General features: G+C 34.9%; 1 protein-coding gene across 1 annotated transcript; it reads left to right on the forward strand.

The window, feature by feature from the left end:
• Nucleotides 1-24,940: 24,940 nt before the first annotated feature.
• LOC103244129 (cytochrome c oxidase subunit NDUFA4) lies at nucleotides 24,941-28,396 on the forward strand. Its single transcript, XM_073006219.1, has 3 exons — nucleotides 24,941-24,981; nucleotides 26,295-26,325; nucleotides 27,940-28,396. The coding sequence occupies exons 1-3, from the start codon at nucleotides 24,941-24,943 to the stop codon at nucleotides 28,204-28,206; spliced, it is 339 nt and encodes a 112-aa protein (XP_072862320.1). The 3' UTR covers nucleotides 28,207-28,396.
• Nucleotides 28,397-72,089: the final 43,693 nt, after the last annotated feature.

The following is a 72,089-nucleotide window of genomic DNA, read 5'->3' on the forward strand; positions in this document are numbered from 1 at the left end:
CTCCTAACTCAAAGTCTTCAGGAAGCTTGGGCACCACATAACCTAAATATATTTTAAAACTATTTCCCTGGTATTTTATTTCTTCAGTACCCAAATGGCTCTCTACATAATATAAAGAATAAAGCTAATATTGCCAACTAATATTGCCAAAAATGCACCCAGATATATCTAGTTCAAATGAAACTTTCCAAAAGTCATATTTATTTTTCTTAAATGACTACGGATTTAATGGAAATTTAGGCCCGAGAAGCTATCCAGGAAACGAATCTTTAGGTAGCTTTGATTTTAAGTTGCTGTACAAATCCTAATCCCTTTGGTGTTTATTTCTGTCCTTAGAACCTGTCCTACCTAGAACATGGCAGTCTTATGCTATTATATGTGTCATCTGTGATATATATGCACACTGCTTTGAAAACCACAGTCAAGAGAGATAGTCAATGGACAAACCTCTTCTAAAAATACTTTGATTTATTTATTATCTGATAAACCTGGGTGAGCTGCAATCTTATCTACTTAATCAATAGACACTAGATTTGTTAATAGATTGTGGGAGCTGTGCAAGTATTTTAAGCATTGCTAGGATACATTTTATGATTCACTTCAGTTTTTTTGTGCTTCACATAGCAATCACATTTCCTAACTAAAGTCACACAAATATCTCTCTAAATGCTTTCCTTAATCATCTCTTATATTCCAGCTTTACTAGTATGAATTTATATATAATTTAAAAATACCTAAAGCAATGTATAATATTTAGCCCTTGTTTTACAAATACGATTAATTTCATTGATAAATAAACTTAGTTGTGGTTGTTCATAACCACCCAGTCTGTGGGTTTTGATGAATTGTTAATGCAAAATGGGGGCGACATTAAACAGAGACGATAAAAAGGACCTGCATAGCCTAGAGCTCATCCGTCTCCATCCAGAGTACTCTAAAGGCCCCATATGCTTCTGGCAGTCTCCTAACATCTGCAGGTGTGTCCTGTGTGCTAAGGAATGGTGAGAAGTTGGTGAAGTCCTGGGTAAAAGCTGTGGCCAAATTATCTGAAAATATGTTGATATTTGAACAACTTAATATTGGTTTGATTGGCAAAAACCTGAAATGCTCTATTGGAACTTGAGACATTTCAACTCTGCTCCTTATTTGTTTCTGACTCTTACCTTGTAGATATAAAACAATTCTTATTACCTTCATTTATTTTTATATGATCTAATTAAACTTTGCAAATAAGGTCAAAATCCAATATATTTTGAAGCAAAATTTTGGGCTAAATTCTGATTAAATATTAATATTACAATTTGGCACTAAAAATGAAAGAAAGAGAATCAAGCAAGTGTAATACGATTTGGACAGAAATCGTGAGAGAACACGAATAATGTTGAAACTAGAGGAGTTCCCTTATCCCCCTGGCAGGGTGTGCAACAGGGGTGTGGTTCACTTTTTCAGTGCCCTGCTGCTCAAACTCCTAAGGGGAACATGCAGACGGGCAGGTCCTCAGGAGCATTTTTGGGCTCCGACCCCAAGGCAGCCTCCAGGGTTGAGAGTTTACAGCTCCTGAAGCCCCAGTGGTCCTGCGTTACAGTGTGCTCTTTCAGTTTTGCCTTTGCAGGCAGCTTGTGTTAATCAGCTCAACTATACCCTCTGTCTTATCGCAAGAACAGAGGGCTTTCTGTATGCTAGGTTCTTGCCTTAGTTTACTGGAAAAATCGGATCACACGTGGTCTTGGAGGACGGGTGCAAGGTTTCATTGAGTGGTGGAAGTTCTCAGCGAGGTGGATGGGGAGCCAGAAGGGGGATAGAGTGGAAAGGTGGTCTTCCCCTGACTCCAGCTGCCCTGTTGCCAGACTCTCCTCAGACCGCCCCCAACAGAATTCCACATCTTCCCACCATAGATGGCCTTCTGGCATCTGTTGGTGTGCCCTTCTGTCCTTTTGATGTTCAGCTGCTTCTGTGTGTGCCCACTAGGGTCTCGGGGTTTCTATGGGCACAGGATGGGAATTGCGGCGAGCCAGATTGGTCTTGGCAAATGTAACATTTGGGCACAAAAACAGGAGGGCCTGTCCTCACTTAGGTCCTGGGCACAGGCCTGAGGGTGGAGCTCTCGCTAGAGACCCCGCCCTTCTCTACCTAGCACTTCATTGCCTCCCTCTCATATCAATGTAATACTCAAACCATGCAAAAAAAATATGTTGAAAATGAACTGAATTTGTGTTGGTGTCATGGTTTAGATATATTATACTATTCTGACATGAACATTTTTTATGTAGGTATCTCTCATCTTTCTTTTCATAAAATAAACATTTCAAAACACATTTAATATATTTACATATCCAGATACGTGTTTTGTTAAGGATTGTCGTGTTTCTTCATAATTGTATAACCTTCTTGTTATCCTCACCACTGTAATTCACACTTACTGTCATCGAATTTAGAGGTCATCAAAGTAGCATGAGCTCTTAAGAACCAAGTGTTAAAAGAGCATGAGAATAGGAATAAAAGTGAATTCAGAAAAATGGAGAAACTTAGAGCAGTTATAGAAAAGACCATATGTCTAGAAAATATTTTCAGCTGCTACTTTTTGGGGGCATATGCCTATGGTCCATATTGTATTCTATGTTGTGCCTCGGTGTAAATATATTTTTATTTTTCCTAGTAAGGCTTGTAGATCTTTATGAATATGTACGTTGATATCTTTCATGAGATTTTACACAATTTTAGTCCCTGTATCTACAAAGAATACTTCCATTCTTTTCCTCCTCTTCTTTCTCTATCTGAAAACCCAATTAAACATATATTACACCTTTTCAATAGTAGTCTTGTCTGTGTCATCAATACCATACTCTTCACTGAGTTGCAGACTCACATTACAGCATAAGCAACAGGCCCTCACTGAAATAAATACCACAGGGTTTCTTCCAGCGGGAAGAAAATAATCCCAGATACAAGCTGGGAGATGAGAAAGGAATAAAGAGCAATGGGAGGAGGAAAATATGTGGGTAAATATAAATATGTATTGATGCTCCTTGTCCTACAAAAATCATTGGCGGAGTTTGTTCGAGACCTAGAATGAAGGTATCGTTATTCAGAGAAGATTTTGATTTGATGTTACCTAGTGCTGAAGGCTCTAGAAATGTGGTACCATTTTAAAATAACTTATACCTTGAGGTTGAGTTAATTTTCTGTTGCTAATTTGTTGCAATTGTCAAGATATGAAAATGGGCTTATTCTGCTTCTACAGCTGTTTTTTTTTACAAATTAGCATACTATCCAGTTTCAACATAACATAGGTTTAATCTCAGTTTTTAAGAATACTGCTTTTTATAGTCAGTGCTGGCTTCTTGCCATCAGTTAATTCCACTATTAAAAATTCTGAAATAAGCAAAAAGATTCCCAATATTTCATCTATATACTTTTTTTCGCAAATGGAATATTTCACAATATTTTGTCCAAAATAAAAGATATTAATACTTAACTCTCCTTGTCTGGATGTGAAGTTTCACATTCTATAAATGACCATGTGATTTCAAGAGAATCAGGAAGTGCAATTAGAAGGATGGGTGTAATTCTGTTATGTGATAGATATGATTTTCATATTTTCACCAACATATAAAGTATAAAAGTTGAAATTTAATCCATACAAAATGTGACTATAAAATTAAGATCACTAATATCTACCATGATTAGATATTTTTTAAGATTATATAATAAAGAGAACCCAATATATGAAATTTTCAACAAGGAAAGCAATTAAAAAGGAGCTGATCTCACAGAAAAGATGAGGCTCATAAAAATAATAAAAATATTAAGGCTTTTTAAAGTTGTATCAAATATCCCATTTTCAAAACATCTGTGTCATAACAGGTACATTATACATTGGAATACATAGAGTTACAGTTTATCATGTTGTAAGCCAATTCTTATTACGGCATTGAATGTATCGAATAGAAAGTTAAATCCCTTTAGTTAGAGGGTTTTGTAACTGATACAGAGGAGGCCTATTTGAATTAATTTTTTTTTCTACCTATTCAGTATGTTTCAGCCTCTCTATAATCTCTTTCACATTTGTTCAATTCACATAACTGGGATTCTACCTTGCTTTTCAATATGTGTTTCAGTTGCTTCATTGAATGCTGATATGTCAAATATTACACATATACATACATACATAATTATATATAAATAATTACATGTATTACATATATAATTATATATGTGCATATACATATAAAATTATATATCATATTACACATATATACATAACTTCTGAAAACTGTGCACTTAGCCATAGCCTTGTCAACCTACTTTTGAACAGTCACTCTGTACCTTTTATCATTGATTGTTTTATCAAAATTAATAGCCCATCAGATGTATTTTATGTCCTGCATCTGATTTGAATATTATTACTTTGCAGAGACTTCTGCACAATTCCAGTTACTATATCTGTAATTATTGGATAACAATGTTCACAATAAAAGCTAGCACTGCTCAGATATTGGAACTTAGACTATGAGTTAATAAGCTGTCCAGATAATTGATTCTATAGCTGCTGGGGCAGTTACTTTAGTCCTGATTAAGTTCCTTTATCCTCTATTATTATTGACATCCTAGGATGCCTCATGATGAAACCCATATGCATAATGTCATGTGATAAGTGATTACATAAACCCTACTATATTATAGATCATTTTGACAATCAATGAAATCGTTTATTTGAGTGAGTTGTATAAGCTGGGAGAATACAATAAAAATGTCAGTTACTTATAAAATCTCTCCAATGAGTATTTATATCTTTTTGTCAAATGAATACAATTCTTATTCTGCTTTTTAACGACACTCTTTAGTGGAAAATGTGGAATAACATTACCTGACTTCAGACTACACTCTAAAGTAGTAGTAACCAAAACAGCATGACACAGGTACAAAAACAGACACATAGACCAATAGAACAGAACAGAGAACCCAGAAATAATGCCATATGCCTACAATCATTTGATCTTTGATGAAACTGACAAAACTAAGCAATAGGAAAAGGATTTCCTATTTAATAAATAGTATTGGAAAAGCTGGCTAGCCATGTGCAGAAGAATGACACTGGACCCCTATCTTTCACCACATACACAATTTAACTCAACGTGGATTAAATATTTAAATGAAAGACTTCAACCTATAAAAATCTCAGAGGAAAACCTAGGAAATATAATTTTTATCATCAGCCTTGGCAAAGAATTCATAAGTCATCAAAAGCAAATATAACAAATACAAAAATTGATAAGTGATACATAATGAAACCAATGAGCTTCTGCACAGCAAAAGAAATTATCAATGGAGTAAACAGATAACATACAGAATGGGAGGACATAGCAAATTATGTATATGACAAAACTCTAATATTCAAAGTCAATAAGGAACTTTTAAACAGTTCAGCAAGCAAAGAACTAATAACCCCATTAAAAAGTCGGTAAATGACAAGAACTGATAATTTTCAAAGGAAGATATACAAATGGTCACCAAGCATATGAAAAAACAAAATGCTCAACCTCATTAATCATCAGAGAAATGCAAATCAAAATCCCAATGAGATATGGTCTCATACCAGTCAGAATGGCTATTACTAAAATGTCAAAAAGTAACAGATACTGGTGAGGATCCTGGGGCAAATGAAATGCTTACACACTGTTGGTGGGAAAGTAAATTAGTTCAGCCACTGTGGAACACACTTCGAAGATTTTTCAAAGAATTTAAAATAGAACTACCATTTGACCCAGCAATCTCATTACTGGGTATATACCCAAAGGAAAATAAATCATTCTACCAAAAAGACACATGCATTCATATGTTCATTGTAGTGCTATTTATAATAGCAACAACATGGAATCAACCCAGGTGCCCATCAATGGTGGATTGGATAAAGAAAGTGTGGCATGTATACACCCTGAAATACTACACAGCCATAAAAATGAATGAAGTCATGTCCTTACAGCAACATGGATGCAGCTAGAGTAATCCTAAGTTAATTAATTCAGAAAGAGAAAACTAAACACTGCATGTTCTCACTTATAAGTGGGAGCTAAACATTGGGAACTCAACGATATAAAGGTAAAGAAAACAGACACTGTAAACTACTAGAGGAGGAGGAGAAGGAGAGGAGCCATGGCTAAAAACTACCTATTGGATACTATGCTTACTGTCTGGGTAATAGTATCATTTGTCATCCAAACTTTAGTATCACACAATGTATCCTTGTAACAATCCTGCATATGTACCCCCTCAATCTAAAATAAAAGCTGAAATTATTTAAAAAATAAAAGAAAATTTTTAAAATGCAATTTATCATCTTAAAAATAGAAATGTGCCGATGAAGGAATAATACTGCAGGAAAGGTGTTAAAAACACTAGTGGCTAGCTTTGACATTGAAATTCACTAGAGTGGGGAGCATGACATGATTACAGACCACAGCACCATGCCAGTCATAATGGACACTGCTGAAATTAGTTAAATATAAAATAAAATAAAAATTTTAAATGCAATTTATCATCTTAAAAATAGAAAATGTGCAGATGAAGGAATAATACTACAGGAACACTAGTGACTGGCTTTGACATTGAAATTCACTCGAGTAGGGAGCATGACATGATTACAGACCACAGTACCATGCCAGCCATAGTGGACACTGCTGCTCTCAAGTGGAGTGGGCAAGACCAGGTAGATGAATCAACAAAATTGTTGAATTTCTTTCCCAAGATGGGATGCGATTTAAATTGATTTTTTAATTATAAAAACGAGATCTCTTATTTTGATAAGCTCCAATTTATTTACGTATGTATGCATTTATTGTTTAAAGATGACTGTGTATTGGTTCTTATGATTTTGAAACTTTACTAGATAATGTGAGAAGATGTGAAGTATTACTGAATATGTCTTGCCTCAGTGTTGACTCCACTAACAAAGGGTGTCACAGCTGCAGGCAAGCATGCCTTATCCGGAGCTGTCAAATTGCCAAAAAGTAAACATTGCATGGGAAATAGTCCAAAGATTCAAGCTAAAGCCACAAAAGCGTGCTCAAAGGTTTCCAATCATTAGCCATCAAGTTCTTCATGAGTTCCTAAGTCATTATTAAACCTGAGGTTGAGACAAACAAACAAACTCTTTCTATCCCTGCTCGAAATAGAAATTCAGAGCTTGTGTTTCTCTCTGGAGGAACATCTCACTTTGGCTGTGGCAAAGATAAAGGGCAGGGTTAGGGGGACCATTAATAGTCTAGTAGAGATACAACGGCATCTTACGGTGCCCCCAGTGACTTTTAAATCTTCTATTCTGTTAACTTAAATATATCACATATAATTTTGCCTTAAGAAAGTAAATAGACTGCTGAAAAAAAAAGCTTAATTTACCAAACCTTGCCTATATTTAAAAAATAAAATCTTTATTTTTTAAAATCTTAAAAAATAACATGTGAGAAAGAACCTGAAAATTTGATACATCCTTCTCCTACTGTGACACCAACAAATTTCACCTGGCTCTTTAACATTTGTGAAAAGTAGCACATCAGAGAATTCTTCTCACCTGGGAGGTTCCCTAATTATTGTATCTTTCTTCCTAACTCTTATACCATTTTGGTTTTCTCACCTAATTGCACCCCAACTTTCACATCACCCCAAACATGATTAACATTTCTTTCCTTTCTGACTGAGGAGATCCTATTACCCACTGTGGTTCAAAACCTTTATTTAGCAGAGGTTGCCATATGGCATTTTCAAAATTGTTTTTGATCTGCATAATGCCATCGACCCTTTTGATTAAACACCAAACTGTGCAAGAAAAACTAGAGATGACTCGGCATGCCTGCTGAGTCTTATTGGATTTAAGCTGTGCTCACAGGAGTGAAAAAAAATCAAAAAGCAGATCCAAATCTTACACACACGAGCACACATACTCACATTCAAATCTTAAAGTGGTAGAAATGAGAGAACATTTTGATAAGCATGAAATTTTGTATTCTTTAGGGATAAAAACAAAACAATAACCAGATAAAATTTCTAGCATATCTATAATAAAAACAGAAAATATATGTTTTGTCTTAGAATTTCTCACAATAAGACTCGTTAATGTGAATTTTGGGAATAAGGTACAACATATTATGATTGATCTATGTAAATAGGTAACATAATGTTTCTTGCACCCATTTTTTCTTTCCAATCAGGAGAAACCAAATATATGACCTGCACATGGCCAGTTCCTCTCAGCCTGTTCTCCATTCACTGCCTCTACCAGTCATGACAGATACTGCTAGTTGATGACAACACCATTTCTGCTATTAATAAATATATAATAAAGTCCTTCCCAGCACAGTTCTCCAGGTTCAATGGCTTTTGCCTATCAACTATAGTTGGGACATGAGACACAAATTATTTTGTATCTGTCTTGAATAACCCAGATAATCTCTGACATCAAAGGTAATATTCCCCCCCTGATTGTTTCCTTCTTTTTAGGAAATCAAATCCTACATCACAGGAATTGCTCCTTAATTAATTACCATATAGTTTACAGGATTTAATCCTATCATATTACTTTTAGGAGAAAACAAATTGTTCCCCTAATGCAATATTTAACTTTACAGAAGTGGACATAAAGGCCTGCAATGATTAAATTACTTGTATGTTTTTTACCATTTAAGAATTCCGTGATGCAACACAAACATCTGGTCTCTAAACTCTGGCATTCTTTGTTATTCTAAAGAACAGGCAAAGTTTTCTATTTTGAATATTTAGGAAATGCTATGAGAGACAAACTATTATTACTACTATCAATGCCTTTTTATTTAAAAAGTTTACAGTAATAATTCAACACTTGAGCAGTTACTATTGGTGAAGCAGTCTACCCATCATTTTACAAATAACTCAGATTTACAATTTTTAATGACAGGTGTCCATTCACATCCACTTTCTCTACTGCAGGTTGGTCTTCCCATTACACATTGACTCCCTTCTGCATTCTTTAGTTGTACTTTTAAAAATTAAATTTATTTTATATTATTATTATTATTATTATTTTGAGACGGAATCTCACTCTGTCCCTCAGGCTGGAGTACAATGGCGCGATCTCAGCTCACTGCAAGCTCCATCTCCCGGGTTCACGCCATTCTCCTGCCTCAGCCTCCCGAGTAGCTGGGACTACAGGCGCCCGCCACCACATCCGGCTAACTTTTTGTATTTTTAGTAGAGACGGGGTTTCACCATGTTAGCCAGGATAGGCTCAATCTCCTGACCTCGTGATCCGCCCGCCTCGGCCTCCCAAAGTGCTGGGATTACAGATGTGATAGTTGTTGTACTTTTTTAATTGAGGAAAAAAATTACACAACATAGAATTAACCACCTTAAAGTGTACAACTCATTGGCATGTAATGTATGTACAGTTTTGTGCAACCATCTCCTCTGTGTAGTTTTAAAACATGTTCACCTCGGAAAGGAATTATCATGCATGTTAAGTACTCACACCCCAAACTTCCTTCCTCCTAGACTCTGGCAACCACTGATTTGCTTTCTGTCTCTAAGGATTTACCTGTTGTGGAAATTTTATGTAAATGGACTCATACAATATGTGACCTTTTGTGTCTCACTTTATTTACTTAGCATAATGTTTCGCAAATTTTCCAAGTTAAAGCATGTATTAATATATTTCTGAATTGTCAGGCTATTGCATTAACCTATTATATGTTGATATATTCCATAACCTGTATATTCCTTAAAGTTTAAGGTGAATTTTCTTCAGACACACACACACACGCACGCACAAAATGAAGCACAGTAAGATAAAGGAAGAAAAAAAGCATTTCTTTTGTTTGCACACGTTTTCTCAGATCCAATATTCACCACAGGAAAATGATGCCCATACCTATCTTCTGCATATTTAGGAGCATTTTTTTCAGGAGCTTTGACATCCCCCCAGTTAGGTAAGAATTCCTAGCACAAGCCTCTGGTCACATTCTATTTTTATAGAACAAATGCCCTTCACACCAGGTTTCTTCATTATTAGCACTGTGGTAACAAGTACAGTTTCTTCCTTGCAGTTATCCCTAATGAGTATCCTTTCCCAGTTCATGCACCATTAGTTTCTCTGCACAACTTGGTGACACTAGAAGAATGGAGAGAAAGCACTTTGAGTTCTTTCATGGAATGTTTTATAGCTCTCCCCTCCAAGTATTTATAACTATATGGCAAGAACTATCTCTCATGGCCACGGTTTTTCACCAAATCATATAAATTTGCTTCAAGCAATTTGCCAAAAGCAGTCACCTGGGATGGGTTAATTGCATTTATCCTTAATTGAGGATTCACCCAGAATCCTAAGATATCCCCAAATTTACACATCATGTATTGAATGACAGCTTATTGAGCCAGGTCCTGTAGTCAACGTTAGGAAACAGAAATAATAAACTAACATTTCACTAAAAAAGGTGTTCATCTTTGGTTTGATTTCACAAGAGGCAATGTGGCTAATTCTACAGAAAGATCTAAAATAAAAGTTTTAGTTCCAAAATAAACTATTAAATTCTGGATACTCAAAGTTCCTTGAAAGTAATTCATGAATCACTCCACTAACCTTGGTAATTTGGGTGAACTTATGAGGATATAAAATAAAGAGGTCTCATCTTCCTAAAGTTGGTGAGGGTTGCCATTGGAACTGTGCATTAATGAAATGGTTGTAAGGGGCGGGTAAAGTACTCTGGAGACTTTTTGCTAAAATTCTGCAGTGCAAATGAATCTCTGTATAATGTATGTAATCTAGCTAGAGATAGTAATAACCACACACTCAATTTGACAGAGAGGTACTGGTATGTTAAGGAAAGATTCTGAGCTAGATGCTAGCCAAGGAGACCATACTTGGTAAAAAAAATAAACGAACAACAAAAAAAATGCAAGGAGGCAATTAATCATAACTATGTTTCATAGATAATAAACAGATAAACTCTGTTGGGATCTTACTGATAACACTTAAAAGATGTGAGCTGAAGTGAACTTTATGAATGTGAATGTGTGTCTGTCAGATTATTTGAAATCTCCCTCCTAAGGGTTCTAAGCGTTTTTTTTGTTTTTTGTTTTTTGTTTTTTTTTGAGACGGAGTCTCGCTCTGTCGCCCAGGCTGGAGTGCAGTGGCGCGATCTCGGCTCACTGCAAGCTCCGCCTCCCGGGTTCCCGCCATTCTCCTGCCTCAGCCTCCCGAGTAGCTGGGACCACAGGCGCCGCCACCACGCCCGGCTAATTTTTTGTATTTTTTGTAGAGACGAAGTTTCACCTTGTTAGCCAGGATGGTCTCGATCTTCTGACCTCGTGATCCGCCCGCCTTGGTCTCCCAAAGTGCTGGGATTACAGGCGTGAGCCACCGCGCCCACCCGGCTGGGTTCTTCTCTACATCAGGTATATAGTGTAAAAGTGTGTGTGTGTAGAGGGAGCTGATTTATTTCTGACCAATATCACTTCCTGTGAAGAATGCTGTACCCCATCTTCTGTCTCCTCAGTATGCACCACACCTGTGCACACTAAAAGTCTTTGACAGGAGTAACTGCAACTCTGCTGGAGGGCCTTCTCTGGTCATGAAGGATGCTTCCTCCGATGTGGAGGACAAGCTGAAAGTGCTAGGAAAACAACCCTAACAGCACATGCAAGTTAGTGGACAAAGCCTTGATTCTTCCACACTTAGTTGGTGCAACTGTGAGGATATGGTTGCACCACATCCATGGTTGTGTGTATGTTGTAAGCAAGCAAGAGATCCAGTTGGCCGCAGTGGTATTCTGCTAATCAGCACGTCATGCATGTTCTACACTCCCTTTCTGTTTCATTTTCCTACTCCCATACCTGTATATTCTAGGATCCTCTATGTTGTAATTATCTGCATACGCCAATGGACTTCTATATAAGGTTTTGTTTAGGTATAAAGTATAAGGAAGGCCAGGTGTGGTGGCTCACGCCTGTAATCCCAGCACTTTGAGAGGCTGAGGTGGGCAGATCACAGGATCAGGAGTTTGAGACCAGCCTGGCCAAGATGGTGAAATCCCATCTTTACTAAAAATACAAAAATTAGCTAGGCATGGTGGTGGGTGCCTGTAATCCCAGCTACTCAGGAGGCTGAGGAAGGAAAATGGTTTGAACCCATGAGGCAGAGGTTGCAGTGAGCCGAGATTGTGCCATTGCACTCCAGTCTGGGTGACCAGGCAAGACTCTGTCTTAAAAAAAAAAAAAAAAAAAAAGAAAGAAAAGAATAAAGGTATATCTCACATATCAAAAGATCTGAGAGGTTAACAGTTACAGAATTGAGGTTTCTGGGGAGAGCAAAGCAAATCTCTGGAGTAGGAATCCAATGGCATGAGAGAGCAAAAAAGGGAAATTGGCCTGAATTTTTGTCATGGCCAGGGTATGAGACCAGAGTAAAAGTTCCTGGGCAGCAGAAGTTACCATGATTTGAATCTCCCATGGGGCCAAAGGAAGGAGCACCCAGCTTTCACAGATGTGGGGCAGAAGTGAGACAGATGAGGCTTAAAACCTGGCATCAGCCAGATATCAAAAAAGAGAGTCAGAATCTATCATAATTCACTCCTAATGCTTGATCACTACAATGTATTTAATTGTATTTGAATGTATTTAATTTACTATGGCAATTTATGCAGCCTGCATCTTGAGGCCAGTAAGACCGGTAAAAGTTCCATTGAATGCCTTGGTCAAGAGCTCAGTAGTTTGGCAGGCCGAGGCGGGCAGATCACGAGGTCAGGAGATCGAGACCGTCCTGGCTAAAACGGTGAAACCTTGTCCCTACTAAAAATACAAAAAATTAGCTGGGTGTGGTGGAGGGTGCCTGTAGTCCCAGCTACTTGGGAGACTGAGGCAGAAGGATTGCTTGAACCTGGGAGGCGGAGCTTGCAGTGAGCTGAGACCGTGCCACTGCACTCCAGCCTGGGCAACAGAACAGGATTCTATGCAGTGAAATGAGTGCCTCAATCACCATCGATGATGTCTGAAAATCTGGAGTGGATATGGACTATCCTGATGATACGGTTGGCTGTGTCCTCACCCAAATCTCATCTTGAATTGTAGTTCCCATAATCCCCACATGTCATGGGAAGGACCAGGCAGAGAAAAGTGAATCATGGGAGTAGTTTGCCCCATCCTGTTTTCATGATAGTGAGTGAGTTCTCCCAAGATTTGATTATTTTATAAGTGGTTTGCCCCTTCGCCGGGCACTCATGCTCTCTCCTGTCACCCTGTGAAGAGGTGCCTTCTGCCATAATTGTAAGTATCCAGATGCCTCCCTGGCCATACAAAACTGTGAGTCAGTTAAACCTCTTTCCTTTATAAATTATACAGTCTTTGGTATTTTTTATAGCAGTGTGAGAATGGACTAATACACCTGGTGAAGCCTTAATTGTAGCCTTATACTATGTGGAAACGTGAAACCTCGATTTGTACATTGGTGAGGAAAAATATTCTTATAATTCTTTACCCTGAAGGAAAACGTCTTTTTGGCAATGGCCCAAGAGCTCATAAAAATGAAGTCAGGGCTGTCTGTTGACTGAAGAATCCAGTGCTGAGATGACTGCCTGAAGGTTGACTGACTGTGTTGACCCATAGGCCCAGTCCTTTATCAGGCACATCCTGGTCAAAAGATTAAAAGCATGGAGCTTCCACTGAGTTCAATAACATGTAGTAACAACAGTGCCTGTGAAGTATGTAAACTCCCATTGCTGCCAATGCAGGTGATACCACGGGTTTCCCCTGGTATCAGGATTTTGGGAGTGGGTTGATGTTCTGTGGCTTGTCAGCATGTGGCAAGGGGCTGAGAACAGAAGAGGCCACCCATTCTGTGCACTGAGGGTGCCAGAAGGCCTGGGTTTCACTCCACTTTGTGGCAAGGAGGACTCAGAAGCTGTACTGAGATTGTGGGTTGCTGCTTAGATGACCAAAGGCATGATGTGCTTCTGGGCATGGAGGGTGACATGCCTAGGGTCTGTATGAGACTCTATTTCCAGGGAAGCCTAGGATGTGGCCATCAATTGCCACAGTAATGGGGTGTAGGCCAGAGTTAAGAAAGGAAGTTTCTTGTATCAGAAGCCAATGGACAATATATGGACATCATGAGGCATGAGGTTGCTAAAGCATCCGCAGTGAATGAGTCTCCAGCAGCTCTGATGTCTATTTTATAGCAATTGGGTCATAATCTTTTACCTAAATGACATGTAACTATCAAAACTGCTGACTTCACTTGGCTAAATCTAGAACAGAGACTTGGTAGAACTCAACAATGCATCACAAAGCAGAGCACAAACACACTCCACCCAGTAGACAGCAGTTCAGAATTCATGCTTGCTATCAGACAGCTTCACAAATCGCAAGGGAAAAAGACCTGTGGTATTGGTCATTGTTTAGACATCCTGGTCACAAGCTCAATTTGTTATGGCCCATCTGCCTTTGCAGATAACAATATTAATTAATACTTTCCCAGATAAATGACAAAATCTAGGGTCCCAGTGTCTTATCTCAGACTCGGTTTCTAATGGTTTCCATTTAAAACGTAACGGTTTTATCACAATAAGACAAATCACCTGTATTGTTTGAGAAACTATTCATCACGTATGTCATTTGTTTTGCTAATCACATCACTCCCATTCTCTTTGGCCACAGGAAAGGTTGCTCAGCCTATTACTAGCCATTAATAAAATCCCAGGTAATAAACCAAAGTAATTGGTCAAAGAATTAAGCATATAACTTAATCTAGGTCAGCACCGAGTCTTTCTCTGGGATTTTATGTTTTATGGTTAGTGGAAAAATAAGCTGTCTTCACTGAGGTCTTGCAGCGGGATAACATAAACTTGCAATTATGTTTGCTGGCACCTTGGGCAAGTTTATCTGCAGAGAGGATAAGACCGTCCTGCAGAAAGGAACAGGGACAGAGTCTAGATTGAAGGGATAGAAAGTAAGAGTGAGAGCCAGACAAGAATATAATGAACAATATACTATTAGTTCATGGATCCAGCACGGCCATTATCAGTTATTTAAAATAAAACAAAACAAATACATACACACACACACACACACACACACACACACACGTTTGTTCAAGCTACTTCTAGCTGGGTTTTCTGACTTGCCAAAAATCCCAGATCATCTATATATTTCACATGGAAAATGAGATAGATTTAGTGTGGAATTTGACATGTTCCCCTAATATTGTTTCTACAAGAATAAGCTTACTAGTTTATGTGGCTACTCGCGGTATTGAGAAACTGAATTTAACAATCATATATATAAAGGGTGAGTTTAAGGAGGGCTTGTTCTGTTTCTGGTCTTTATCCCTTTTTGGTTATTTTTATTACTGTACATCTTCTCTTTTTATGAGACATAAGGAACATAAATCCAGAATCCGCCACTGGCATGCTTCTACTATTAATTATGTAATCAAAAATACTTGTTGAATGAGTGGATATAAAGCTAGAGCTGAGATAACCTTTAAAATGTACATTTATAAAATACAACTTACATTCTCTGAAATATCAGTGTCCAGCCTCACTTTTGAAAGCCCTTAAAAATAAACTATTTTATTCATCCAAGACATTTCAAAGAGTAACCATCTCAAATGGCATAAAAATAAAGGTCATTAGCTCAAAACCTGAAACTTCAAAGGAAAATAAATGCCAAATATAGATGTATTTTTGTTTCTCTATAAATCACAGATTTTGTCTTTCTGGCATTTATTTATAGATAGCTAGTTTTATGAAAAAAAAATGTTAATGTAAAAGTTGAATTATAGATCTGAGACATAATGCAACTGGTAATGAAATCAAAATAAATATAAAGGTAATACATTGTGCCTATCTGCCTACTTATGCAATTTTATTATTCAGCAAAATACAAATTTGAAATTACTAACACCACTTTTCAATATTCTTCTTTATTTATACCTAATCCATGCCATTGTATTACAAATAGATGTAAAGATATAAATATGTAATAGCTAAAATGATCAAAATATTAGGTATTCAATTTAAAAATTTCTAAGATACATGAAAATAAACTTTTATTTAGGTTTTCTGAATACGTTGTACATGTATTTTCTATTTTATGTTTTCTCAAAGACTAAAGCTGGAGCATAATGATATTGCTACTGTTCCACATTTCCACTGTTTTATTGTCTATATTCTTTAATGTTTATTCATTACTTTGAACATGGCTTTAAAGTCATGCATTGAGATATATAATATTAAAGTTTTATCACACTCAAAGCCATTTTAATCTTAGCTGAAAGTAAAAACAAAACCAGAATCATTTAGTTCTAGCTCTGGACAAATGTTTTTAAATGAATTCTTCATTTTCTGAAAAGCAATTACAGGTGCAAGTAGTACTTTTCTGTCACTCAGATCTCAGAGTGTAAATCTATAGAACACAACCAAGTAACTTAGTACCATAATGTGCTGGGTTTGGTTCAAAGTTTAGGCATTTTTCTTAAATTAGCTGTTTGCAAGGAGCTCTGTGGCACAGAGATTTATGTTGATGGTCAGTTCTATAATTTTTATAAATATACAGCACAGTAATGTTGGCTTTTATGGGTGTTTCTAGATACAGTGAAGATTCTAAGGGTCCTTGGGAAAAGAGAGAATTGTGTAACTCCCAAGTATTTCCACCTGCATTATATGACTGTGTCTGTCTCCTTTGCTAAATTAAGGACAATTCAAGGAATTTCACACTTTTTTGTGGTTGTTTCTCATAAAACCTTGGAAAATGTTTTGCACATAGTAGTCCCTGAAAACACTGATGTGTTATGGACACAATTCAGACATATCTAGAACCTGACAATGATTAAGATAAAAACCTCGTGTATAGAAAACTTACCTAATGGAACAGACAAATAATAAAATAAGGATGAAAGAAAAAAACCATCAATTCAAGACACTGATTAAAAGGATGAAAATCCTGAGCCAAATATCCAAACTGTGTTTCTGTAGTATTCTGACCTTCTTCATACATGCCTTTTCTCAATTTCGGTCGCTCTATACCCCACATCTTGTGATCCAAAGTGCACAATTCAAGCAAAAGTATACACTTCATATGATAGAGTACAAAGAATGATGGAAACACAGACAGACAGAAGGAAGGGAGGGAGGAAGGGAGGGAGGAATGGAGGGAGGAAAGGAGGAAGGGAGGGAGGGAGGAAGGGAAGGAGGAAAGGACAAGGGGAGTGAGGGAGGGAGGAAGGGAGAAAGGGAGGAAGGGAGGAAGGAAGAATGGAGGGAGGGAGGAGGGGAGGAAGAAGGAAGGAAGGAAGGAAGGAAGGCAGGAAGGAAGGAAGGAAGGAAGGAAGGGAGGGAGGGAGGGAGGGAGGGAGGGAAGAAGGAAGGAGAGAGAAATAGTGTTGGAGGGAGGGCAGGTCGGCTTCTCTACCTGACTTCTACCAAATCAAATCATGCCATTTTGCTGCTTAATGAGGTTGATGTAGACTGTTCTATTCAGGAATAAATTAAACTTGTGAGCTCTAGTTATTTTAGAAAAGATCTGTTTACCAATAGTGACTTAATGTGTGTACACTCACAACAAAATGAAGAGAACTTTGGTAATTTTCCAGTTAATTTCATCACAAAACATAAGGAGTTTGGGTGATTTACTCCATAGTGACACCTTTTTCTGAAACTTGCAATCTGAACTGTGTTTTCTTTCTACACAGTCCTTCTAGTTCCTGCTTCCTTGCTGTGTAAATTTTGAACCCCTCCCTCCTACATCTAGTTATTCTTATTTCATGTTGCTTCAAATCTGTCTGGCTGCTTCCGATGCTAGGTCTTTACACATCTTTAGAAAAATAAGGTCTAAAGTATATTTTTTTCTTATTCTCCTAGAGATACTTGAGTCAGGCAAAATAAAAGTAGTATAAAGTTATTATTAATTTATGTCAGTCTTTAAGGTCTAAAATTGCTTTATGACCAAAAAAAAAAAAAAGAATAGCAAAGTGACCTTTGGACAAATTTGGAACAAATCTGAAGAAGGAGGCTCTTATGTGATACCACTCTTTCTCTCTCTCTTTTTCCCTTTCAGTGTTACTGTTCCAGCATGCTAAGTTCAAGATTTTTTTTAAGCACATGCTTTTTACATTGGGCCAGATAATAGAACACTCTCTGCTACTTGCACCTTTACAAAACTTTATATAGATATATAGTTATATATATATTGTTATATATATAGTTATATATAGTTATATAGTTTTATATATAGTCATAAATATAGTTATATATATAGTTATTAGCAAAATTCTACTGTATAATTTCTAAGTTACAGTCAAAGTTGATATATCTTTCCTGAATGAAATTTCTTCTATGTGCTCTTGGCATCTAAGTAATGATTTACATGCACCAATAAAACACATAATTACAGACTGAGCAAGTATAAATAAAAGGAAAAAGGTAGTCTTTATAAATATAGGGGAATATTTCATCATATGGAATAAAATAAATAGAAAATATATTAGTTAAATTATTAGTTTTAGAGTACATGTCATTTTTTTCATTTCATAGACATGTATTTAGGATTTGCCATTTCAGGCCATGTGCCTGAATTTGAGATATCATCATAAAGATTCTCATTTATTTAAAAAAAAAAAAACAAAACCCTGTAAGTCAACATATTTATATGAGGGTGCTTGATCATGATTAAGATCTAGGAAACTTAAAACTAGGTGAGCATAGCAGAAAACCTATGTAACCTCAAAAAAAAAAAAAAAAAAAAATACAGACACTTCAAACTGTGCTAATTTTATAGTCTGAATCTGTCTTATAAAACAAAAAAATGAGGATTTAAGAAAGCAATCTATTTGCATCTGTAATTTTCTATATTTGAGTATAATGCATACTATTTGAGAAACTGTTCAATGAAAAATCACTTATTTGCCATCAGATAAAAAGCAGTACTTTTGTTAAAAAGGAATTAACAAGAAGTATGTATTTCAGAATAATTTGGTGATTAATTTTAACAAGATTTATAATTATAGAGATTTACAAGCTAAGATACTTTAAACTGATATAAACTAAAAATGTGCATAAATGTCTATAGACACAAGTTCCATTACATCCAAATATCAATTATTTTAAAAATATATTTGCATTCATATGGCTGTCCGCTTTATAATTTACTATCAACAATCTGGTTTTTAATTTACATTCAACAATAACTGATTTACAAATTAACACTATCTCTGAAAGCCACACACATACTTTTTACAGATATAAAAAATCTTTATCCCAACCCAACCACCTCCACAGAAAGCCCTTGAGGAAGCATTCTATATAGCAAATAAGTATATGTGTGTGTGTGTGTGTGTGTGTGTGTATGTCTTTTAATTTCTTTTTTTTTTTTTTTTTTTTTTTTTTTTTTTTGAGACGGAGTCTTGCTCTGTAGCCCGGGCTGGACTGCAGTGGCCGGATCTCAGCTCACTGCAAGCTCCGCCTCCCGGGTTTACGCCATTCTCCTGCCTCAGCCTCCGGAGTAGCTGGGACTACAGGCGCCCGCCACCTCGCCCGGCTAGTTTTTTGTATTTTTAGTAGAGACGGGGTTTCACCGTGTTAGCCAGGATGGTCTCGATCTCCTGACCTCGTGATCCGCCCGTCTCGGCCTCCCAAAGTGCTGGGATTACAGGCTTATGTCTTTTAATTTCAACTTTTATTTTAGATACAGAAAATACATCTTCAAGTTTGTTTCACAGCTATATTGTATCCTGGTTATAGCCATGCACCCAATGGGTACTTTTTTGACCTATGGCCCCTCCTGCCCTTACTGCCCTAGTAGTCCCGTGTCTATTGTCCCCATCTTTATGTCCATATTTGCTGAATACTTTAGCTCCCATTTGTAAGTGAGAACGTGTAGTATTTAGTTTTCTGTTGCTGCATTAATTTGCTTAGGATTATGGCCTCTAGCTCCATGTACATTGCTGCAAATTACATGACTTTATTCTTTTTTATGGATCCTTAATATTCCATGGTGTAAATGTAGCACATGGACTGTATCCAATCCACCATTGCTGGGCAACTAGATTAATTATATGTGTTTGCTATTGTGAATATTGCTGCAATGAACACACGAGTGCACGTGTCTTTTTGGTATAATGATCTCATTTCCTTTGCGCATATACCCAGTAATGGGTTTGGTGGGTTGAATGGTAGCTCCATTTACAGTTCTTCGAGAAATCTCCAAACTGCCTTCCATAGTGGCTAAATTAATTTACATTCCCAACAACAGTGCCTAAGTATTCCCTTTGTTCCAGCATCTTTGCCATCATCTGTTGCTTTTGACTTTTTAATAAGAGCCATTCTGACTCGTATGATATGACATCTCATTGTATTTTGATTTGCATTTCTCCTATGAATAACGATGATGAACATTTTTCATGTTTGTTGGTTGCTTGTATGTCTTCTTTTGAGAAGTATTTGTTCATGTTCTTTGCTCAATTTTTAATAGGCTTTTTTGTTTTTTACTTGTTGAATTCTTTAAGTTCCTTATAGATTCTGGATATAAAACCTTTGTTGGATGCATAATTTGGAATATTTTCTCCCATTCTATAGGTTTTCTGTTTGCTCTGTTGATAGTTTCTTTTGCTGTGCAGCAGCTCTTTAGTTTAACGAGGTACCACTTGTCTATTCTTGCTTTTGTTGCAATTGCTTTTGGCGATTTAGCCAAAAATTATTTGTCAAGGCCATTATGAAGGAAGGTATTTCCTAAGTTTTTTTTTTTCCTGGAATTTTTATAGTTTGAGGTTTTACATTTGAATATTTAATCAATCGAGTTAATTTCTATACATGCTGGTTGTTGGCTCTTAAGATTTTGAGGTATGTTCTTTCAATGTCTACTGTGTGGAGGGTTTGTATCATGAAGGGATGTTGAATTTTATCAAAAGTTTTTTCTCCGTCTATTGAGATCATCATATGGTTTTTGCTTTTAACTCTGTTTATTTGGTAAATCACATTTATTGACTTCCATATATTAAACCAACCTTGCATCCTAGGAATAAGCCTACTTAATTGTGGTGAAGTAACTTTTTGATATGCTACTGTATCCAGTTTGCTAATATTTTGTGGAGAATTTCTGTGTCTAGGTTCATTGGGGATATTGGCCTGAAGTTTTCTTTCTTTGTCATTCCTCTCCCAGATTTTGGTATTAGGCTGATGCTAGCTTCAAAGAATAAGGAAAGAGTCTCATCTCAACTTTTTTGGAATAGTTTCAGTAGGAATTGTACCAGTTTTGCTTTATACTTCTGTTTGAATTCAACTGTGAATCTACCTGGTCTGGACTTTTTGTTGGCTGGTAGGTTTTTTTATTACTGATTCAATTTCAGAGCTCAGTGTTGGTCTATTCAGGCTTTCGATCTCTTCCTGATTCAGTCTTGAGAGATTGCATGTTTACAGGAATTTATCCACTTCCTCTGGATTTTCTAATTTGTGTACATAGAGTTGCTCATAATATTCTCTGAAGATCTTTTTTATTTCTATGGGACCAGTTGTAATTTCATCTTTGTCATTTCTGATTGTGCTTATTTGATCTTCTCTCTTTTTTATTCTTTTTGCCTTGTTAATCTATTGCGAGGTCTAATCTTGTTTAATTGTTCAGAGAACAAGCTCTTGGATTCGTTGATATTTTGAAGAGTCTTTTGCATCTCAGATTTTTAAGTGCTTCTCTAATTTTAATGATTTCTTTTTCTTCAGGTAGGTTTGTGGTTGGTTTGTTCTTTTTTTTTTTTTTTTTTGACTAGTGCTTATAGGCACAAAATTAGATTGTTAATCTGAAGTCTTTCTGACTTCTTGATGTGATGAAGGTGTTTAGGGCTATAAAACTTTCTTCTCAACCCTGCTTTAGCAGAGTTTTGGTAAGTTGTGTCCCTACTTTTATGTATTTCAGAGAATTTTTAAAATTCCTTCCTTAATTTTAATGTTTACTCAAGAGTTATTCAGGAGCAAGTTATTTTATTTCTATGTATTTATATAGTTTTAAGAGATCGTTCTGATATTGATTTCTATTTTTATTGCACTGTATGCTTTGTGTGATTTCTATTTGTTTTAATTTATTTAGATTTGTTTTATGACCAGGCATGTAGTTGATCCTAGAATATGTTCCATGTGCAGATGAGAAGCATGTATATTCTGTAGTTGTTGGGTGGAGTGTTCTGTAGATATATATTTGGCCCAGTTGTTCAAGTGTCAAGTTTACATCCAGAGTTTCTTCATTAGTTTTCTACCTTGATTATTTGTCTAATTCTATCAATGGGGTATTGAATCTTCCAAAATTATTGTGTAAGTATATGTGTTTCATTGACCAAGAATAACTTGTTTTATGAATCTGGGTGCTCCAAAGTTGTGTGCATATATATTTACGACAATGAAGTCTTCTTTCTGGATTATGGTCTTTATCATTGGGCAATGTTTTTCATTGTCTAAAATATATTTTGAAAGTACAAAATCCATTGATATGCAACAATGTTAATTTTGGCCAAAGTATCAAGTTGTAGTTACATATTAAGTCCTATTTCCAATGAGTTAATAATAATGTGGTGATGCTTAATTTCTTAACATGGGGGCCGGGCGCGGTGGCTCAAGCCTGTAATCCCAGCACTTTGGGAGGCCCAGACGGGCGGATCACGAGGTCAGGAGATCGAGACCATCCTGGCTAACACGGTGAAACCCCGTCTCTACTAAAAAAAAAAACACAAAAAACTAGCCGGGCGAGGTGGCGGGCGCCTGTAGTCCCCGCTACTCGGGAGGCTGAGGCAGGAGAATGGCATAAACCCGGGAGGCGGAGCTTGCAGTGAGCTGAGATCCGGCCACTGCACTCCAGCCCGGGCGACAGATCAAGACTCCGTCTCAAAAAAAAAAAAAAAAAAAAAAAAAAGAAAAAGAAAGGGAGTGTTGAATCAAAGAGGTCATTATTTTCATATAATTTCCCTTCCTGATACTGTATGTATTGAGAAATTGAGTTTACTCAGCCCCCAAATGATTGAGTCATCCCCATTATTTGTGATAATAATATTAAAGTAATTATTATTGTGATAGTTATTGTTTTATGTCTGGAGTTACCAAGTTAAGGTGATCCATGCCACATAACTATTAACATGTATCATAAATTGAATGTATTATGTTTTTACAACCTGTCTTAAGAGAAAGATGATTTGTCAGAAACTTTATACTTTGCATTCACAAACTTTGTAACACAACCCAGAAAATCATTTGGGGAGTCAAATTAGGGTGATTATTCCTGAAATGAACATTCAGTACTGAAAAGCCACATACTTGTCTTCATACATGTTTATGTTGTGATATAGACACGAATGTTGAACACTTGGCAAGACAAATGACAGAGAATATATTTATACTTAGCTTTGTTGACTTTGCTGATAAAATCACAACTTTAGGGTGTTTATAGTATAAATTCTCAAAAAGAGTTTGCCTTTCTATGACAACTTCAGTGAGAGGAGTCTAATAGCAAAAAACTTAATTATTTTTAAAAACAAGGAATGTCATCAATAGCTGGCATGAGAACTGCCACTTCATTCTGAAGTTTGAAAAAAAAAAGTTTTCAATACTTAGAATGCTTGCCTTACCATAGTAGCAATTGAATAAAGGACTAACAATGTGTCTTATAAAGAGTTAATCATGAAGAAAGATTAGTTTTGTATTAGAGTAATAAGCTCATAAAGTTGAGAAGTAATGGACCAATTCTCTGAAATAATACAGGGTCTTAGGATATTTAAAATCAGGTTGAAACCTTTTATTGCACAGGTAAATATTTGTGGAGTGAGGAATGGCCAGAAAAATGTCACTGTTTAGGTAGCAGATATTCAGAGTTGCCTGAGAATCTAAACCAGAAAATAGGAATGGAAATGGAAATGATTAAAGAGCAAACCTTAAAGTGTTGGTTTTAAAATCAGTACAAAATTATACATATCCATAACAGAAAAACACATAATCAGATCTAAATGTTCAAAATGTAGCCACACCTCTAAGTTAAGAGGGCAGTTAGTAATAGAAGGTACCAGGGAAAAACCAAAAAGTAATTTCCTAAATCCAAAGTAATCAGGCAATTAGTTTCAAAATGTGGCCATTGAGTATGGTCACTTGAGGTGGAACACAGATTGAATGCTAGTCTCTGTGATTATAAGGAGACAAAACACAACCCCAGCCCTGAAGTAACAAGGACATAAAAGAGAATCAAACATCAACCTTTTCAGACCAAGACACAGTTTCTAGAACTGCATTATAAAGCAAGTACTTGACCAATAAAGGTAGGTGGGAACTAAGAGAGTAAATTAGGAAAACAGTGTGGAGCTGATTTGCAGTCACTGCTACTTAGACTGGTACGGTTTCCCATTATTAGTATCGGTTTGTGAGGTGCTGAAATATGAACTGTGATGCGGGCGTAAACAAAGAACACCAACACGACAACAAGTGACGACTATTTATTAGGAGCTTGCTAAAGCAGGGAAGTTAGCCACAATCACTTCAGTTTGACAAAGACGCAATGGCAGGCAGGCGAGTGGGGAAGTTCTAAAGGTGAATAACAAAAAGTGAAGGCTTTAAGCATTCCCTGATTCCAAGATGTTGGCATGGGGAAGCTGGAGATGGGCTATCTAACAGGAGCCGGCCAAATTATGTGACTGTTTAGAGTTGTGTGTTTTGTTTTCTCCGATGCTAAGTTGGAAATGGGGGCAACAACAAGGGAAGTTAGCCGGTTTTGCTCAAGCCCTGGTGGCTAATTTGGAGCTGATTGTCACAGAGGTCTTGTTTGGCTTCCTAGGCTGGCTACAGAGGCTGTGTGTCAGAGATCTATTGTCCTATAAGATCTGGCTATGGTCTCTATAGTCAATTTCCCAATGAGTTCATGGCTTTAAATATAGGATGCAGAAATCAAAGGAGAAAAGATAGAACTAATGGGTCACACCCCTGTCAATGGGAAAAGTGTTGGCACACAGTAAGTGGTAATCTGGGAGTTCCTAAACAATAATCAAGAGCGTTTATCCCTAAAAGCAATGATGAGAACCAGACACAATATAATTCTCAGAAGACACCATGTGCAGAGAGATGGTCATAGGAAGGAATGGGGACTAGTAATAAAGCAAATATGAAGAAAAAGAATATTCTTCCATTAGGTTTCAGGAACAGAGTGTGATATTCTCATAAAAATATGTTAAGTAATGTATATTCTAATTAGCTATATTTAACTATTCTACAATGTCTAAGCACTTCAAAACTTCATGTTGTACTCTGTAAGTACACACACTGTTGTCTCTCAGTTTAAAATAAACATGAATAAAAACAGATTGTGAGTATTTATGATTATATGGTTGCTAAAGCACTAACCTATCGATTCCTAAAAATCAAAAGAGTGGAACTCGACTTAATGTGTACAGTGAGGGTGGGTTTGCAGAAGAGGCTGACCTAATCCTGGTGGCAAGAACCACATGAATATAGTCCCAGAGAAATTTCAGAAGGCAGGAATTTACAACTCAGCAGACATACAGAGCAATTCAAAACCATTGGTTAAGTTTTCCCACCTCATGAAGCTTGGGATCAATTCTGAGAAGGGAGTGATTGTGGAGAAAATTCTAGTTGGCATAACTAAACTTTCAGTAACTTTAAAAAAAGAAAAGAAAATTCATGAATTCATTGTGTATTACCCTGAAGTGACCAGATTCATTTTCTGTTTTCTGGAAGAAGTGAGGCTTCTAAAGTAATTAAGATCTGTTATATAATTTCTGAAGTTGCATTTTGTAGAGTTGAGTTGATGGGTTGTGGAAGTCATCACCATTTTTTATCGTATAAATGCAACATTCTCCTGGTAGAAGGAGGGCTGTCCTTTAGGAATGCGTTGCCACACTTAGTGAAAATAATGAAGTTATCCTAAGTACAAAGAAAAAGACATCATAGAGAAATGTTTCCTTATACTAATGTTATTTTGATGTTCATAAAGCAAGGTTTTTTGGTAATTATAAAATTAATGTAAAAACTTCATAGAAAATTTAGAAACCACAATAATGAAGAATGAAACGTAGCTCCTGAAAGATGACCCCAAAATGGAACCTTTCTAAATGATCACTTTTTAGATTTCAGCAAATCTGCCATGATTAGCTTTAGGAGAGGAATTACTCCAGAAAAACACCTAGATCCACTTTTCTCAGAGTGGAATTTGGCAAACACTAATAGCTAACCTGCTTCTCTCAGAGAGAACTACCCTTCAGATTCATTTGGAAATGCTCTGACATGTGCTGTCTCCCTTTTGCACAGGAAGACATCAAAAGCTCTTAGAAAGCCTGTGGTAAGCAAACCTGACTAACTTTACTTGGATCATCAGGCAATGTAAGCGTCACAAGTGAATGGGGCAATATGGCAAAGAACAAAAAGAAGAGAGAGTGTGCACTAACAGCCCATGTACACTAGCAGCCCCACAGGCAAGCATGTGTACTTGAGTACAGACCTGAGAACAAGCAACAAGGAGCATACACAGGAAAACACAGGCTCTAAGAATCGTAAATGCTTCAATCCCAAAGAAGAAAATCACACACGGTGGCTGATGATTATTTGATGAAAATTTAGAAAGAAAACACAAGGTCTAGTCAGACATTTTGCTTAAATTTAGAAAAATAGGTATCAAAAACTTCAGATAACCAATGAGAATAACTCTATGGTTCAGTTTAAAACTGAATAAAGGGTCAGAAGATATAACTGCAAATACAATAAAAAGCAAAATTCAGAAAATACAAACAAAATTAATCTCTGTAATGAATGAAAGTGAGATGAATATGAAAAGCCCAATGAGTCCACACAAGGGATTCTATAATTTTTTAAAAGCTTGAGTAGTATACTGGAAGATTGAGTAATATACTGGAAGACTGAGTAATATACTGGCAGACTAAGTAATATACTGGAAGATTGAGTACTGGAAGAAGGAGTAATGGATACATGTAAGAGTAAGGCACAGAGATTCCAAGCTATTTTTTCAAAGCTTAACTAATGATATGAAATTTAGGAAAAGTTAACAGGAAATAAAAAAAAATCGTGTATCTCTCCTCTACATAACAAAAAAAGCCATTATTTGCTGGGGACACAACCAATAACATCCATGTAGCTTCTGTCTCCTGGAAAAGGTGCAATTACCTCAAATTTACAAAGGGCAGATTAAAGTTAGGTACAATGTGATCGAAGACCAGGTTGTTGAAACACTAGAAAGAATCATTTAAATGAGTTTATTACTTTCTCTATTTACATCCCTTTCATTTAATAAAATGAGAAATACTTTCAAACTTCCAAAGGATCATAGAAAACAATTAAAATGGGCCACATTTCTGATTTTTAATAAGGTCTAAAAATGGAATAAATAACTAATAAATACAACTTCATAGAAGGCAAATTTCAGAACATACAAACTGGCTAATTAAAATTAATCTTCTGATATATATTAGAAATAATTATGAAATCGTTACTAGATAAACCTGAGGAAGAAAATGGTAAACACTGAGTACACAGGCTTTGTTAAGACATAGCAGTTCTGGACTGAGTGCTGCTGGAGAAAATTCATGAACGTATATAGTTCTGAGCGTTTTCTTCCGCAATCAGATCTTTTCTACTGTTGAAAACCTGTCTGTGTGTCCCCAGATACGAGATGTACCCCGTCACGGAAGAACACATGATTCCACATCACTTTTCCTTTCTGGGTCTCTCTTTCTTATTTATATTTAATAATAATCGAATGTCTTGAAATTTGCTCTTGCCTACTTTACTTCATTTATTTGTCTTTCTCTTCTCAGAAAAACCTCATTAAAAGTTCAAACCGAGGTAGGAGGTACTGAGTGACTTTGGAAGTCCGCACTGTCGCATTGCAGATACTACTTAGCTCAGGGTCTGGTGGCTAGACAGGTTCTCTCCTTTCCAGTTGGAGGCCTCTGCCGCAAACACGCTCCGCCAGATCTTCGGTCAGGCCAAGAAGCATCCGAGCTTGATCCCCCTCTTTGTATTTCTTGGAACTGGAGCTACTGGAGCAACACTGTATCTCTTGCGTCTGGCATTGTTCAATCCAGATGTTTGTTGGGACAGAAATAACCCAGAGTCCTGGAACAAACTGGGTCCCAATGATCAATACAAGTTCTACTCAGTGAATGTGGATTACAGCAAACTGAAGAAGGAACGTCCAGATTTGTAAATAAAATGTTTCACTATAACGCTGCTTTAGAATGAAGGTCTTCCAGAAGCCACATCCGCACAATTTTCCACTTAACCAGGAAATATTTCTCCTCTAAATGCATGAAATCATGTTGGAGATCTCTATTGTAATCTCTATTGGAGATTCCACTGATTAATAAATAACTGAAACTTGAAAAAAAAAAAAAAAAAGTTCAAACCAAGCAACTACATGTTTATAAATACCCAGCCTGGCACATTCTTCCTCTCCCCTGTGTATAAATCAGTTTTAGCTTTTTCCATAGAATTCTCTTTTTGACTCTTAAACTCGAGTAAGAAAGAATGTGTTGGGGCATCTTGTATTACTTTATCAAACCCTTCTTCCTATATGTCATGATAATCTATTGAGAACAGGTTTGTAGGGAATCCCATTAATGGCTAGTCAAGGTTAGTATGTATTTTCTAACTTTCTATATTTTCTCAGGACCAGTTTTCAGCAACTTTAGGAAATTTAAAATAGTAGATCATTTATTATTTTAGAATAGACCCTTATATCATTTTCCTAAAGTAGGATATTGTTCACAAGGTACACCTGAAATAAAATTCCAAGTCTTCAGTGTATTAAAAAAGGCAATGTGGGGGATAAAATGACAAATAGTACATATATTTTAAGCATTAGAACCCCACTTTTGACAACACATATCCAAAAACTTCATAATCAAAGGAAACCTAAAATACATTGATAAGTGGCTTGTCACATAGAGACAAATGTTCAGCCTGCAGTAGGAATGTGAATTTTACAAACCAATATAAATTATAAATGAAATTATTCTTGTAAAAATTTTGATGGATACAGCAATGCATTATAATTCAACCTTAGTTCTTTTTGCTGTTCTTGTTCCCCTTATATACACTATATTGATTTAGGAAAGGAAAAGGGATAGGCTTTTTTTTTTTAAGTAACAGCACAGATAGTAACTATTGTAGGTATCACGGTGATATTATATTATCTCTGCTACAATTTAATTTTGCTGCAGTAGCATGAAAGCAGCCACAAACAAAACATAAACAGGCTATTAAGGCTGTATTCAAATAAAACTACTTGCAAAAAGAGACCCCTATAAGCCATAGTTTTCCAAACACTGATTTAGGACTATAAAATGTTTTGGATCTATAAAGAACTATTTATTACTCCTTGATCATTATTGCACCAAAATAATTGTATTCTTATAAGTGCTGTATTGAAAAATCCTGATATTTTGAAAAACTTTTTTTAACAATGATGCTATTCCTAAAATATTAAGTATTAGGTTTTTACATATATTTTGTAAAGTTAGTACATGTATATGACCGTAGCTTCTTGATACTTGCAGTGATTGTGTTAAGGAGTTGCACAATGTTTAGCCTAATTTTCTCATCAAATGATATTTGTTTTTCCTGGGCTACTTAGCGTTTTCCAAATAATATTTGATATTCTGGTAAACTTGATAAGGCTCATTAGCTAGATTGTAAGTTCCTTGAACACAGAAGGGAGTATATATTATATCTGTCTGATATACCACATGGTAACTACCACACAATCATGCTTGATGGAACAATCATTGATTTAAGTGTAATTTTTCCTTTTAGGTCTCTAAAAAAAGCAAAGATCTTCTTTTTGGGGGCAGGGGTTTAGTACTGATGCTATTTTTGGATGACAATAAAAGAAGGATATCCATTTTGAAATTTCATGCCACATAAATACAATCACAAAACAGTCGACAAGGTAATTCTAAGGTAACTATTAAAAAATATTACATTGCCTAGTTATGTGTGCCAATTTTTCTGCAATATTCCATCTTTAATTTGTGGCAGGTGTTAACAAAATAACAAAAGCAACAACATATTCCCAATATTTACTATAAGTCATTTCTACTGGAGAAATATTCATATATATTTCGTCTAAATTATCGCAGAATGCAGATTGCTTTGTCCTCCTAATCTGAATTCAGTGTTACAGTTACAATAAGCTTGTCCGTTTTGAAATGCCAAATTGTCCTGATTATTTCTACTCTGGATTTGAATACACAGAATGTTCATCCATTAAGAGGCTCACCCCTCAGGCAACTTATTAACTTTGTTTCTGGTGATCTTTTGAAAAATTGCTATACAATCTTCGTGACAACCTTTTAAAATGACTAAAAATTTAAGTTCCAAATAGGTCTTCAAGGCAATTTTAGGCATCTGCAAAGGATCATCCTTATGGGCATTTTATACTGAGAATAGCTGACTTTAGATATCAATTATATTGTATTTATTTATTGCTATATCTACATGTTGCTTATATGTATATCTGCTCATATTTCCTGTGGTTAATTTAAGATGGTATATGTCGCTATTCTCCAAAATTGTTTTAAAGTAATTGATAATAAATTTGAAGCAATCAAGAATACATTTCCAATCAGTCCTTCAAAAAGATAATGTCTCATCTTTGCTTATTTTATAACAAGTGTGCAAGAAAAACAATATTTGCCTTTTTAAATTGGGTGTATTTTTAATTACGTGACTCATTAGGAGAATTTAAATAATTTCTAGTTTTCTCCTCATTATGGTACACAGACTTAACATCAAAGATTTCACTGAAACAATAATTTAAAGCTCCAAATCAGTTTATTGTTTTATATGTATTTGTGTCAATGCAAATGGGCAGAATATGCCAAAGACAGAAGCTTAGGCTGACAAAACTATAATGGTCAGAACTGAGCTACTCTTTCTCCTCCTTGTCAAGAGTGTTTACTTCATAGGAGTGACTGGCAGTTTGGAGGAAGGCCCGAGGCGAATGAAAGAGTTGAGGACAGTTTGGGAGCACATCAACCAGGCCACAGGGTTATGAAGCCTGAGCAACCTGGAAGTCTTAGGGGAGGTGAAAAGAAGAGTAAATGGCAGGAGATAGGGGTTATTTTTAATATATAAGGGTCCAAATTTGTTATTGTTCATGCATATGTTAAGGTTCATCCTCTATTTGGTTCTGAGAACACACTTTCTAATTGCACTTAATCCTAGGTCACATGTCCTGCTACTGTGTTGAGGATGGATAGCACTGTTCCAACAACTTCAAGATAATTAATTTATTCTTTCATTTGCTTATTCATCAATAGGTTCTGTTGAGCATTTCTATATTCCAGGCATGGCGTAAGCACTAGGATGCAGGTTTTGTTTAGTCGGAGAGAGAGAGACAGAAAAGTGAAACAATAATTATAATTCAGTTTGCTCAGGACTATAATATGCACACAGAGATGTCTACATACAGATGAGGTATCTGCTAACTGGCAGGCAGAGAAGGATTCAGAGAAGGGGTGAACTGAATTCTGAAAGATTCATCTGAATGTACAGGTTTAAGGTTGGTTCTTTAAAGTTTCAAAATTAGTACCAATTTATCTTTGCATACACCTGCTATATTCAAACTAGTTTTTGTTCTCTATTCCCACAGCAAAATGTGTGCAGGGGTACCCACCGTAAGATAATGCACATTCTCTAATGCCACCTTACAAATATCCATTAAACCTCTTTTTCCCGGAAAACTCCCTAATTCCAATATTATTAAACACATGAATCCATGAAAAAATAGTTGACTTTCAGATAAGATAATCAATCATCTGCCACTAAATTTTCAACAAATTATACAGGACAACGTATAGATTGTAAATAATTCCATAGCTGTACTAGGTATTTCAGAAACAAATTTGCTGTATACATTATGGAAGAATTATCTCCTCCATACAGTGCTTATGATACTGATTTAGAAATCCCCCTAATGCCTGAGGCATGCTTTACTGCATAGAAATGTTCCCACTGATGAGGGAAAGAGAGTCATACGTATTAACCTGACAAAGAGAATATGCACAGTGACTTTAAGAGTCAACCTAAAAGCTTACATCTTATCTGCCTCCTTCTATTCTGTAGATTCTTGGAGCAAACCTTGAGAAAGAGGAGTTTTACGAACTAAAAAAGTGAGCAGTACAAGCAAAAAAAAAAAAAAAAATAGTGGGAAGTATTTGCCTAGTTACATCAAACTCAAGGGGATGTGTGTTACAGTCGTTATTACCACATTGTGTCTCTATGACTGCATAATTCATTAAGTTTTATTTGCACGTAGGAGTTGTCTAGAGTCAGTAACATTGTTAATAATTAATTGTAAATAGGTTTGTGTTTGTGTCCAAATAATATATATAAGTTTAAATATACGAGCTTATATTAATTTGCATTAACAAAATATTAATATAAAAATAGTTTAAGGCCAGAAAAGATAGTGTCAAGTAGTTAGAAAGAGGATATTAAATATTTCTAATCAAAAAATAATGAAAGTTTGAGATCATGAATATGTTAATTGCCCTGATCTGATCACTGTACACAATATCACAATATCACTATACTCCGTAAGTCTGTGTAATTATTATGTGTCAGTTAAAAATATAGATTTAAAAAACTAGAGCTTATGAACAGGAAATAAATAAGACTACTGGAATTTTTTATTTATTTTTGAAGAGTTAGTACATTGTTCAACCTTGAGACATAAAATATTATATCTATTATCACATTTTATAGCAATGTGCTTTGTGAATAAAATTTTGTTCTGACTTAAAAACACTAGATTTACATATCTCTCTTACTGTGCAAAAGGGCTGCCATAAAGAACCACACCATATAGATGGTAATTTGGAGTTTCTTCCTCTATTTGTTGCCCTTAAATAGAAATTGCTTCATCTTTCTTCCTTCTGTGCTTTTCAGTACCACAGTCAGTTCTGTTACAAGTCAACAGAGCAGTGAAGATGGTGGTCTATTGTATAGAAAAAGTATAATCCTCAAACAGTTATTTATCTTCATTTTATTTCTTGTTTTAGATAGGAGCAAAAACTTCAACATGGTTTTGTACTTTGTACTTAGATCATGGCCAGAAAGTTAGGAGACAAGCAGAGAATATTTTATTGTCTGCACCAAGCTAGAGATCATATTGAATAATGAAGAGGTAAGTCGAATCTGAAGAACTGACTTAAAATTGTAAAGAACTTGATGTTAGTAACACTACTTATTTTGCAAGTATCCAGAATAATTTTAGCAGATGGGAACAATTCCCCACTCCCCGACTGAAGAACAAGAACATAGGTATTCTTGTATTGTAAAAGTGACCAGTCGTGAGTGTAGTTTGTAATCATATTTTTAAATGCTTATTTCATTTTTAATGATTACATTGATATGCTGGTGTTCAATTTCTTTTAAAATTTTTTTAATCCATGCAATCTGACTTTGAGAACCAACTACTATATATCCCCTTTCAAATAAACCAATGTTAAATTGAAGAAAATCTTTTTCCGGTAAGACCCAGATTTAACAGAGTAGGTAAACTAGGAATAAAAAAGACAAAATGTTCAAATGCTAGAGGCTGAGAAGGTCAGAGGAGGATCTCAGAAAGCCGTGGAACGGCAAAATAAAATATCTAAAAGGAAGCAGTGCCTTGGAAAGTAGGAACTGTGGTTCTCTTGGAGAAACAGGGCTTGGACAAGTCTTCGTGAAGCTGGCTGAGGGCTGACAGAAAAAGAACAGACTACCCAGAGAGACCAAATGTAGAGCCTTTATTAACAGAGGACAGAGCACTTGAGCCATGAACACTGAAACAGGAGACTCTCACATTTCCTCTTCTGCCCAGGTAAAAGCACCTAGTAATGCATGGGAAGAGATAAACAATTGTCATATAACCCTCCTATAGCTGATAAAAACATACAAGAAGCATGTGAAACCAAACAGATGAAATGTTTAACTAATTTTACCAAAAAGCTAAGAGAAATGAAAAATAATACAAATAACAAAAACAAAAGGGCTCAGAGTTGAGAAAATCAGATAAGAAACATATGTTTAAAGGAAAACTGATATACGCAGAGGAAAAGCTATGAAATGAAAAAATTTCAACATTTCATAAGTGGAAACTAAAAGGCATATAAAGATCAAACTTATAGCACAAAAAGTGAGGTAACTAAAAGAGAATAGAAAAGTGGAGGAAATAAGCATGAGCAAAAAATAAATGAAAGCCTTCAGGGTGAAAAATCGGTGATATAGAAGATGGCCAAAGAAGGTTGTATTAGGACTGGCTACATGATTTGTGGGGCCCAATACAAAATGAAAATATGGCATCCTTGTTCACAAAGTAGGAAAAAAATTACCGTTACAGGTATTATAACATGAAGGTTTTACCATTTCTCTTGAGGTCTCTTTCTCAATCAGTGATGGTGTTTTTTATTTGCTACTTAATGTCATGCTCCCCTGGGCATAGGGATGCTGGTGAGGTCACAGCAGACCCTCACAGCGCCTGGCAGCCATCAGGCACCTTGTTGATAGTGGTCCATTGGGTGGGGTCCCCTGCTTTCCAGTCACTGAACCAATAAGCTGCCTAGGTGGGTAGTGAAAATCCAACTTGACATCACTTTTCCCCATAACCAGTCATTCTAACTGGCAGCAGAGGGGTTAATGCAAGAGTATGTTACCACCTTGCCAGACTCACTGGGTAACTTGGAAGGTTGGCAAGAGGCTTACCCAGCCAGTCACCTGCCCAATGCCCCATGGTGTTTTTGGTCCTGCCACACTCCAAGATCCAGAGATGCATGTTTCTGATGCTGACTTTCTCTGATCCTGCTCTGTCTGATTAGTCCCCTGCTAAGTGCTGGGACCACATCAGTCACTTGGTGTGTGGGTAGAGATGGCTGGGCTGTGCAGGGGAAATAGCAAGATGGAGTAGCTGATGGCCAAGAACCCATCCCAGGGAGTCAACTGAGGTTTCAGGGGCCCTATACATTCTTCATTGTCCTGTCTGACTTCACTTATTCAATACAAAGTAAAACACAGAATCATGAAGACATCAAAGACAGCCAAATGCCAAGCACGAGGTCCTTCTAAGCATGGGTTTCTTCAAAATTGCATTGATTGAACACCCACGAAGCTGGTTCTAAATGAATTTTAATAAGTGGAGTCCCCAAAACAGAAAAGCAGGGAACTAGGACACAATATGCACTTAAGAGAGTAATTGTCTAAAACCTTACCAAAAATAATTGAACATGCATACAAGAAGGCAGAGGGTGTAAATGAGAAATCAGCCCATGATATTCAACAGTAAGACACAGACTCAGCAAATCTTCCCAAATTTCTCCTAAGAGTAAGAAAATCAGATTGTCATCAGATTTCTGACAGCAACATTTTATGCCAGAAGGCAAAAAAATAATATTTACAAAATAGTCAAAAAAAGAAAAATGTAAGTCAAGGATTTTAGATTCAGTTAGGCTGTCTTTCAATAATAAAGGGCACAATAAAATCAGTTATAAATATGCAAAATTTGAAGGAATATGTGTACCCATGAGCCTTCCTAAGGAAAAGATTAGAAAATGAATTTGTGGGAACCAGAAAAATTTGTAGAAACTGTGGCATGTCTATTTTGCTGTGGTTTAAGAAAGCTGGAAAGGGCATGATGGAAGTTGTATTATTTGCCTAGAGGTAGTACAAATCACTGCTCCTCACATTTGGTTACCAATTATCATTAGTCAAATGGCTTCAATATCCAGCACTGAGAACAGGACTTGTGTCTGGCTACATTTCTATGATTTAGAATAAATGTAAATGAATAATTCATGACCAGCCAATATGCTAGGCCACACAGGATTTTTTAAGTTGTCCCTGTCATCTTGTCAATGTTTGCTTTACTTATTTTGAAGCTACGCTATTAAGTATATAAAAGTTTAGAACTCTATCATCTTTGCACATTTAACATTTTATCATTTATTACTTTACCAATTTGCTAAATTGCCTTAATTGTTAAAATATAAACATTGAAGTAAACATTTTTTTAGAGTACTATGGAACTCTGAGACTTTACGCTATGTCATAATTTTAGATGAACTGTGGTGTTACAGTGAGATTCTTCTTAACAGATTCCCACTCATTTGTGGAAACAAAAAGTAAAACAATTGAACTCATGGAGATAGAAAGAGAAATATTTTAAAATGCTCTCTTCTGCAAAAAGTTTATATTTTATTATATTGGCTAGAACACATAAACGTGCACAAGATGTCAATTAAACTTCTGAAGTACAGGATATAAGAAAAACACAATGCTAGTTGAACAATGGGTCTAAATTATAAGCAAAAGTCTAATAAATTATATTTATATTGTTAAGTTAAGGAGCTTCGTTTTACATGAATTCTCCACATGTATGTATACCCTTTCTGTACATAGATTTAAAATATTCAAGCATACCCTAAATAGATATACACTTTTTGACTTGTATTTGTTTTAGAAAAAATAATTCTGATTACTGTATAGCCTTCAAATACATGACTGGATTTTTAAAAAGAGTTTAAATCAAATAAATTACTCACTAATCATACTTCTAATGATTTCCTCATGGAATGATATTTATAGAAAATGTCAAAAGTATTAATTTGCCAAAAGAAAAATTAGTAACGCTTCTTAACTCACTATACATTCATTCTAAATCAAGCTGATTTATGTTCATAAGAAAATACCATGTACATTATATTTCAGAAGTGCAAATAGTTCCATGAGGCAATGTGATACTGGTTCTACTGAGTAAAAACAATAAAAACAAAGGATCGACTTCATAATGTGAATAACTATTTGACATTATATATTGCAATCTCCATCTTTAATTATAGCCTGAAATTTGATTTGAAATTCATACTTCTTTCAATCTAAAATAATACATTTTGACAAACTGCTATGTTTAATCTCTTTATTGTAAATAAGGGGGAATGTTATATAACACAAAATATTAAAGTTATTCTGTTTTCATGTTCAGTGAAGTATTGCATTTTTATATTTTTCCTTAGTATGATATTTGGAAAAACAAGGAGAAGCACAGAATTATTTGAAAAATGATATATTGTCACACAATTTTGATTTATCTTGTAAAAACTATGTCTTGATGACTGCATTAGTCCATTTTGTGTTGCTATAAAGGGATACGTAAGGCTGGGTTTATTTTGCTCACAGTTCTTCAGGCTGTACGAGAAGCATGGTACCAGCATTTGCTTCTGATGATGGCCCCAGGCTGCTTCCACTCATGGCAGAAGGTGAAGGGAAGCCAGGAGGTGCAGAGATCACATGGCCAGAGAGGAATCAAGGAAGGTGGAAGGGGAGCAGTGGCAGGCTCTTTTTAAACAACTAACTCTTGGGAACGAACAGAGCGAGAACTCACTCACCCCCACCCAGGAGAGTATTAATCTCTTCATGAGAGATGCGCTCCCATGACTCAACCATTAGGCCCCACCTCCAACTCCGGGGATCAAATTTCAATATGAGGTTTGGGAAGACAAATATCCAAACTGTAGGAGTGGCTATATATATATATATATAAAAATTAAGCTACATTGCTACAAAGAAACATATTTTTAGTAATATGATACAACTTAGAATGTTCCAGTTAATTAAATGTAAGTAGATGTAAAAAGTTTATTGCTTCAATATAATTAATCTTTCCTAAGGTGTTCCAGCCATCAAAATAAGTAGTAAAGTAGCATAGTAGGTGAGATTTTGTTAATAGAATGACAAACTAATTCATAAACAATATCACGTGTTTTATTTTAACATAATTATTGAAAACATAACTCTTCCTCCTGATGGAAATAGGATATTACAGGAAGTGATACGGACATTATAGTCACCCAATATCTGAATCTTTTCCTATGCATGGTCAGCAAACTTATTTGGCTCACTCATTTTTTCCATTTATAAAAATAAACACCAGATACTCTTTTTCTTCATAACCCTCAACGTCTAGCCCAGGCCAAATGAGGGGTCAGTGATGTGAAGAAGCAGCAAAGCTGTGAGAACTTCATTTTGGCTAGAGTGCGACAAGCACCACATTTCATGGAAAGCAGGCAAACTTAATGGAGTGGGACTGGTCTGGCTGTGATAGAATCAGGTAATGGCTTTAGATTTTCAAACTACTCTTATGTCTTCTTTCGATAAGAGTCTGTTCATGTCCTTTGTCCATCTTTAAATGGGATTACTTTTTTTCTCTTGTTGACTTGTTCAAGTTACTAATAGATTCTAGATATTAGTCATTTGTGAGATACCTATTTGCAAATGTTTTCACCCATTCTGGAGGTTGTTTGTTTACTCTTTTGACTGTTTGCTTTGTGATGCAAAAGCTCTTCAGTTTAAGTCTCATCTGTCTATTTTTGTTTTGGTTGTATTTGAATTTGAGGTCTTAGTCATAAATTATTTGCCTAAGCCAATGTCCAGAAGAGATTTTCCTATATTTTTTTCTAGGATTTTTATAGTTTCAGGTTTACATTTAAGGCTTTAATCCATATTGAGTTAATTTTTAGGTGGTAGGAGGTAGGGGTTCAGTTTTATTCTTCTGCTTATGGCTAGACAGTTTGCCTACCACCACTTATTTAACAGGGAATCTTTTTGGCAACATTATCAAAGATCAGTTGGTAATATGTATTTGGCTTTATTTCTGGGTTCTCCATTCCATTTCTACTGGGCATCTATCCAGAGGCAAAGAAAATATTTATCAAAATGAAACCTGAACTTGTATGTTTATCACTGAAGTATTCATAATAGCAAAACTAGGGAATCAATCTGAGTGTACATCAATGGTTGATTGGATGAAGAAAATATGATATATATACACTATTTATACTATGTAGCAATAAGAATAAATGAAATATTGTCCTTCACAGCAACATAGATGGAGTTAGAGGCCATTATCTTAAGTGAAATAACTCAGAAACAGAAAATCAAATACTGCAGGTTCTCACTTAAAAGTGAGCTAAACGATGGGTAATTATGGGCATAAAGATGGAAATAATATACATTGGGGACTCCAATGTGGGTTAGTGAAGGGGAAGTGGGACGGCAGAGAGGGTTAATAAATTACCTATTGGATACAATGGTCACAATTTGGATGATGGGCTCACTAGAAGCCTAAACCTCATTATGCAATATATTTGGTAACCAACCTGCACATGTAGACCCTGAATCTAAAATAAAAATTTTAAAAAAGCAGCAAATGAACAATGAAAATTCTTCTATGGCTTAACACATTCCCTGCCAGTGACTAGAGAAGATGTAAAGAGTGCTCCAGCCCCTGAGAAATGTTCTTTGGAAAGTTCTGTTGGTTTTCAGAATCTCAGTCAAAAAAGTTTGAGTACCACTTAGGGCTTCAGTTCTAGCAAAAATTTGAGTGAAAATTTATTTTAAAGGTGTTGTTTTCTTTATATGCCAGACATAAATTAGGAAAGGTTTGAAAATGTCAAATGCCCTTCATAATATCCAAAGCTGTGAAGTACAGAATCATGGAAAATGTGTACTTTGGGGTCAACAATTCTTTGAACCTGAATTTGTACAGAAAAATGTATGCCTATTCCCTCACGGGCTTCACTTACAATACTCTATTGTGTGTTCAGAGCCTTTCCTCTATTATTAGTTCTAAGAGAGTATCTCCTAGATCTTTTGCAATTATAGATTAATTAATGTATTTCATACATTGCTACAATACAGACCAGAAAACCACTTAAAAGTACTTAAACCTCAGATTTCTGCACTCCTATAATATCTGGGGGATGCTCCAGTGGATCTTGCAGTCTATTTGAACTGAAAAGAATGTGCTGTGTCTTAATGTAACGAATACAATCTGACTTTTCAAGTATCTTCCATCTGACAACATCTGAGATAGATGCATTAATGTATAATTGCAAAAGAACCAGAAGGTGCCACTCTGGAACTAATCATAGAGGAGTGGCTCTGAACACACAATAGAGTATTGTGAGTCTAAAGAGATTAATTTACAAATTAGAAATCTAATGGCTGAGGATATTACATTGCTATAATACAGACCACAAAACCACTTAGAAGCACTTCAACCTCAGATTCCTACACTCTTTCTATGGTATTCCTATGATGCTCCAATTGAATAGCAATCTATATGAACTACAGACAATGTGCTATGTCTTATGTAAAGAATACAATCTGGCTTTTCAAATGTCTTCCATCTGACAAGAGAGAAATTTTTACATTTAAAAAACTGAAAAGAAAAGCGTGTTATATATGAATGACATAGCTGTATTCTTTTTGAAGACATTCCAAAACTAACAGAATAATTAAAGGAAGTAGCTGAGAAGAGTTAACATAAAATATCCAGAAGTAAAGAATGTTTCACATAGTTTTAAAAAATTAAAGCAAAGAATGATCAAGAATGGCTGAAAAGGAGGTAGGTATTCCTACTAAAGAAGAAACCATGATAATGTGTGCCGTATCATATATGCATATTCATGTTTTATCTAATGATCTGCTTGCTCTTTCCCTTCACCCATCAGATGCCCTTCCCTACCCTTACCCCTGCCAATACAGCACAAGCATACTAGCAGAGGAACAGGACACTTGATCAATTTTCACTTACTTAGCATATTGAGATGGGTCGGAGTAATTAACTACAATTTGGGTCTCGTCAGGACACCTAATTTAGCTTGGAAACTGCTGCACCCTCACTCTAATCACCTCATCGATCATCACCTCCCTGTATACTTACACTATGTCGGTAATGAGTGGGCAGCTGTTAAAACCATTAGGCAAAAAAACTGCCTGAAAAATTAGCCTCATTTAAGGCTTCAAACGACATTATCTGCGAATGACATTCTATCAATCCGTAAAGTATACAAAGTGCTTCAGATAAAGGTCTTCTCTGGGTAAACACTCAAAATAAATTTAAAGGGCAAAAGTCATCGTTTTAGTCTTGCTGGGGATGGTGTAATTATAACAGGAACTGATGACCAATTTGAAAGTATCATGGATCGAACTACCATCCTTTAGAAACCTCGTACCCACTTCAAGTCAAGGAGAGTTGTGGCCACTCTAACTTAAAAAAGGCCAGAATAGTAGAGAAAGATTTTCCAAGATGGCCCTAAACCATCAAATGGAGGTCTCTGACCTTGCACCACCAAGATCCTCAGACACTGAGCCAAGTATTCAGTACAATTGCTTTAGATGCTAAGAACAGTTGTGAATATTTTATGATACAGGTTCTCACACCTTTCTGCATGGTAGTGATAACAGCTGGACGTACGTATGTCAGCCACAACCTGCCCTATCTCAGATCAATCAAATTACATTTTTAGTCACTGGGACCTTGGCATGAGTATTTACTGCATCTCATCTGATGAGCAGCCAGGACTGAGAATATTACTTAAGATTGACTAAAACTAAACTCAAATACCTTTGGCTAAACTTAGTGACCACAATGCATTACCTAATAGAAGTCAGGAACAAATATCCCATTAATACCACATCTTTTTACTTTCCATCCATTTAGTTTTAAATATTAAAAGCTCATTTTCCAGAAGTAAAAAACACATTATCAATGATAAATTAGAATCTTCATCATAGAGAATGATTTTGAATTCACTTTTTGGGTAAGGCAGTTGAAGAAACTGAGTGGCTAGGAGGTCAACAGGTGAAAGAAAATGAAAACGGGGTAGATTTAGTATTAAATCTACTCAGTAATGTGCGGACTCCTCTCCTCTGCACAAACTAAGTACACACCAATCAAAATCCTATAACCAGCAGCCTTAACACAGCCAGTGTAGAAAATTAGCTTCTGAAGGTTAATGTTCATATTAGGCCAGATATAAGCAGACTGACTGAACAGAGGAATGGCAATGGGGCCATTTTCCTTTTAATTTAAGGGAGTCCGTGTTCTTCACGTTAATGAAGAATTCACCCAGAGATTAATGTGACCAATCTATTCATGTTTTTCTGGTTATCATTTACATTTCATTTATGAGGAAACCAATTAAAATAACTTTGATAAATCGAAATCAGAATCTACCCACCATGTTTAGCATTAAAAAAAAAATCTCTCATTTAGTTGACATACTTAAACACTGAGCAATGTTTTCTTTAAAAAACCTATGGACATTTCCCAATTTTCAGCACCACAAACATAAAAAGTAAATTACAACAAAAACACAATGTTAATTTCAAGCTCCATTAGAAACACAGGGTGGGGAAAAGCTACTGTTTTCCAATTGATAATGATAAAATTAGTAAGGAACAAAATCCCATTTAAAGTCTTAAAAGGGGATTGCAAACAAAAGGCAGCAAAGAAAAAAAATTCATCTATAAAAAACTATTTGACTATCATTTTAAGGGACATTATCTCACTTAATGGAAATAGATAGCACTCAATTTGATCAGTTTCCATAAAATGAGGTAATGTGCTGTAAAAGTAAAGCATTTGTAGGGAAAAAATTACAGTTTAAAGTTTGATGCTAACTAAATGCTAAAACCCTGTATAATATCTTTGCTGTGTGTTGATGTGTTCAATGCTATGTTCCACTGCAAGCCTGAGTTACTGAAGAGATAAGGTTTTATCAAAGTAAGTAAGTTTAATTGCTCTATTTAATAGGTATCTAAACTATTTCTTCAGCTTATTTCTCTAACTAATTATCTGGATAAATTGGAGGATAAAATTTAATATGAAAGAAATAATTAAACATGAATAACCATGTTACAAAGTGATATTTATTTTCAACTGACATTAATAATTAACATCTATTATATAGATCTTTGGGGAAATTTTCATTCTATACCTCATGTACCTTAATCATACACTTCAATGTGCATTTTAAAGATGCACATTCTCTATGTTCAAAAGGCATTCTCAATATACTATTCTTTTTTAAATAAAATAAAATTTATAATACTTCAGAGACTAACTGTGTTAAACAGAATGGTGCTAGGAAACTTATACTGCCTGAACTGAGGATGGAACCATCCAGTGACCTTTATAATTAATGTAGTTGGTGAAGTCTCTTAGACAGTGGAAAGATGCTACAGTGTATCAATATCTTTAGTACTAGGAAAACTCTACCTTCTCACAGATTGCAAATATAACCTTTCTTCAATAAAGTATGCTGATTTAAAATGCTTACAACTAAAAATGCTTTATTTTAAAATGGTCGTTCATATTTTATTCCACCTTAAATCTAAATTTTTAGTTTTTTAGAAAACTCAGTTTAAGACAGAAAGAATATAGCATTGGCTATTAGGTGATATTGACTTTCTTTATATCAACTTATTAAAAGGATGCCAGACTCAAATAAATTTTATACTTATTCCCTACTGCATAAACTTCATAAACATACAGACTGTGTTTCTTATTTAGTAAATATTCTATTGGGTGATGCAAGTTTCAAGTTTTGGTAAGAAAAGCACCCTCTGATTACTTCTAAAGGGAAAAAAAAATGCAGACTAGTTGATGTAATTTGCTTATTTTATAATATGTCAAAATATTTGCACAGTATTTTCTTTTCTTTTTCTTTTTATTTATTTATTTATTTTGAAACAGGGTCGTGCTCTGCCATCCAGGCTTGAGTGCAGTGGTATTATCATGGCTCACTGCTGCCTTAACATCCCGGGCTCAAGTGATTCTCCTGCCTCAGCCTCCCTAGTCACTGGGAGTACAGGTTGTGCTACCATGTCTGGCTAATTTAAAAAAAAAAAAAAATCTAGAAATGGGATCTCCCTATATTATTTAGGCTAGTATTTTCAATTATGTAACTACTTTATAGATCCTGTATTTCCTGTGGTTTTCTTCTTTTTGTTTATTTGTTTGTGTTTTCTGTGTTTTACTTCTCAGAAATCTGATGTTATTTTTTGTCTCAATCCTTTTAATTAGTGAAGAAAGAAAGCAACAACTAAAATATACGTATTTATTCTAATCAGTTAATTTTGATCACGTCCAATATTTTCAATGGTCCCTAAAGGTATATATCACTCTTGTTTGACAAACTTGCATAAATTCTCCCTGTTTCAGTTTCCCATATGCTTTAGTGTCTGTCTTTAAGGTAGTGTTCCAAAATACAGGTGTGACTTCAGGGTGAGGAAAAAGCACGTGTCCTCAGTTCATGTTTTCCACTAGCTCCTCATTAGTTGGCTCCAAGATCTGGTGGCCACCAAGATTTGACTGGATATATAAAACTTTTTTGGAGAGGAAGGTACAATCTTGTGGTACTCACTGCTAGAATTTGCTTTCTCATCAATTGCTACTGATCTCAAAGTTCCCAGACACTGTAGATTCTTCCCAGTTTCATCACTGTACCAGCAGACTGACCTCAGAACCGTAAAGCTGTGACTCAGAGGGTGCCAAAATGTTTATATCTCAGGGCACTATGAGTTGGCCACAGGGAATCAGGAAATGCTATGAGTATTATTCTGTTCAACTTTAGTAAACATCTCTGCAACATCATTTCTTTCCTCACTTTGTTAAAGAGGTCTCTTGTGTTTCTCCTACAGATTTCTTCTGACACGTTCATGGGAGTATGCCATTATTCCACCATTTCCAGACCTCCTTTACGCATGATATTTCTAAAACCCATCCATGTTCAGGCCTGGGGGTGGGACTGGGAGTGGTTGGAAAAGCAGGCATTGCCTTCCCTCATATTTTTAATCTTCTTCAATTGATTTAAGCCACATTCACCTGGAAGTATCAAAAAAGATGTATGCCATCAGGAGCAGTATATAAGAATACCGTGAGCTCTTTTGTGACCACTATAGCTGAAGGTTGAAACTCTAAAGCACTAAAGCACTTTCTAGTTATATTATGTGGAAACCATGTAGGCAAGATGGGGTCCCACATTCCTCCAAACAGGGCCACCAAACTCCTAAAACTTGGTGAAGTTTCCCCCAAGCTTCCCAGAGTAAAGGTCAAAATATTGTTATGTTTATAGTAATAACTAAAATTTCCTTATTTCATAAGAATAACACAAATATTCTGGCCTTTTAAGATGAAATTGTATCAAGCTATCTGGTAGTTAGAGAAAATCATAAAGCACCTTTAAATATCCCTCAGCTCCAGTCCCTCTGATGCCCAGGAAGTCACTGAGGTACTATCACTTAATACTGGGCTCATTGCTCTGAGAATAAAAGCAACGGTTTGGTTTTCCCATGGTAGAAAATCCCAGAAGTGAAAGCAGAACTGATTTATTTCTGGTCCGCAGTGTCCTGACCCATGCTGTGTCCTGCTTTTATATCCACTATGGGTGGTAGTTCCTTAGTCCTGAGGCAGCTGCTTATGCCCAGTGTCTTACAGAGTCCTAGGCTTCCTCCAGCAGATTTTGCCATTTGACTCTGATGAGTGTTCCTTTGTCCAGTCTAAGACAATATCTACTCAATTGCAATCACCTGGCCAGCCACAATCTCTTAGCCAAAGTATCACCTTTTGACTCTGTTCACTGGTTCAATATTTCCAGACATGTTTGAATCCAACTTTTAACTCGATTGGATCAACTATATTGTAATTTGCTATTTTAGCCCTGATTGATAATTGTTTTAATATGTTTTTTTAATTCCACTTAATTGAGAATAAAAATGTTGAATATCAGTTTTTATGAATCTTTAAGAAAGTGGAGTTCTCCAAGTCATAAAATATAAAAGTAGAAAGATGGGTTTTATCCTTAATTGATGATAATTTCAACATGTTTCTCAAGTTTTCAAATATTTAAGAAACAACAGTTCTTCAAGTTTTTGCCCAACACACACATACTTAGAATAAGAATGCCAAGACAGTTGGCTTACAGATTAGAAAAAAAAGGCATGAAATGATTTTTAAGTGCAATTAGCATGATTGCCTACATAGAAGATCCAGAAGAATATACCATAAAACTTGCAGAATTAGGTGAGTCTAGAAAATTTGCAATACACACAACAAATTTAAAACAACTGTATTTTACCTATACTATCAATAAATAACTTGACAACCAAATTTTAAAAGTAACATTATAACATGATCAAAGCACATGGAACTTTCAGGAATAAATCTAATAAAAATGTGTGCAAGATTTTGCCTTCTCTCTTTTTCTGAAAGCCATTTATTTCTGGTTTTATTTACAACTATAAGAAAACACTCTATTATAGAATATTGCTTTTTAGCTTAGATATATCTGTTTAAATATAACTACATAAAACAAGTTAGACATTTAATGAAACTTTCTTATAACAAAAGAAAATCAAGCTTATAAGGCGAAACTAAACCACCTAAAAACATATTCTGTTGGCCAGGCGTGGTGGCTTACGTCTGTAATCCCAGCATTTTGGGAGGCCAAGACAGGCAGATCATGAGGTCAGGAGATCGAGACCATCCTAGCTAACATGGAATCCCCGTCTCCACTAAAAATACAAAAAAGAAAAATTAGCTGGGCGTGGTGGCGGGTGCCTGTAGTCCCAGCTACTCGGGAGGCTGAGGTAGGAGAATTGTTTGAACCTGGGAGGCAGAGCTTCCAGTGAGCCGAGATCACGCCACTGCACTCCAGCCTGGGTGACAGAGCTAGACTCTGTATCAGAAAAAATAAATAAATAAAAAGAAGGAAAGAAAAAAGAAAAACATATTCTGTTGCTTTACTTAATACGCTCTAAGTGTATTGAAAACCTCCTTACAAATTTTCTATATATCATGTAACTTCAAAAAAAAAATAGAGATTTGACCCATTGACATAAAAGCATGGGAATCGTATCCAATGTATCTTCCACAAAATGTGAGCACCTTTGGATAATGAATGATGCCTAATTCATATTTATTTGACCTGAATTCAACACATTTTTTGGATCATGGAAGGCACCTAATAAACCTTACAATAATTCATTGCTTTGCAAGTAACATTTTATATTCAAATATATTATTTAAAACTTTGAACTACTCTATAACGTAGTGTCACACTTGAGGTATTTGGTTATATGTTAGTCATTTGTCATTATCCCCGTTAGCTCTGAGAGTGCCCATGATGTGCTTTAAAGATGCTTAACTGACATCTGTTGACTAAATAATTGAAACAGTGGTCACTTTGGCTAATCATCATTAATAACATTATATGTTTGTATTAATTTGTTTTCAGACTGCTATAAAGAACTATCCCAAACTGGGTAATTTACAAAGAATAGAGGTTTTATTGACTCACAGCTCTGCATGGCTAGGGAGGCCTTGGGAAACTTACAATCATGGTGGAAGACAAAGGAGAAGCAAGTACCTTCTCACATGGTGGCAGGAGAGACAGAGTGCTGGGGAAATTGCTGCTTTTAAACCATTATATCTTCTGAGAACTCGCTTTCTATCATGAGAACAACATGGAGGATATTGCCTCCATGATCCAATCACCTCCCACCACGTCCCTCCCTTAACACCTGGGAATTAGAATTCCGGAGGAGACTTGGGTGGGGACACAGATCCAAACCATATGAGTGTTAATCTAGACAGAAAAAATGTCTACAGTTGCTGTGAGCTTCCTTCACAAAATACAGAATAAAATTAAAAAATAAAAGATAGGGGACATTTCAAGATTGAAGAAACTCTTAGAAACTCTCAACCAATTTTCAAGAGAGACTTGACATGGCAAAGGTCAGGAAGTCAGGGAGGGAGGCAAGCTGTCTGAGTCACAGAGAGTAAAATGTCAAGTAGTAGTAGGGCATAGATATTGAGAGCTAAATCTTATGAGAAAATAAGGTCAAGCAACAAGTTTTGGTAACAGGAAGCAGAGGGATGGAAAAATATTGACAAAAGTCCAAGTAGAAGGTGTAAGGAAAGTGCAAACATCAGGACTACACTAAAGGGGTGGCATAAATTTTTTATAGTGTTTCTCTCAGACTTTTTGGAAATGCAATGACCAACTTAAGTTAGTAAATATCCCTAAACCTGGAAAATTCAGCCAAGTTGAGAGACACTTTCTCTCATAGTTTATAATGTCAATATATGGAGGAAACAGTGTTTGAGGTTGTTCTTCCCTGCAATTAACTGTTATAAACTATTTTATAAAACTGCCTTAGTTTTGAACAGGTGACAATAAAAACACATAGTGAGATTTTTTCAATTGCAAAGTCATGGAGCTGTACATGAGCAAAGAATTTGGTCCTCTAACTGTTAAGCATTTAAAAAGAAAAATATTTTAATAATTATGGGCAAACTCTTTTTAAATGGAGGAGAAGAGTCAGTTAAACCAAGCACCTGCTCTATATGAATTAAGTATTAATGTAACTTTTATATTTATAGCTATTGCCAATTTCTGTTGACTTTACCTCAGCAGCATATATCACCATTCCTATATATCCCACTTTCAGATTCTTTCAAAAATTGTTTTCTAAAAGGTTGTTAGACTAATTTTCTGAAGAACGGTATTTTAAAAAATCACTTTTTTGCTGAAAAGCATGTGTGGCTCTTTAGTGACTAATAGAAGGTGTTCCATGACCTGGCCCTAGCTAATTAATCACACGTTATTCTCCTGTTCATTTCTACTTACTTTATATTCATTACAAATTTCATGGTTTTCCGTTATTCCCCCTAGCTTTCCCAACCTGTGCTTAATGCTCTCTCTTTCTACTGATCATTTTATTATATCCAATTCTCATTTGCCCTTAAATCTCATCTGGAAGCCTCACTCTCCATAAAATTGATTAAGTATTACCAACATTTAAGGAAACCATATAATGTTTCCTTAAATCTAAAATATCTATGAGTGTTTTATACGTTGCATCTGCTATAAAGCTCATCGCAGAACCTTGCAAATACTATTCAATGTGAAATTACAGCAAATAAGTGTTTGACTCAAATCATATGGCTTTTAATTTTGTACAGCTCTTCATTTAATGTCTTGCTTAATTTCTGTTCATTTTGTTAATAATAGAGTGCTGTCTATTTCAGCATGTCTTATCTTAGATTATCTGTTAATGAATCTCATAAAACATTTTGAGTACCTTGAGAACAAGGCTTAGGACTAATATAGGATCGTATCCCCAATCTATCTCACTCTATTCCAATAAGTCCTACAATGTAAGCACTCAGGAAATGCTTAATAACTGCATGAATAAATTTCCTGCCGACAATGTCTCATGAATAACAACGTCATTTCAGAGTATTAGATCCAAAAATAGGAAGTTCAAAGAGTAACAAAAATTCCTGGCTAAATAATTTAAATCCTTTTAAAATTGGTTTTTAACTTCTCCTGTTGTGTAACATGACTTCTATAATTGTTATAGATTACAGTGCTGTTCGCTTTCCAACCAGGTATAATGGTAATCATTTACACGTTTACACAGCAGAAACGTTCTTAAGGTAAGATTCTCTATTGTCCACATAATTTTTCTTTAACATTTAGAAACTACTTATATATGTCTGATAATCAGTGCTAGTGAATGACAAAACTAATAAACATATACTATGTAATAAATATGAAAAATTATAAAATCATTCAGTTTAGGTTGATAAATTCCCTTCCCTACTCCTATCAGTTAGAAAGTGTTCTAATTTAGTGATTTACTGTATAAAATAATAGTCTATAATAATGTTGGCAAATTTGGTGAAAAAATTACACATTCCAACCCCTAATTTTATGACATTTAGCAAAAATTATGTAATTCCACAAATGTTTAAGATCTTAAGGTCAAGTCATCAACACAGAATTGAGACTCATTAATGTATAGAATTTTTATATCCATTTTTCCCTTTCTTTTTTGATATTGCCATTCTTTGGTTATCAAGACTCAAAATATTAGCATTTTTGTTCTCTCCCCATTTTCCTAACTTACCTTCTTTTAAAATCTAACACATTTCTTAGAATTGCTCCTAATTCTTGTACAATCAACTGAATCCACACCTTTCTTAGTTCATAAATAAGATACTGTAAAAACATGCTTAATTTATCTTCATTTTTCTTCAGTTTGCTGTTGGTAAGTTGATAATTCTTAAATTCTGAAAGTGCAAGTACAATTCAAAAACATGCAAAGTTTACTTCTTGTTCCTATTACTCATATTCTGTATACACCTGACATCATATCGACCTTCAGGCTTATGTTAACATCTTTGTTTTAATCTTTTCCTTGCATTAGCGGTAGGTTTAGCTACAATTGATACGGAATTTTAAGTATCAGTTGTTTGAATAAGGGAAGTATAACTATTTCTCATCTGAAAGTCTAAGTATTTCTCGGTGGGTAAACCTATCCCCAACAAGAAAATTAAGAAGCTGAAGGAAGAGGCTGACATATCAGGCTTTTCGGGGAGGGGAGGAAATATATATATATATATATATTTAACTGGGATTTACAAACAGAAACCATGTCCATGTCCGTGTCTTGGGAGTCAGTGAGACAGGATGGTGGATCCCCACACCATTACTTTCCAGAACCAGGGCTTACATATATAAGAGAAATAATATACACGATTCAGAAGAGATGTGTAGGGCAATTGAAGTAGGATAACATCAAGGTTGTTTTGACCCAAGGGAAGGATTTATGATAAATATACGGCCTTACACAAGGAACAGTAGATAAACTGGAAATCTTAGAGTCTTTTCCAGAACTGGGTTTCATCAGAAGTCAACATGGTAGATTAGCTTCTAAGATGGAGTTGCTTTGGATTTCACATTAAGCACACGGCACCCAAAGTTAACATGGTTCTCCATCTTAACTTGGATCTAAGCATGCATTGCGTGTCTCTATTCCAATGGGAACACATCGTACTAGTTGGCTGGTTCAGTGCAGGTGTTAATAGCCACATGTTAGCCAGCAGGGAGATTTAAGAAACAGAAGGGCAAAAAGCACCTTTTTTTTTTTTTTTTTTTTTTTTAAGGATATGTCCACAAAGCTTCAAAATCCAATTCTACTTACGGCATTTTCATCATCGTGGAGTTACCTTGCCACACCAAGTGGCAGAAGAACCTGGGAAAGGTGTCCAGCTAAAAATAGTAGGTGAATTATCACAGAAAAAGGACAAACGTGATACTGGGGTCCACTAGAAATCTCAGCAACCTACTTTTATTTGCTCATCGTATTTTTATTTTTACTCAAATAAGTTCCATAGCTCTCTGACAGGGATAAATGAGTTGGACATACAACTTAATGTGATCATTGTCAGATGTTTGTCAAAATACTTTGTCCTGAATTAATTTCTCTTAAAAATGGAATTACATGGCTAAATAATCTTTGAACTAGACAGTTCTGAAACACCATCAGTCTTCAACTATGTCTATTTTGATACTTCAACATAGGCTTAACTATTTTATCTGAGTCTCTAAATACGTATATATTTTTCAAAGCATTTGTATTATTTAAAATATGATCATCTTGATTTTTTTCTGAAAATAAAATGTGTTGTTAGCTCAGAAAATTCTACTTTTTATATCTCCTAAATTATCTATTCAATGAAATAATAATATTTTTAATTCACAAATATATATTGACCATTAACGTGTTCTAGCCACTTTCTGAAAATACGGAAGTACACATAAAACAGACTAGTCCTTGCCCACACAGAAATTACAGTCTAGCTTTAGGCACTGTGAGGGGAGTGCATGCAAGAGATGGCAGTGAGGATGAAGATTCTCTGAGAAAATTATACATATTGAACACAGGCCTGAAGTAATCAAGGAGATTGTTCAGATGGGTATTTGAAGGAAGATCCATCTGGGCCAAAGGAACAGGAACTGTCAGGGCTCTGAGCCAAGAATGGGTCTTCTGGGAATATTATTGGATCAGAGGATTGTGAGGACCATGATCCTGTAAAGTCTTTTAGTTTTGATTTTACTCTGAGACAGATGAGGAGCCATTGGATGTTTTTGAAGAGAGGAAGAAAGTATTTTGAAATAATCAGTCTATGTCAGACTGATTAGAAAAGTAGAAAAGCCATATAATGCAAGATAGGAGCTGCAAAACCCTGGAGACTTTTAGAAAAGAGAGAGGAAAAATAATACTAAGTACGCAGCAAGTGCAAGGAAAACCTGTCTTCTATCTGTAGGTGTTTGAAATCTGAATTTTGGGATAGAAAATAGCATCACTGGAGATGTTTACAGGGATCGCCATGTCCTTGAGGACAGCCAAGTGTCAATAGTAGTAGGAAAAGAGGTTGAGAAAGTCAATCAGGGATTAAAGTTTAGGATATCTTGCTGAGTCACTGCCCCACTGTTCCAGCACACTGTGTGGAATGTCTGGAGTTGTAGGAATGCTTGTGAAAGTGGCTCATAGTGAGAGAGGCACTGAGCTATACGGGATAAATGCCTGCATGGATAAGGGATAACTTGGGATCCTAGGGCTTCTTGGAATGTGGGGCACATCCAGTTAACCTATTAAAGAAGGATCTATTAGTCAAATTATGATGGCAAACCTAAAACTATGTGGTAGAGTGAATGGAGAGGCAGTGTCTTAGCAGTAAGAATCTCTAAGCTTGAAGAATCTCTTGGTTGCACTAGTAGTTTCAAGATTGTGGTGTTGGGCTGAGTGCAGTGGCTCATGCCTGTAATTCCAGCACTTAAGGAGGCCAAGATGGGTGAATTACTTGAGGCTAGGAGTTTGAGACCAGCCGGAAAACACAGTGAAACCTTGTCTCTACCGAAAATACAAAAATTACCTGGGTGTGGTGACATCCGCCTGTGGTCCCAGCTACTTGAGAGGCTGAGGCAGGAGGATTACCTGAGCCTAGGAGGAGGCTGAGGCTGCAGTGAGCTGAGAGCATACCACTGCACTCCAGTCTGGGAGACAGAGCAAGACCTTGTCTCAAAAAGGAAAAAAAAAAAAAAAAAGATTGTGATGTTGAGGCTGGCAGAGGTGCAGTGTCAATACGACATATACGGTGTTTCCTAAGGGCCACCAAATCCTCTATGACAGATTTTCCTTATAGTCTGTGTTAACCATAAGACAGTTATGGTGAGTGTGTTATTAACTAACACACCAAATTAGTCAACTGTAACTCATCGATAGGAAAAAAATATATTTTAGATTCATAAGTACAATTATACTTTAAATAATTTAAGAGGAAAGGCTGTAGAATTTAAAGAAAGTCTTCCATTACCATGCAAATTTGATTAATTATACCCAATTATGAGTACATTTAGCATTATGAGCCATAATAATTCACATTATTAATATTTAATATGACAGCTGCAAAGTTATCAAAGAAAATGCAGTTTTTTTGGTCTTTGGTTTATAAGCAAAAGGGGTCAAGGTTTAAATGAGCAGAATAAATTGATTTTAAGCTCCAGCTCTTCCAATAAAAGTGCAACCTAATTAAGTATAACAGCTACAGCTTCAGACAAATGTAAAACATTCAGTAGAAATTTTGACAAAAATGTATTTACCACAAATTGGATGTAGCTGTGATGTGTGAAGATAGAAAGAAATGTAATGAGCTGTTAACAGACATTTTTAACCAAGGAAATATGAATTGCATTTGACCACATTTTCCATCTGTTAAGATGAGTTATACAAGAACTGATAAGCAGATGAAGCACCGTGGTCTGGCAGGAAGTTAACTTAAATTATGTGCACCAGTGAGGAAAGCTACTCTTAAAATCCAGTGAACTGATTCAAAGATCATTTCTTTTCTTTTTGCATACTAAATACCAATGGTTTTCCAGAACATAAGCAAAAAAATGTTGCCCCAGACTGAGCCAGGCAATTGTTATTGGCATGCACACTACAGTGATTTTGGAAATCACAATAGAACAAAAGAAAGCAGCAGACATGAAACCTTTACATCTTTGTGGCTCATCCTGCATTTAGTGTATTAATAGTAAATTTGGTAAGCCCAGACTTTTATTCGGATTTAATTTAAGTGATAAACATGCTCCAAATGAGCAGTGGGAAAACCCTTTCAATGCCAATTTTAAGTGCACTGAGATTTTAACTTTGCTTTTAGAATGGAAATATATTAATATCTACTTAAATAGCTCTGTAAGTTATTTTCACTTTTTATTTTGATATAATTTCAGAAATAATTACAAAGTGTTTCTGTGTTCCTCTTACTCAAATCATCTAACATTAGCTGCTTATAAAACCATGGTACAGTGATCAAAACTTAAAAATATTAACATTGATAGAGTACTATTTAATTACTAAACTACAAACTACAGTAGGATTTCACCGTTTTTTCTACTCTGTTTTTTTTTCATTTCAGGATCCAATCCAGGGTTCCACATTACATTTAGTCATTGTTTCTCCTCCAATCTGTAACAGTTTCTGAGTATTTCCTCCTCTTTCATGACCTTTACACTTTGGAGTAATGTTAAGTATAAAGAGTACTAGTGGGTACTTTGTAGCTACCCCTTAGTTTGAGTTTGTATGATGTATTCTCATTATTAGATTGAGGTTATGTAATTTGGAGAAGAATACCACAGAGTTAGTGTGTACTTTCCAGCATACCATATCTAGTGGCACATGAAGCCAATACTTCATTATTACTGGGGATGTCAACCTGGGTCATTGGGATTGAGCTAATGTCTGCCAGATTTCTCTACTGTAAAATTACTATTTTCCCTTAGCAATTAATAAATATTTTAATTAATGGATATTCTGAAGCTTTGTCAACATCTATATCTGCTTAAAATTTTGAAGTAATAGAATAAAATATACATAAGAACCTATCGAAAATATAATTTCCAGAAAAGAATAAAAAAAGAGATAAAGTATACATTTTAAAATAATCTAATGGTTAGGATGACATAACCAAGAGTTTTGCACTCTACAGGATAATTTTTACTTTTTATCTCAGTGGATTCAATTTAAACAGTATTCAAAGTATATTAATTAGCATTTGACAATGGGTATCTCTTAGTTTGCAAACTATTTTCCATCAACAACTGTATTTTAAGCTTCTTTTGGAAAAAATGAGAAAATCTTATAATCCTGAGTTCATATTATGCTTTAAGTTTAATTGAGCAATAATTGATCTACAAAAATGCACATATTTAACATTTATATTTTGATGAGTTGGGACATATGCATCCTTGTGTGTTTTCATTTGTTTCTGTTTTGTGGAAAGAACACTTAAGTAGAGATCTATTCCCTTAAAATAATTTAAAGTGCACAATGCCACATTGCTAATTATAGCTACCATGTTGAACAGCAGATCTTATAACTTACTCATTTGTATAACTGAAACTTCATACCCATTGAACAATATTGATGGGTCCATATTTTAATAATACCATAATTTTCTGTAATTGAGTTCTGGATTTTATTCTACATTTTTCCACAATTATATTGCATCAACAAACCGGCTCATTTATTTGTTATCTTTTTCAAATCTCTAGGCATTTGTGTTTCTGGTCCTTGATGCTTGAGAATATGAGGGAGGGTAATATTAATCCAGTATTATAAACACCATTAAAGGAGCTCACTTGTTTTTTTGTGTGTTTTGTTTTGCTTTGCTTTGTAATTAAAAACTCCATGAAAAAGAAGGACACAAGCTATGTTGTAACTATGATATATCACAGTTACCTAGCTGGAACATCATACTAATTTCATTACATAAATTTCTGGCAAAATTCCATTTAAAATAGTTGGCTATTTATTTTTAAGCATTTTATCCAAAAGAGCTTTGAACAAAATTTAGCCACTGCTAATGTTTAAAATTCATGGGTAACTGACAACAGACAAAAGGTTGCATGAATTTACAAAAATTCTAACAGAAAACTGAGCAAGTTTGGGATGCAATTAAAATGGAAACAGCAGCTAACTAAAAATCAGAAGTCCCTCTGTCAGCCAATGCTAATCAACCTCTGCCTCCTACAAAATGCTGCCCTAAAGATCAAAAACACTTGATCGAAGGCCATTAATTGAAAAGAAATATAATGCTACAGAAGACAAGTTTAACTTCTTAATCTATTTAAAAATCAAAGTTATAATTAGTGACTCAAATGCCAAACATCCCAAGGATTATCTCCCTAAAGATGTTAAAGATGACACCATCCCAAAAACTTTGTAAAAATACACAAAGATATTTTGAGAATCATAAAACAAACTCTGTTTGATAATTATTTTTACATAATAATAACTATTATAAAATAGATACAGGAGAAAATGGAGAGATGATTTCAGACCAGAAAAGACTTACCGAAAACACATGTTTCAATATTATAATGACACTCCATCTATTTCTCATTGATGAAATGGAGATACTAACAGTGTTGTTTTGGGGATTGGATGAGTTAATATTTTAAAGCATTTTTAACAGTATAAGTAGTTGTATTAAAACTACACAATTCATGACTAAATTCAAATTTGTTCTGCATTTTTCTAGGCATTAAAGATATAATAGTGAATAAAGCAAAGTCAGACAGACGATGGATAAAGAAAGTAGGTGATGCATGAACACAGGCATTAATCAAAAAGCACTGAAGGTACAGTAAAGAACAGAGGACCTTTGGCATTGCACGTTGTTATTTGTCCAGGGCAGCGGGAAATGTTTAAACACGTAGTTCTTGAAAAGAGATTTGCCAGATGTGAGAGGGCCGTTCAAATATCTGCTTCGTGAGCTTTTCGGGCAGAGAAAGGGAAATTGGAGCAAGACTGAAGGACTGAAGAATAACAATGAGAGCTGCATGGCTGGAGAATAGCAAGATGAGCAAAATCCAAGAGAGATGAGGTTACAAATAGAGAAGATCATGTGAGGACTTTCATAGACTCTAGTTTACAATATGAGTTGACAGGAAGATCATATTCCCACTTTTATCACAAAATTATTATGCAAAACTGAGCAATATTAGTGAATTTCTCATGGGAAATTTGAGATTTAGTTCACTGTAGACAACAACATGACTATGCACTACTATTTAAAAAGTGGAAAAAATACCTGGAACCCGTCCCTCTAGCCTCAGGGACACCCAAAGATTGATTCTTGATTGTATTTTTCTTGCAATAATATAAAGATCCCTTACCATACCCAACAATTGCTCAATAACTATTGAATTAACAAGAATAGATGAATCGACTCAAAAATAATTTGAGGAAGTTTCTCAACAAGAACCAATAAATAATAAATGAGTTTCTATACATAATAGACTCATAAATATTTATTATCAGACACTTCCAAAACTACCCTTTCTCTGATCTTATTAGATCAGACTTTTGATTAAAAATTGAGCAATCAATATGCATTTAATAAACAGTGGTTCATTATATAGCATCCTAACTAACGACTACAGATGTAGAAAGTTGAGTAATGACCACCCAAAAAGGTCCTAATTCCTTGAAACTGTGGTAAATATGTTACCTTATGTGGCTAAAGGGATTTTTGCAGATAGTATCTAGTAAGTATTTTGAGATGGAGAGAATATCCTTGATTATTTTGATGACCCAATGCAATCACAAATGTCTTTATAAAGAAAGAAAGGAAGTTCAAAGTCAGAGACAAGGCCTGGAAGATACTACACAGCTGGCTGTGAATATGGAGGTTGGGGCCATGAAAAAAGGAATTGTAGGGGGCATCTGGGAGCTCAGAAAGAAAAAAGCTCTTCCCCTAGAGCCTGGAGAAGAAAGAGAGTCCTCCAGAAATTTCAGTTTTAGGATTTCTGACTTCCAAAGCTGTAAGATGAAAATGTTGTTTTAAGTGACATTTTTGGCAGTTTGTTATAGCAGCAATATAAATCTAATATAGCAGTTAAAATAAAAAAAATTAAAGGTTGGATTTTTTCCATTTTTAAAATATAATGGAAGAAATAAAAGTACTTATATGGAAAACTGAAAGCAAAACAAAACAAAAATATTAATCCAATTTCCTAATTTATAAATTATGAGGATTGGAATATTTATCTCTACCAACTATAACATTTTATTATTCTAATGTTTGCCTCTTATTTGATAATCCAAAGAAGGGTGACTATTCTGTCTTTTCTCATTTTTCTCCAACTTTCCAAATTTATCACACAATTATATTAACTGTATTATAATATTTTACTTTTAGTTATTCTTATATATCATCTTCTCATTAAATTTATGCTTTCAGTAAATATTTCTGAAACAAATCCAAGTGTTACAGTTCACCAGCAAATCAAAGTCATCATTCTCAAAACCAAACCTGTCTTCTGCTTAACTCATTAGTTTCATCTGGCTTCCTTAATTTTTCTTACTGTAACTTTCAGTCTCCTAGTTTTCAGAAATTATTTATTGTCAAGCATCTATTTCCTACAAATTATTTTTTCAAGTCAAATAATAAAAGGCTATATTTAATTAGAATTGCCATGTACTTATACTTTGTAACCAGCAGTAAATTAAACTGCCTGAGTGAATCTAAGGGAAAATCCTGATAGAGAAAGAAAGGTTGGCTCTTCAAGGTCAAGTTTCACAATAAGATACCAAAAATATTACTTAAACACGTCAGTTGTTTTAATCATTCTAACTTTTATCAGAAAATAATTGCCCACAAAATATTGGTGTAGATGGAGAATTTTTAGGCAGAAAAGTTATCTCTTAATACAATTAAGTTTTTAACAGAAAGAAAATAAATTATCTGTTCTTAATTAAAATGATCATTATCAACAAAACCCTGCATATTGAATATAGGATGACAAATAATAATCAGTTTGTTTATCTGATGAACAGTAAAGCCTCTAAAAGTAAGTAATTTTATGACCTTTCAAGCTCTTAACCTATTAAAATGATCCCTTCTTGCTTATTCTATTTCATCTAGTGTCTCCAAGATTTTTGATTATAGATTTTTTCTCAAAGCATATCCATGACATCATTCAAGAAACAATGTTCTTCAGACTGAAAACTTGGGAATAGGTAGATAACTGTGTTTTTCTACAATTACGTGTTTAACTTTGTTACACAGATATACACATGTATGTGCTTTACCCCCAGTCACTGCAAGGAAAATGCCTAAATTTTACTTCTTAATCCACAGCACCTAATATTGAGCCTGGTGTTCACTCAAAACCTCATTGAATGAATTACAGCTGGGATTTATATTCAAGAGATCCGGGGTTTCATTTTAGTGTATATCAATTTTTGGGGAATTCACTGATTTCTACATAATCTCACTATATAATGAAATGCAAGAAATGTAAGAGATGAATGAGACTTTGGCAAGTATTTCTTATAACACCTCCTTAATAGGTGTTTCACCCGACGCCCTGAGATTAAGTGGATTATCTTCATATCCTAAAGAGGACATGGAGGGAAAAGCTGAAAAGGAACTGTATTATGAAACTATGTTTCATAAACTTGGTGATATTACGTTCAACAATACATGATATAACTACTGCTGATTAACCTCGAAAATGTTCATTCACTTTCCAGAAACTGAAAGTAAATAAAAAATTATAAATAGAGAACACAATAATAAGCAATGAATCAAGATCTAGATTTTACTATATTTACACATTGAAGTACTATCAAGAAAATAATTAGATTTCACAAACTTTTAATATATTATTGGTAGCATTATAGAGAGTTAAATATTGCCACTTGGCTTTGCTCATTAATATTTGCTTTGTTTTGCTCACAAGCCATTAAATAAAAGAAATATAAACTAAAAAAATAAAACCACAATGACTTTTAAACAAGTAGTAAAATTTTACCCTTGTTTTATAAGAATAATAAGCAATTTTATATTTAGTTTCAGATCAGTGAAATTTATAAGCCTGATAAGAATATCTATTTAAAACATCTTCTGTCTACTTTTTCCTAGGAGACATAACGCATTATGAGTAAGATTAACTAGATGAGACAGAATCAAATAAATACAAAATGCAACAATGCAAAACTCGTTTTACTTTGATGAGACACATGGTGGGCACACTACTCAAAAGTAGAAAATTGACATTAATCTACAGATACCCAACGTTAATCAGGAAAACCTAGTTGTAGGAATTCGTATTTTGATACGACAAATTCGATCTCGGCTCACCGCAAGCTCCGCCCCCCGGGTTCCCGCCATTCTCCTGCCTCAGCCTCCGGAGTAGCTGGGACAACAGATGCCGCCACCTCGCCCGGCTAATTTTTTGTGTACTTAGTAGAGACGGGGTTTCACGGTGTTAGCCAGGATGGTCTCCATCTCCTGACCTTATGATGCGCCCGCCTCTGCCTCCCAAAGTACTGGGATTTACACGCGTGAGCCACCGCGCCCGGCCTGTTCTACTGTATTTTATGTTGTGCTTAGCCGGAGGCAAACTATTCATCTGGAAGAGTATATAACTTATATATGACATATTACTTAGTGAGAAATAAAAACGTATTGAAAGTACACATAGCAACACAGCTGGAGTTGATATAGTTCAGTGTTAGTGAAAAAGAAACAATCCTTATGCGTATGCGTATCTGTGATCTGATCCTTAAAAATAAATTTCGAAATTATATGATTCTATAAATAATAATACATATATGATTCACTGAAATTAAAGATGCAACACTTCTACAAAAATGAATAAAAACAAAAGATACATATTAAACAAATATATTAAGTTAATTATATATGTGTGAATAAGTTGTTAAATAAAAAGAGAAAGCAATGTTTCAGGGTCGATATAATGGGACAAAAATGTAGGAATGTGATTATTTCGACCACCTCCTACAGTTTTTTATAAAAATATTTTTCATTTATAAGCCAAGTGGTGTTGATTTATTTATTAAATTTATGTTTATTAAACTCCCAATGTGTGCTGTGTCTCATTCTACATGCTGGAAATACAACAGCAAATCACAGACAAAAATATCTTTATTGATAGAATATTAGTTACTGAGGACTTAATAAAACTACTAAATACTAAGTTATGATAAATACTTGAAATTTATATTGTATTTTTAAATATTGCTGAACCATTCAAATGGAAAATTTCAGTCTCTTGTTTATAAAATTATTTTTAAAGATCAGATCACAGTCATCATGAAAGTAAACATTTGGCCAACAGAGAATATTAGGGTAGACCTAGAATATAAGCCTTTGGAGACAGGCACTTAATAAATATTTTTTGAGTGATTGATTATTTTACCACTCAACTTTTAACTATAAATGCATAAATAATACACCATTAAAAAGGCCAAATTGGTGAAACTATGATAAACTCTGGAGATTTCAATTTACTAAGTGGTATTGTTAAAGCTCAAAAGGAAAATTCAATTTTAATTGCAGAATGTAGGAATTTAGCTTTATTTTAAAAATAAGTCCAAGTTACTCAAAAGCTAAAACCGATTCAAAGAAGACTATTTCACATTGAGAGTCCTGAGCTACTGAATTGCAAATTCATAAGGAAGACAGTGGCCATTTGTAATAGTAAAAGCAATTATGACATAAAATTAGGTATATCACAAGTACTTTTGCTTTCTACTTATATTTTTGTTCTTCAAAGTTTGTAGTAAATAAATATCTCAATAGATTATTTATAACATGATAATATGTAAAAGATAAAGTTCAGAAGTAGCTTTCTGCATTGCTATAAATATTTGCTGAGCTCGGAGTTATATATTGACTCAATAATTACAAGGTTAATATTTGTCATCATTTCAATGCATCTTAAAATTGACAAAATCATTGATCAATTCAATTACAATTCACAAGGAACAAGTTTCAATATCCTGTAAGACTGCGTTTCGACAAATCTCTTTAGACACACTACAGTTTAAGTAAACCAAACAATGACTATTGACCTAAGGCACAATTGATGAAAGATTATACAAGGAAAATGTTATTTTCTAAAAACTGCATTTTTCATTGTGATTTTTGTTTATGTGAATGGTGCAATTGTGTGTGTGTGTTTTAGTTATGAATTCAGTACTATGCTTTATTTTATTAATTGGCATTCCATCTTGCAAACAGATACTAATGCAAGGCCTTGGGTACAGGTAGTTATTTGGGGGGTAATACAAGAGGCAAGAATACAAAGGCGGGGATAGTGTCAGTAAAGCAGATAAAGCCTGTAAAGTATTCATCACTGAGTTAGCCAGCAGCATGGTTATGTCAAGTATTAAGCTAATCTCTCTCAAATCCAAGTCCACTATTGCATACTATAGTGGGACTCCACTATAACTGTGGACAAATCCACATTTCTGTTTTGTCAGTTTGCTTCTTGTTAGCCTCTGCCAGTAAGACTACTGAAGGGGCATTATAAGGCTGGATGGGGAAGATGGCACAAGAGGCTGTAGTTACACCCTGGAAGCCATTTTAATCTGTAACATCTGGTATCTGTAGTTATTCTATGACTTGCAGAACTAGCCTAACTAAACACCCTTCAGACACCAGTACCACCAGAATGTGTTTCCCTAGGATAAGGGGAATACTTTCTGTTCAGCAGATACAATTGGCTTGATTTCACAATGCTCTTCAAAATTTCAAGACAATCAAAGATGCTATGGACAATTCTGTCACAAGGAGCAGAAAAGATAAAAATACCCTTGCTGTACTTCCCACAGGAAGGCAAATGATTATTCTATTTTCTAAAGAAATTTGAAAGAATACATTTGCCACATCAACTTGTGTGTCCAGTGCCAGAAGCTGTGCTCATCTCAGTAGGAAAGACGTATCCAGCCCCATGATTGCAATTAGAGCAACCACTTGGTTAAGATTACAGCAGTTCGTGGACTTCTGCCAAAATCCATTTGGTAGTTGCAGGGGCCACATGAGTGATATAAAAGGAACAATCTATCTCTGAGAGTGTCACTATCAGCAATTCCACTCGGAATGAGGAATTGCTCTGATTTACCATCATGAGAGGGCAGTTTCTGGGACATCCAACTGGCCTGTTCTATGATGACAACTCCTCTCTACACGAGAAGAAATTAACTTAACAGCCCTGCCAGCTGCTAAGTATACTTATCCCAATTAATTACGCACTTGAGCACCAGAGCAATCATGAGTGTATCGCTGTGAGTCAGGCTCCAGCCAGTACTCCATTTATACATGGGCTCCCTAAGCTTCCACTCCAGCTTGATGGTCATGCTGGCATTTGGGGTCCCCTTCTATCTGTATCAGTTGCCCTCAAAAAAGCCTGGCCTTCCTTTTTCCCCATGTGTACAGCCAAGCGACAAATGTGCACACATAAATTTAGGTCACATTTGGAGGAATCTCTATTGTTTATATTTGTAATGGTATTTCGGTTTCCTTTTTCAAAAGGAACCAGCCAAGTCACAATCAATGATCCATGAATCTGACATCTGAGATAGTCTACAAACTAGGCAGGGAATCACAACTTTGACATAAGTGTTCTACGTAGCAGTACTTACTTTGTTCTACTTGTACAAGGTGAGGAGCATCCCATTCAGCTGCTTATCTACATCACCTCTAGGAACACCAAGGTCTGTTAGAGATCACTGTGGATCCCTGCAGGCCACACTCATTGCCACTCCAACCTTGTTGACAATGTCAGTAATGATGTCCACCATGCCTCTGACAGGTAAGTGCCACCACCTGGACTCTGCTCATTTAGCATTCTTTCATTTTCACCGACCTTAGCAAGTGCAGTTCTTTATCAGAATCTGCTACAGTGAAACCCTGGCCTACAGGGGACAGCCATTACTGGACTTCTCAAAGATTCTGGTGCCCCTTATCAGTACCCTACCTTGCAATTCCCATTTTGTAATATTATAACTAGTTTAACATGTCTTTCTCAGGATGTTAAATTTCGAGTCACAGGAGAGAGCCTCTGTCGCAATAAATTATTCTCTATTTAGCCTTCTAATGCACTCAGCCCCAACTCTTCCCAATGGCCTGGCCTAATACCTTCAACTGCCACTGGAATATCTGTAAGCTGAGTAATGCCATTATGTATGGGGAAAATTCTGAAAATCTATCAATAAATTGTTATTTTCTTTTGTATCAATGACAGTATTTCTTGGATGCAGCTATCCATAAACCTTACTCTAGTTATTGATCTGAAATAATCATGATGGCCAGGCAAGAATCCTGAGGAAAACAAGTGTTATCTTGCGAGGAATGTATTTTAGCCTCCAAGCAATGAGAACCCTCTTGGCCCTAACAGTGCAGAAGGATTTATTTTGGCTTTCCAAGGATTTTAAAGAGTACATCTGGATTCAAATTAATTCCCCCATCTGTTTCCATTCCGACACTGAGGTTTCTTCTCATTTCATATGAGGGCTCTAATTTTTGTGCAGAAGACTTTTGGAGACTGTACATTTATTCACCCTTGAGGTTCTTCTATCCTTGTACTTAAATCCTAGGCTTGATCTTCCTCACTGTTTACTCTCTATCTGCAAGAGCTGAGGGTCTCTACAAATAAGTTACATGAAGACCTTCTGGTTTTCACAGTGTCCACAGGGTTGATAGTTGTTGGCTTTAACCTGGTATTTTTGTTTTTCAAGGCTTCTAGGGCAGTTGATAAAGAACCGAGCTTCACAATGTTAATAACTACTATGACCTCCATGGCATTCAAGTGCTAGAGCAACCACACAAGCCACAGCTTCCTCTTCTACCTATATCTACTCCTGATTCAGCATAGGGAACGTCATCACATTTGTGTTGTTACAGCGCACCAGAGTTTACACCACCTTTGGTACCACGAGTCAATTGTCTTCTTTGTCTGGCAGGTTCTGAGCCATCCAGGTCCAGAATTCCACCCAATAAATGGCTTTCTTGGGCCACTTCTATTATAACAATCATATATTTGATTCACCCAGAAACAGAGTGTAAAACAAGGATTTAGTTTCAAGTCTAATATTTGGGAGGTAATTTCAGGAACTGGAGGAGACCATGGGGCAAGTGAAACACAGCAGGATGAAAAGATGCTAAAGCATGTTATTGATTTGCCACCACTGTGGGCAAATGGCACCCATTTAATACTTAGAGGGATCCTCTAAGTATTAATACAAGAGGCATCTTAACATTTTTACTCTGAAAGATTAGTGAGAAGTTTACCCATTAATACCCATTCCATTTAACTGATCATTGCCTCTGGGAGTCTTAATTCTCCCAGGTTTTCAGGTGGCTTCCTTGTGCTGACCAAAATGCTTTCTTTGACTTCAGGTAAAAAAAAAAAAAAAAAAAAAAAAAAAAAAAGCAGCAGAACTGGCATCAGACCCTGCTATTGTGGCACTGAAATCCAATGAGCAGAGGGAGATATGAAATTTGGTCCTAAACTAATAGATTATAAAAACGACAACTGAGCAAGATGATATATAAATGAAGAGCCTAGAAGACACTAAAGTTCATGTAAAAATATATTGCATGATGAAAACAAGATTTTACTTATATAGACAAAATATGTAACTTTCACAAAATAATTCTATAATTAGAAAATCATATATTTGTGAATTGATATTTAACTCTCTCACCACTTTGGAGAAAAGTAATAAAGTCACTGCAGTGGTTGTGATATATTAATGATATATTAATTTATTTGATTGTATAATTTTACATCACAACTTTGTCCTATACTTGTGTATAACAGTCACTGTCATTTTCACTTATCTCTAAAATAGAAACACTTTAGAACATACACAAACTCAATGACATTATTAATTAACATTATAAATAAAATAATTCTAAGATATTATTTTTCCTGAATATTATTATGTATAAAATTGATTGAATGCAGTTTTTTACAATGCTAAGTAATTTTAATGAGGCATAACATTCCTGAACAAAATGTTGGTGCCTCATTTGTTTTTTACAAATATAACAGGTAAAATTATATCTGACTATTTTAAAGTAATGAACCTACAAGTTACAATATGAATGAGAGGAAGGATAAATAAAAAAATCATCACGAGAAAGATTAGGAAATGTGCCCAAGGTTAAGAGCCTTGGAAGTAGTTCTAATATTTGAAACCATTTCTGACTCTCGAGAAAATTGACTTGTATGCCTGTGAAAGAAAAATACAATCAGAAAGAGCACAGCAGGAAACAGATAAATCTTTTAGAAAAAAAAAAATACATAGTCAATATTTAGTAAGACTTTATCTGAAGTTCACAAGAGAAAAGAGTGTGAGGATTGAGGATTAAGACATATTCATAGGGCAAAAACACCAAGGAAAATAATATTGACAGACCACTACTGATGGATTTCAAATCTTAGTAAAAGAAAAAGAAAAAAGAAGGGGTCAAAATGTAACAATAGGAAAAAGCAGAACTGTTATATAGACTGTATTATGTCACAGATTATAAGGTAAAACCAGTATAGGCTTCTAATAATAGAAAAAATATATATAATGTGTGCATATATATATATGCACACACACAAATATACATGTGTGTATATATACACACACACACATATATGGAATTTGTATTTTACCTATGACTGAACAAAGCCACAAATAGATAAAATGCAGTTGCTATGAATTTCAGCCTAAAGAATGTATTTACTCAGCGACAAATTATAGGAAGGTTTAACTTATCAAAATATAGATCAAGAGCTAACATAATAAACAGAGGCAGGACCTACACACTTAAAAATCTTCAGAAAAGAGTTGAGTGAAGAAAGAGATTTGTTTTTTTAGAAGAGAAAGTTCCAATATTGTTAAAATAACAATTCTTCTTTAACCCAAATTCAATGTACTTCCAATGTAATTTTATTTAAATTTGAAAGAATGTCTCTAAAGTTTCCCTCTTAAAAAATATTAGGGTAGATGCAAAATATTTTGAAAACAATTGAGTAATAAGACTTGTTCCACCATCAAAATAATGAATTATAAAAATAACTACCATGCTAGTAGTTTAATGAGGAGCTTTGACATAAATTCCAGTTTTTATAAAATTATGTCACATAATGAACACAGATTTTGCAATTAGACAAAATATATTCTATTCAGAATATGATGCTGAGACACTTATATTTTTGGTACAAAAAATGTATGTACTTGTTTTGGTTGTGATTTTGGGGAAATGCTCATTTCTGGCTCAGAGTCTGTAGACAAATATTTTTCCTTTGCTTACCAGATTATTTAATAAATTTATTAAAGTCTGTAATGTTCTGTTATCAGTAAGGTGATGCAACTTTACTAAAGTAAAACAGTCTAGCTTTATTTCGAAATGTCAAGTTGAATTTAAGAGTGTAATTGATTTTTCATGACATAAATTTAAATAATTATCTGCTACTAGTTTCTTCAACCACCATCTTATAACTGTCTGAATGCTGTTGATATTTTGATATCTGTAGTCAGCCTAAATTTTTAAAATAGTCTAGCTTTGTTACTTGGGCACACTAAGATATATCCTATGTAGTGTAAAATTTGTAACATTTAGTTTCCACTGGGCTAGGACACACTTGGACAGAAGTAAAAAGAGCTCACTCTTAGTTCTGCACATGGAAGCAAGAGATTAGGCTTTAAAGAGGCTGAAATATCTGGTATACTGCTTTAGACTCTGTGTGGTTCACCTACAATAAGCTACAAAGTAACCAAAGTCTATGGAGAATTTGATAGCAACTCAGAGATGTAAACAGCTTAAAAATTGTCAGTAACATACATAAAGCAAGAAAAACTTGGATAAAATAAAAATCAGTGACTTTTCTTGGATTCACCAGAGAACTAAGTTTGCAGGGCAAACCACCACTGGGGATCTGGAAAGACAATTTCTGAAAGATAGAATGAAGATATTCTTAACTAGAGCAGAAGCCAACGAATATATGAATTAATTGGTAATAACATTTAAATAGTAATTTTGACAAACTGTTGAAGGCTGAGTATAAACTAGTAGGAAAGACGCAGACTCTGTGAATAGAGAAATTGGGAAGTTCAATTTCAAGGGAGAACACCAAACACAAGAAGACTAAAGAAATTTGGTCTGGCATCTAGAACTACAAAAATCATGAAACAAAACACAACTCCTAGTCAGATTAAAATAAATCCTCACATTAGAGACCTATTTACTCAGAATATTACCCAATATGACACATACAGAACAACACAACCAAACATACAAGGCATACCACATGCAAGAAAAAGCAGTCTAGAGAGACAAAGCAAATATCAAAACCAGACGGTGATATGGCACAGACATTGGGATTATCAGTGAATTTTAAGTAATTACAAATAATATGTTAAAGTTGCTAATGGAAAAAAAAATCGATAAGCCATAAGAACAAACGAGTGAGGTAAGCAAGGAAATGGAAACTCTAAAGTCAAATCAAAAGGAAATGCTAAATTAAACATAACGGCATAGATGAATGGGACAGCACTGTCAATCAACTTAATCTAATGATCATTTGTAGGATAGTATATTCAATATCAGCAACATGTAGATTCTGCTCAAACTTGTATAAAACATTCATCAGGATAGATCCCATTATTAGCATAAAACATCTTAACAAACACAAAATAACAAAAATTATTAAAAGTAAGTTTTCAGAAAACAATGGAAATGAAATGGACATTAAAAACATAAATACAGCTAGATAATACCAAAATATTTGAAAGTTAACAACATACTTCTAAATAACACATGGATCAAAGATGTTTCATTTTTTAAATGATGAAATGAATGAAAATAAAAAATAAAAATAAAAATTGTGAGATCCAGTGAAAGGGGTACAGGAAAATTTATAGAATTAAATGTATAGAATACAAACAAAGAAGAGCTAAAATCAATAATCTAAGCTTCAATCTTATGAAGAAAAGTACTTGACTATTTCCCACAAAATAGAGATGACACAAATTACCAGAATCAGCAATGAAAGAGGATCATTTTCTTAGTCCATTTTGATACTGCTATGAAGAAATGCCCGAGACTGGGTAATTTATAAAGAAGAAGAGGTTTAATGGACTGATGGTTCCACATGGTTGGAGAGGTCTCACAACCGTGGCAGAAATTGAAGGAGGAACAAAGGCACGTCTTACATGGTGGTAGGCAAGAGTGTGTGTGCAGGGGAAGGGCCCTTTATAAAAACCATCAGATCTCATGAGACTTATTCACTATCACAAGAACAGCATGGGAAAAATCCACCCTCATGATTCAATTACTTCCCACTTGGTCACTCTCATGACACATGGGATAATGAAAGCTACAATTCAAGATGATATTTGGGTGGGGACACAGCCAAACCATATCAATAATCTCTACTGATCTCAAGGACATTAAAAGGATAACAAGAAAATACTACTAACAACACACGTCAATAATTTAAATAATTTGGATGAAATAGATTACTTTCTTGAAAGGAAAATGTAGAACTACCAAAACTCACACAAGAGAAATAGATAACTTGAGTAACTATATATTTGTATATTAAAAAATTGAAATAATACTGCCTTTCCAAAAAGAGTATTACCAAATCCAGATTATTTTACTTATAAATTATTCAAAATAGTTCAGTAAGAAATTGTTCCAAGTATTAAATTCTACCAGTAAACAGACGCAGAACAAACATTTTCTAACTAAATTTTTGAAACTAGAGTTACCCTACAATCAAAACCAAATAAATACAATAAAAGAAAACTACAGACTGATACCTCTCATAAACATAAGTGCAAAAGTCCTTACAAAATATTTATAAAAGTGAATCCAACAATGTATAAAAACATTGTGCACCACAAACAAGTGAAATTTATATTCTAGGTATGCAAGAATAGTTCCACATTTGAAAAATTAATCAATGTAATCAGTTATATCAACAGACTAAAGAAGGAAAATAAGATGATCATATTAATTAGTACAGTAAAAGAATAAAACAATCCAAAACTAATTAATGATAAAAAATCCCAACAACTTGAAGTAGAAGGAAACATTTTCAATTTGCAAACAAATAAAATAAAATGAGGAAAGCACCATTTATAAAATAATAATAAAAAAAAACTAAACAACTACAACTTACCTTATACTTATTGTTGAGAAATTGGAGGGGTTTTCACTAAAATTGAGTGTTAGGCAAGAAAGAAATAATATTACCTTTGTTTGCAGATGACACGCTGGTCCATGTAGAAAATCCCAAATAAATGACAGGAACTCCTGGAAAAGAAAATAAACAGGTATATGAAGGTTGGAAAATATAAGGTTAATATACAATAGTCAATAGTCGAAGTGAAGTCTATTATCCCACTCAGGAATCTAAGCTACACTTAAGACTTGCTGGAGAGAAAACGTATGTGATATAGAATTTATAGGTTAACTTGAAAATCCTCTGTGCCTTCTTTCTTATTGCTCTTACCTTGAATTTTCCAAGAAGGAAAGGCCTCCCATAATACATTTTAGACAAGCCATCAAAAAAATAGCTTGAGACTATAACTCTGAGAATATAAAAAAGGGAAGATATTTAACACTCCTAAATAAAAGAGAAGACAAATCTTTATAACAGGACAAACCAGTGTCCATGTTTCAATGGAAATAACTTGTTACTGTAAATCTATAACATATTCCTTCTTATCTGCAAAACAACTACCATTTTCAGGGCAATAAATGTATATAGCTCGAATTGTAGAAAAAATACAGAAATTAACAAACTATGTATTTAAGTACCATTGCAATGACAAAAAAGCAAATATATAGAGATAAACCTAATAAAATATGTGAAATATTTCAAAGCTGAATACTAGTAAACATTGATAAGAGAAATAACAGTTTATAAATAAATATTCATGGATTGGAAAATACATTACTGTTCAGGTGTTGATTCTACCCAAAGTACTCTACAGATTCAATGTATTTCCAAAGTCCCCACAGGTTTTCTTTGTAGAAGTTGACTTTCTGATGTCAAAATTATAAAGTGCAGTAAATAAATATAAAGACTAAAACAAGCTTGGAACACAAGATTAAAACTGCAGAACTTAAACTGCCTCCTGATATCAAGATTTGTATAAAGCCAGGCTAACTAAGACAGTATGGTGGCGCCAAGAGGATGGGCAGGTTGACCCAATTTAAGAGAAGAGAGAGTCCAGAAATAAACTTACACAGGTAAAGTTAATTTATTTTGACAAAGATGCCAAGACAATTCAATGGATAAAGTCTAGAATAATAATTAAATGGTGCTGGAATAATTGAAAATTCACATGTAAAAAATAAAACAAATTATATTCACACCATAAACACAAACATTCAATGGATTATAGATCTAAATGCAAAACCTGATAACTACAAATCTTTCAGGAAAACATATTTTACCTTTAATGTAGGCAGAGTTAAAACTACTTTTTTTGTTGTTCAAAATATTTAACAAAATAAAAAGACTAAAGTACTTCAGGAAAATACTTGCAAATCACATATGTGATAAAGAGTTGGTCTACAGTATGGAAAGTACCCTCGTAACTCAATAATAAGACAAGAGAAAATACAGTTTAAAGTGGGCAAAAGATCTCAACAAACATTTCACCAAAGAAGAGATACAGATAATAACTATTAACATTGTCATTAAGCAAATGAAACTTAAATGACAAGATGCCACTACAAACCTAAAAGAAGGATTAAAATGTAAAGAAATTACCAGAAAAAAAGTCAAAACACCAGAAAATGACAATGTCAGCTTCTGAATATGTAGACAAACAGGAACTCTCCTGCCTTGTTGGTTGAAATGCAAAATGTACAGCCTTTTTGGAAAATAACCTGGCAGTTAATCATAAAGTTAATCATACATTTAATATACAATCAAATAATCCCACTTGAAAGTATTTACCCAAATGGAATGATAACCCATATTCATACAAAAACTGGACACAAATGTTTACAGACACTTTATTCATACCAAATACCAAAAATAATAAAATGTCCTTCAACTTGGGAATTGATAAAAAAAAATTGATACCTTCTCCAGTGGAATACTACTCAACAGTAAAAAGAAACAGACCACAAAGATACACAAAATGCTGATGAATCTCAAGTGCATTCTAAAAAGCCAGACACAAAAGCAAAATCATTAGAAGAAATGTCAGATCAGCAATTACCAGTGACTGAGGTTGGGATGACCATTTAGTCTTGAAAAGGGGCATGAGGGAACTCTTTGGCGGGAGGGGAGGATCAAATATTCTGAATGTCAATTATGGTGGTTATATGACTGTACTTTTTGCTCAAAATTTGTAGAATCATACACTGAAAAAAGATAAATTTTCCTGTATATACATTTTATCTCAGCCATACTGACTTTTGAAAGGCTCATTGACTAGTTTAAAGCGTGCATGAAGGGGTCCTCTTTATTAGGACTGAAGCATCTAAGCACAGTCACTTTTGCCGGTGTT

The sequence above is a fragment of the Chlorocebus sabaeus genome, chromosome 18 (genome assembly GCF_047675955.1).
Source record: "Chlorocebus sabaeus isolate Y175 chromosome 18, mChlSab1.0.hap1, whole genome shotgun sequence".
Classification (NCBI taxonomy): domain Eukaryota; kingdom Metazoa; phylum Chordata; class Mammalia; order Primates; family Cercopithecidae; genus Chlorocebus; species Chlorocebus sabaeus.

Bases quoted from the DNA above. Each gene is read 5' to 3' on its own strand.
- LOC103244129 (XM_073006219.1), top strand. From the start codon at position 24,941: ATGGGTCACACCCCTGTCAATGGGAAAAGTGTTGGCACACA. The intron at 24,982-26,294 runs GTAAGTGGTAAT...CCTTTTGCACAG, and splicing joins GGGAAAAGTGTTGGCACACA to GAAGACATCAAAAGCTCTTA. The intron at 26,326-27,939 runs GTAAGCAAACCT...TCTCCTTTCCAG, and splicing joins AAGCTCTTAGAAAGCCTGTG to TTGGAGGCCTCTGCCGCAAA.